The sequence below is a fragment of the Zeus faber genome (genome assembly GCF_960531495.2).
Source record: "Zeus faber genome assembly, chromosome: 5".
NCBI classification, from domain to species: Eukaryota; Metazoa; Chordata; class Actinopteri; order Zeiformes; family Zeidae; genus Zeus; species Zeus faber.
This window is the reverse complement of record NC_137192.1, coordinates 32,627,700-32,688,647: the sequence shown is the minus strand read 5'-3', so window position 1 is coordinate 32,688,647 and position 60,948 is coordinate 32,627,700. Positions and strand designations below refer to the sequence as shown.

The window sequence follows — 60,948 nt, the reverse complement described above, 5'->3', positions numbered from 1 at the left end:
GATGCTGGTTGAAGATGAAGAAGCGGACAGAGAACACAAGGCCCCCCCCCCCATCTTCCTCCTCTTCCTCGTCTTCCTCCTCCTCCGGGTCAGGGGCGGCAAAACCACGACACAAAACAAACACGCGCCCTGAACCATGGTGCCCGGACTTTGGCCCCTCCACCCACCGAGCTCCACCTCCACAGGATGGTCCTCTGAGAAGCGTCCCCTCGCGGACTCTGCTCAGGGACTCTCCTCATTCTCCGCAGGACGGTGTTATTGCAGCGGTGCTTCACGATTAAAGAATGAATAAAAAGTTCCATCGCAGGTTGAGAACTTGAACTCCACTTGCAGAACAACTCTGTCCTAGATGCAATGGCACAAATACCCTGTTGTATGCAGCATGATGGCAGCACAGGTTAAAAAAATAAATAAAAGAAAAAGGAATACTCCTCATTCTCTAACCGCTGGGGGGGGGGGGGGACGACACACATCCAATTAACGTATCCAGTGGCTTTCGTTTGGTTTTTCCTCCTAATTTCCCGCTCGACCCCAGATCCCGAACCGTGGAAGGAATCTGGGGTGCTCAGCCGGACACAATTTTAGGCACGTAACTCACTATGCCCCCTCCACGTCACAAATCGAGAGAGTTTTGATTTGGCACTCACAGTTCCCGTTGTGGACCTCCACGTAACCAAGGCGCCGCCGTGCGCCCCCGTCCGCCTTGTCGCCCGGCGGCGCGCCGCCGCCCCATTTTCGCGCTTCCGCCGATGCGACACTTCCACATCCGGCCTCCGCCTGGAGGCGCCCTCACGGGGGGACGGCGGCTTTTTGGGAGGCGGCGTCCCCCCCACGTCTGCGGCGGACGCGGTGGAAGCGGGTGCGCTGATGGCCGCGGGGGGGGGGGCACGTGCGGGAACTTCTCTAGCAACTTGGGACGGTGCAGAGGTGAGGCGGAAAGAGGAGGAGGAGGAGGAGGGGAGGGAGGGGGAGGAGCTAATTATGCGTATAACACTGAAAGCGGTTCTTGAAGAAGAGCAGGCCGTTGTTGGTTTGCCTGGCGTCGGAGGAGGCCGGCGGGTAGCGGAACTTGCTGTAGGTCTTGTCGCTCTCCGACGGACCCACCCAGGGGAGCCGGATCTTGGTGGCGTGGTTGACGATGACGTCGCCGCAGGAGCCCACGTGCAGGGAGCCCAGCCCGTCGATGAAGAACTCTGCGCAACACACATGAGGGGCGAGTAAGTTGTGTTTTCTGCTGTTTTCCACCACTCGTGAAGTTTGCGAGGCACTTCGTGGCAGCGTTTGAAAAGCAGCTCGTGAACATCGCGTTACTTACTTATTACATCTTAACGAATTGATGGAGTTTAGCAATTTAAAACTGGTATAACCAGTGGCACTGTATTGGCAGGTGGAGACGATTCTAAGGGCCCTTTTGCGCACTTTTTCTTTCAACTATTCGAACGCACAAGCTGCACGCTCCGGCTTTAACGGCCCCCGCCCCGCCAGCATGTGAATAAGGGCACATATTTCCTCCGCTGCACGTATCCCCCCCCCCCCCCGGTTCCAGAGAAAACATAAAAACAGTGTGTTTTTATTTTAGACGTATTCATCTCATTTTAATTGAACCAAACAAAAAAAAAAAAAGCCCCGCGCGTCCCGTGCCGTGTCGCGTCACGAACGTCAGCCCCGACCCCCAAACCCAACCCCCAACCCCGCCCCGCTGTGATGTCTTTTCACGGAGGCCCAAAACCCCCGGCGGCGGCCCCCGGCGGCGGCCCCCGGCGGCGGCCCCCGGGTACGACACCGTGTCATTGAGGCCGCGCGGCGCCGCTCTCACCCAGGTGCGCGACCCTGGCCAGGCGCGGGTCGAAGCCGACCTGCTGGACCTTGTCGGTGCGGGCCAGGAAGAAGTTGATGACGCCGTCGGCGATGACGCAGTTGGGGAAGCCTTGGATGATGTGGTGGTAGCCCCTCCTCATGTGCAAACAGTCGCCGTCCTCCTCGCCGGGCTCGATGGAGATGGTCTGCCTGTAGGTGGCGGTGTAGCCCGTGGCCTCCCGCACCGCGCCCCCCACCTGGACCGCAGGAACAGAAAACATGCGGAGGAAACCCGTTAGGCATAGCTGTGCGACTCACTGATTAAATGAAAACAGAGACAAAAAACAAACAAAAAAAACCCAACAACCACAACGACACTTTTACGGCGGTGCTGTCCCTGACCAGATCAAGCGTAGTTCTTTCCAAAACATCCACCAGCTTCTCCAGCTTGGTGTTGGAGGTGAAGATGAAGTCGTCGTCCACCCACAGCAGGTACTTGGTGGTCACCTGGGAAACGGCCAGGTTCCGTCCCGCAAACCATCCCTAGCGCACAGGAGATCACAGGACACCGTCACCCCACCGCCGTCGCCCCACCTGCCGTTAACGGTTGCAAAGCTTCGCCGGCGCCGTACCTTTCCGAAAGGCATGATGTAATGTTCAATGTGGGGACCGGAGACGGTTTTGGGGTTTTCGCTGTCGTCGGCTATTACGATAGTTACGGTGGGGTAGTAGCGCCTCACGCTGTCGATCAGGTCTCGCAGCTTGTCGTAACGCAGGAACGTTTTGGTCGCTATGGTAACGAGGGCGCTGACATTGTACTCTGCAAGGCAAGCGGGTCAGAGGTCGCAGAACAGTGAGCCCTCGACGTGGACGCGAGAGGTGTATCGCTCCCCGCGCGATACACCTCGGGGGGTTGTTGTTGGCGGGGGGTTGTTGTTTGTGTGCCATCCTACCTCCTTTGGGTCCCGCATTGTAGAGTTTTGGGGTCACGCCGTGACGGATCTTGATAACGAAGGCGGCTTGGTGTCCGTCCGTTTCGAGTTGCACTGCGGGGCATAGTCACAAAGAGAGAAAAAAAACAACAACAGAAAAAACAATGGGTTTTCAGGCCCCGGGCGGGAAAGGCGAGCCACGACCGCCGGCCGAGCCTCACCTGTGTCCGCCGTGCTGGGGTGGAACAGAGTGTTGGTGTAGGTGACGAACTGCAGCTGGCGGTTGAGGTTGGGTAGGAGGGCGCTGGACAGGGTCAGGCGCATCTCGCCGTCGCCTCTGACCTTGACCCTCTCCACCTCCGCTGCCACGTTCAGGGTTCCCAGCGTGGCGCTGATGTTGACCTGCGGGGGGAGGGGGAGGGGGGTCCGTTCACGTGAAACGTCTCGTACGAGCGACGCGGGATCATATTGGACGGAACGGAGTGTGTCGTGAACTTGCCGAGTAATTTTCCCTGGGGACGTCCCGCAGGGCCAACCCTGCAAAGGCAGCACAGCAAACATTCGTCATCCGCTTGGAAAGTCTTTAAAAGTACCAAAAAGAGAAGTCTCCCAACCAGCTCGATGTACTCCTGACTGGGTTTGGCTCTCCTGCCCTTGTCCAGCCACATAACGGACATTTATTCACATATTTGTACATCTGCTGAATGACTACAGTGATCCACCCCTGATACACAAAGGGTCCTGGTACCTTCCAATGAAAAGTAAAGTCACATCGAAACAAACTGCTGCCGAACGCAGCCGCGCAGACCGTTACCCGCCGCACTCAACGAGAAGCCATCGGCGTTCGAGGAGCAGGAATATAAGGAGGTTCACCGTACGGTCCTGGGTTCGGGCCACACACAGGTTGGACAATGCCACCAGGCCTTGGCGGGCGAGGGCAGCCTTAAGCTTTCCCGGGTTTTTTTTTAAAATCAATTACGAACCAATCGAAAGGCAAACGCGATGGCATCTGTGTCGTCTGCTTTCCGGAGACCTACCTGGAATGAGGACGGTTTTCAGAGGCCGCACCTCCACCCCCTGTGTTGGATATTGGAGGGGGTTGTTGGCCTCTGCGATTATAAGCATGTCTGCAGGAGTCTGGGTCCTAAATGGCAAATGTTGACAACAAAAAAAAATCAGTTTTGGTAGGTTCAGTTCGTCAAAGTGACTTGGCAGTTGTCTAGACTGAGAAATTCTCTAGGATAACAGCAGGTTTTGGCATAATTACTTTGGGCGATCAAACACAGATTAATGCGTGGTGTGGGGGTGGTGTGGTTTAAGCATCCACACCTGTCTTGGGGCTAGGTAATTGGGCCCGGGATCAGAGGTGTCTGAACGCCTGTTGCTCGTCAGAGCAATCAACGAACAGCAGGTAAACCCCCCCCCACACACACACACACCTCACACACACACACACACACACACACACACACACACACAGCAGAGCCCCTGTCGTGACATGTTTCCATCTGCTCCCGGCTTGTTCCGTCTTGCCCGCTCTCTATAATAAGCTGGTGTGTCTGCAACATCTCTGCCTGTGTCTCTGTGTCGCCGGGCCCTGAAAAGGCAACTTGGGGGGGGGCCCTGTGTGGCAGGCGGAGCCTAGACAGCACAAATACTTTGAATAAAACGATGTTAAATCACGATCGGATTCAACAGATGGTCTTTTATTCACCCTAAAGAGTGAACGTGTTATTGTTTCGCGCTAGTTCTGACCTCATCTGGAAGCCCTGGTACTCCTCGGCCCTCCTCTTCTTCATCTCCTCCAGCTCGGAAGCCTCGAAGGCAGTGTGCAGGGAGTGGGCCGACACCCGTGGGAATAAGAGCTGGGCGAAGGGCAGGTTGACGGCCGCACTCTTGCCCTCACACACGCACCCATTACGGGCTAACAGACTGGAGGAAGGACAGCAGCCACAAACAGGAGAGGAAATCAGTCATCATTCACTTGCTTGTTCCGGGTTAACGCTCAATAATACTCATTTGAAAGAGACCCTTTGCAACGCCCACCCTGCGACGCTATCCCGCACGCGGTAGGGGATATTTCCCAATCTGCGGTCCGGTTCCGGGAGCAGCGCCTCCAGGTGTCTCTCCGCTAGGGACCCCGGCTGCCGCGACACATCCACGGTGGTGTAGCCCCGGGCGGGCCAGGAATGGAGCAGAGCCAAGACCAGAACCGCTGACACCAAGACGGCTAGCAACACCGTCTTCCTCAGGGAGCGCATCCTCAAGCCTGCCACAAGAGAACAGGGTCAGCGGGAAGCAAGGTCCTCGTCGTTGTAGCAGGCTGCACGGCGTTCATTCAATGAACCCTTATGGCCATCGACCAAGGTGCGTGCAAGGCTCAAACGTTTGTTGAAAAACTGTACAAAATATACCCGACTGCCTCTATCCGGTTTGTGAGAGGGCGTCCTCTGTGGGCACCTGCGTCTTCATGAACGGTCTAGTTAATAAACAGGTATGAGGGAGCACATTTCCATCTGAAAGAGGCAGAAGAAGAAAAGGGAGGTGAACAAAGACACAGCGAGCCCTCCAGATGTAACGCGATCAGCATCGCTAAGCAATTCAATCGGAGTGTATTGTTAAATGCATCCAAACAAGACGGGACAAAGGGTCAAAGTCCTATTAGAAATGCCTTATAGGGTGGTCTCCAAGCAACCAAAGGAAAGGCTTTTGGGGGTTGGAAAAAACTAACACGTGTGTTGAGCATTGTACATTATAATAAATCAATAGGGAAAAGGCCGTAAGGTCGGCACGGACCACTGAGCACTTACTACTGTACGTGTCCCTCAAAGGAAACGGGTTCTGCGAGCGCTTCACTTCACCAGCTGCTCTGCCCCATTCATGGTCAGATCTACGATCAGCCGGTCCCAGACCTTATCAAGTAAATCTTGTTTAAAATCACTATCACCAAGTAAAACAGGAACAAAGAAAACAAGTCTCCCATCATTTCATCGCTATCGTCAATCTACTTTCCTGTCATTGAATTGATGTAAAAAAAAAATGTGGCACATATTTATCGGATCTATGCATTATTTATTATTTATTTATTATTTAGACCCCCACTGAGAGGTAAAGCCCCGCCCAAGTCCCTTCCGAATGGCACAGTAACATAGGGTGGTCGGACTATGGTTAGACGACCCCCCCATCCTACAAGCTCGACGAAAACGTGTATGAGGAGGAGGCCACATGAGCCTCCTTGTGTTGGGACTCTCTCGTCTCCTCGTCGAATGATCACGGTATATGATGTTGTGTTGGCCCCCTTCACTCCCTCTCAATCAGCCCCATTCAAAATTCTTACAGCATCGATGTTGTGTTTTTGCAGATAATGTTTTTTGTTGAATATTTTTATATTGCTAATTTACTAGTAGGACAAAGACAAACAGCCGCCAATGAGTCGTGCATCACATCTGGCATATGTGATACATTCTATCAGGGCTCCGCGGTTAAGGCCTGTTTCCACCAGCGGTATGCAGAGAAATAACATGCCCGTGCCTCCCCCGTCGAGGATCCGCAACAGCCGGTGTTTCCTTCCTACGTCCGAGAGAATGAAACCGTAACAAACCATACGGACGATCGTAAAAACCATATTCGCGCATATGTGCATTAATTAGCCTCAAGGCGCGCTCTCCGGGGGGCGGAGGGGGGGGGGGCATCGAACGTTCTTCAAAACGTTGGAAATAGCTGCAAAACAATGTCATCAACACACAACGTCCAGGACGCGCAGGACAAGGAGGACAAGGAGAACAAGGAGGACAAGGAGGACAAGGAGGACAAGGAGGACAAGGAGGGCTGTCGCAAGCAAGACGGGAAAATGTCAAGACAACACGGGAGACAAACGGACGATGCGCCATCGCGCGTCTCACCTGCCACGCTCGCCGCGGACGCGCGTCGGAAATGGCTTCATTCAAACGGGACCGCGTCGCCGACGGGTTGTTATGGGACTCGTTCCGGCGGTCGGAGCGTCCGTCCGAGCATCACGGAGCCTCACGGAGCATCACGGAGCCTCACGGAGCATCACGGAGCCTCACGGAGCCTCACGGAGCCTCACGGAGCCTCACGGAGCATCACGGAGCCTCACGGAGCATCACGGAGCATCACGGAGCTGCCCCCATCTTCAGCACCACACGCACGCGCTGCCGTGCCACCCACCCACCGAACTGCTATCCCATAATATTATTGCGTTTCCAACGCCAACACTAACGCGCATTCTGACAGACAGACAGACAGACAGGCAGGCAGAAAGACAGGCAGACAGACAGACAGGCAGACAGACAGACAGACAGACAGACAGACAGACAGACAGACAGACAGACAGACAGACAGACAGACAGACAGACAGACAGACAGGCTGACAGACTGACAGACAGACAGGCAGACAGACAGACAGGCAGACAGACAGGCAGCTATTAAGTCCAGTTTATGAAGGTTCTCGTGACAAACACAGAGACCTCGTCCACGTCATTTTCACGATTGTGACGAGATTCGTCCGGAAAGCCCGCAGACAGGTGTCGCGGCAGAAAGTGACCGCCTTGCCAGAAAGTGGTTCCCGTCCGCGGGCAGCCTGCGCGGCCGGTGGACGCTGCGTCTCCCGGTTTCTATCCGTCCACAGCTGCTTTCACCTGGATCCAGCCGTTCGTGACGTGTAAATGCACAACTTTATGTCGGTGGTGATGACAGAGGGATGTGTTTGTGAAACTTCAAACGTCTCTTCTGACACACGCACCGCAACCGTGACCAAGGAAGTGTTCGCAGATCTTATGTCGTGGGACATTTATGTGATTACAGGCAACACTACAGTATTGTTTCTAATGTTTATATGAGTTTGCTATGTCTAATATCCTTTTTTAGGCCTGTGTTTGGAAATTAGACTATAATTCACAAAATTGACGGATGTGTTCAATATAAAATAAAGATATTATTTTGCAATTATCCCTATGCCTCTGTATTATTTCACCTGATCTGTGCCCTTGATTAGAACCAATTCAGTCCTTTTTTACCTGTTGAAATACGTTTAAGAGGCCAACACAGCCCATAAAATGCAGTTTTCCACTTGCCACAAAGGGATTTCAGCTCCTACCCTGTCACTGAAAGGTGAAATATGCCTCAAAATAACTTGATCTAAATTTTAAAGATAAGACCTTGTTAATAAATACTTTAAGTCATCAAACCAACTTACTTACCCTGTAACCATAAAGATAATAACACTTTATGTCCTCTACCTTGTTTCAGTGGATATATGCACAGTATATCTCCCTACAGGTACACATTTGGAAATACGAATGTATTGCGTCATGTGTCCTGCAGACATATTTTTCTTACGTTCAACATGGGATATTTTAATAAACAGAGTCAGAACAAAACAATGATAAAACTGTTTACAACTATATACAATATACCAGTGTATTTTAATGTCCACAGTAGTGATGGCGTGGTAGAGCGTGCTTTGCAAATAATCTTTTTCTCTGCTTGGGCCGAGCCTCTTGGTGCAGCGCCTGTGGTGCACACCCGTGGGAAAATGTCACAGCCAATCCGAATAAGACAAAAGAGGAAACCAAAACATGATTGTGACATGGTTATTACAATGGTGTATCTTATCTTATCTTATCTTATCTTATCTTATCTTATCTTATCTTATCTTAATAGTAAGGGTTGCATGTCTACCTCTTGGCCTTCCACCACCACCACCACCACCACCATATTCTCCCTGGGGCCACCCACCACCACCACCCCCTGCTCTGGGCAGTCCATAAAGTGTAACTATCTTACTGGGTATGAGACAGTTGGTTTGATGGCTGAAAATATTAATTATCAAGGTCTTGTGTTTAAAATTTTTACCACGTTATTTTGAGGCAGAAACAACCTTTCAGTCGCAAGGTTGGAGCTGCAATCACGTGGCAAGAGGAAACCCTATGTCAACAGGTTAAAGGGACTGGCTGGGCTATAATCTTTAAAATATAACCCCCGTGAATGAAACCAAGTCATTTTGAGGTATAAATCACCTTTCAGTGACAAGGTAGGAGCTGAAATCCCTTTTTGGCAAGTGGAGAACTGCATTTTATGGGCTGTATTGGCCTTTTAAAGCTATTTCAACTGGTAAAAAGGACTGAATGTGTTGTAATCTAGGGCAGGTAAAATAATACAGAGGCATAAGGATAATTGCAAAATAAATAATGTCTTTATTTGATATCGAACCCATCCGTAAATCATGTTAATTATAGTGTAGTTTCCAAATAAAGGCCTAAACAAGGATATTAGACATAGCAAACATTCTGACATCAGAAACAATACTGTACTATGGACGGAAATCACTTTTTGGCACACGGTCACTTTTTGCCTTGACACCAGCGCTCACCGAGGTGGGCGGTGCCTGATGCAAGCCTGTAAAGCCAGGCGCACCGCCCACCGCGCTGGGCCGTAACGGCAATCACACACACACACACACACACGCCGGAAGAACAAAAATGATTGACAGGGTAAGCAGCCAACGAGAGGGGGCGGGGCTCCCTCGTTGTCCAATCAGCGTCCACCATGTCAGTTGTGTTTTTCCCCTCCCCTCTCTGTCAGATGGAGACGTGAGAGCGTCATGGCTGCCCACTTGCTTTGGTGGCCTGAGAAATTGCACTTTTTCTTACTGATATGTCCCCTCTGCGTGTCCGCTTTCTTGAACCTGGAGGAGTTGAATGAGATGAAGTATGGCATTGAAATTCTTCCCGATCCCGTCATCCTGGGGCAGGTGAGAGTGCGAAGGGAAGCTTGTTTTTGCTAAGGCTAAAGGGTTAGCTCAGTTAGCGAACGCAGGCAGACGAGGGAACGTGAACCACTTCGGGTGTGTGACATTAATAAAAGTAAATTGAGCAATGAAAATTAATAATAAACGAAATGTGTTAATAAATTAATTTGGCGTCGACACACGGTAGCAGCTGTCCAGTGTGTTCAAATATCGAAGACTTAAGAATTTCGTTTTTTAATGACAGGTCGGGGGATAACTCCATTAAAACGAAACGAACGTTAAAAAAAAAAAAACAACAACAACAAACTCTATTACAGACCAAGGCTGAGGAGGTGATGATGGTGTCCAGCAAGTACAAGCAGCTGTACGAGTGTCGGCTTCCAGCCCAAGCCGTGAGGTTCCATCAGGATCAGGCTTCTGAACCGGAGTCCCAGAGCTACACTGGCCCCGACATCCCAGAGCTCCTCAGCCCTTTGCACAGCACCCCATGCCTGGTCAAGGTGGGTGCTCCATTCTGCTCTCCTTTCACATAATTTCACGGATCTTGGCTTTTTAGGTTCTAGATTTAGTACTCGAGGTGATGGACAACATGTGCTCTTGAGTGCAACCCCACTTTCCCATTAGGAGCAAATAACAGAATGTTGGCACATTGGAATCTCAATTTGAAAAGTTTAAGATTTAGGAAAGGCACTTTGATCTGTTAGCTAATACTGATGTTGTTTTTCTGTGAAATGTGTGTTTCACATCACAGTAAAAATCACAAGATGAGATTTTCAGGAAGTTGAACTCTTTTCCGTTTCTCAGCTTTTCCCTTTTTCATTTGTGCCCATGGTTAACGAAAAGAAAAACAGAACAAATTTGTGATTGATTTATGGATTTGACCGTTAACATTGGCTTTCTCTGCACACAAACAGTTGCAGTGTTTGACTCAAAAACTCCCTCGCTACAGCTCCCCACGAGAAACACACACAAGACATGTATATTACTCGCTGGAGCGTTCAGCTGAACTGTTTTTGGCCAAACATGACTGAAAAGGTTCAAATTAGTCTGGTAAAATGAATTATTTTCAGACAGCAACAATCAGTTATATTGTATATTATAATGTATTTGTTATTTCTGCTTTCTGCAGACAAAGGATTGGTGGACATATGAGTTTTGTCATGGACAGTATATTCGACAGTATCACCTTGACGGTAAGAACTTTTGTTCCATCTTTTAATGCACTGGTTCTCAGCTGGCCTCACCTTAGCATCTACATTTGTCCCTATGCTGAGTTCAGACTATGTGATTTTTAGCCTGATTTTCTACTCGCAGACAGTTTTTTGGAAATTGCCCAAGATCAGAGTCCAATCTGCTCGCTCCTATGATGATCACTATGTTTGAACTGTAACTGTAATGTTTTTTGTGCTTAAGCCCTGTCTGCTTCCCCATTAGATACAGAAATCAAAGGGGATGTCCTCTTCCTTGGCTATTATGAGTCTGAATTTGACTGGAGCAATGAAACGGCAAAGGTAAAACTGTTCCTTGTTTAAGAATAGTTTCTTTATGAATCAAATCCTGCTTTTTGTTTATTTGTCTTAAACTCACACCGGCTAATGAACACATAGCACATACCTTTTGGTGACTGTATAAACGGTCCTGTCTCTCATGGTGGAAAATCTGCATATCAAGGTTTGTCTTCTTCAGTTCCCAAATCAACAGAGCATCAGCAAACATGTATACCTGGCTAGAGGACATTTTTACTGTGTTTCTCTTCCTGGGCCGGTGCTCCAGTATTAATTCTGATATGTTTTGCTTCCTTTTATTTTGACTCTTCCACCGTTTCTAAAGCAAGATTTGAAAAAAATATAGAATCTTATAAAAGAAGATAAAATATACTGTAATAAGTTACTTGCAAGCAACTCAAGCATTCATTGTGACTCAGTTTACACTAACGAGAGACCAGTCATGTCACAGGACATGAATTGGTCTGCATCCAGGAATATATTTCCGACATCCATTTTCACACAGTATATACACGATCAGTCACAACATTCAAACCACCTCCCCAATATTGTGCAGGTCCCCCTCGTGCCACCAAAACAGCTCGTCGAGAGTTTGTTGTGTAGTGTGAACTGTACAGCGATCTGACGGCTTTGAAAGTCGTGTAGTGTGCCCATGGCCTACGTTGCGAGGTGGGGCCCCCATGGATCGGGCTTGTTGTCCCAGCACATTCCACAGATGCTCAATCGGATTGAGATCTGGTGAATTTGGAGGCCAAGTCAACACCTTGAACTCTTTGTTATGTTCCTCAACCATTCCTCAACCATTTTTGCAGTGTGGCAGAGTGCATTATCCTGTTGAAAGAGCCCACTGTCATCAGGGAGTACCTTTGCCATGAAGGGGTGTACTTGGTATGAAACAATGTTTAAGTAGGTGTTACATGTCAAAGTAACATCCACATGAATGTCAGGACCCAAGATTTCCCAGAAGAATATTGGCCAGTGCATCACACTTGCCTTCTTCCCATAGTGCAGCCCGGTGCCATCTCTTCCCCAGGTAAACGATGCACACGCACCCGGGTGTCCACATGATGTAGAAGAAAACATGATTCATCAGACGAGGCCACCTTCTTCCATTGCTGCTTGGTCCAGTTCTGACGCTCACGTGTCCATTGTAGGAGCTTTCAGAGGTGGACAGGGGTCAGCATGGACACTCTGACCGCTCTGTGGCTACACAGCCCCATACACATCAAGCTGTGATGCACTGCGTGTTCTGACACCTTTCTATCAAAGCAGCATTAACTTTATCACCAATTTGTGCCACAGTAGCTCTTCTGTGTGATCAGATAGACGGGCTAGACTTCGCGCCCCCGGTTCACCGGTTGTCGTTTCCTGGACCACTTTTGGTAGGTACTAACCACTGCATACCAGGAACACCCCTCAAGACCTGCTGTTTTGGAGATGCTCTGACCCAGTCGTCTAACCACCATAGTTTGGTCCTTGTCAAAGTGGCTCAGATCCTTACGCTTGTCCATTTTTCCTGCTGCCAACACGTCAACTTCAAGAACTGACTCTTCACTTGCTGCCTCATATATCCCACCCCTTGACAGGTGCAATTGGAACAAGATGATCAATGTCATTCACTTCAATTCAGTGGGTTTAATGTTGTGACTGATTGGTGTATAAGTCCTTTCTTTCTCAATAAAAATAACTTCATAGATACCTATTTCTAAGCTGTTTTTACTCTTATGTTTGTCTGTTTTTATAACAATATGCAAATTTGAAGGCTGAAGGTTATCCGGTAACTAAAGTTAAGAGAGAAAAGTGCGGTACACATTTTAACGCATTATTAAGTGTTGGCTTAGTTTAATAAATGAACGAAAATGATAAAATCATTTGCCATTTCTCAAGTATTTTTCCTTTGTCTGATCCCATCTGTTACATTATCTATTAAACTATTATACTCTAAATCAAAAGGAAAATCCACAGTTTTCAAATAGAAGCAGGAAGCCTAATATTTTACATATCTCTGTAAAGCGTTTTCCAGTTATTTATATGGATGGAACTATTGAATGCAGCCTGTTCCACTCTGAAAAATTACAAAACACAGTATCTCTTCTTTACTTCTCAGGCCTCCAAGCAACACAGACTTAAGCGCTACCACAGTCAGACGTACGTGAATGGTTCAAAGTGTGATCTGAATGGAAGTCCCAGAGAGACAGAAGTCAGGGTGAGAATATGTCTAAATTCAAAGTAGTTATATGCTCTCTTTTTCTTTCTTCTTTCTCAGTTTCTCTTGCCTTTTATTTATTAGCTCAAAACCTTTACCCGTCAACACCAGCATGTTTTACAGAGTGATTCTGTTTGAAGTACTGGTGAGGTTATGCTTGTGCCGGTTTTAAAGGCGTTTAAACTGGATTGATATGAAGCCACCGGACCCAACTGGTATACAGAGTTTTACCACAAGGGAACCAAATTTTACAAGCACCAGTTCCATCCGGAAGCCGTTAGCAAGTTTTATTTAATTCTTTTATTCTACCCTGTATTGACATTTAAAAGTCTAGACCCTAAAAATAGGATGACACCACTTTTTCAGATGTGTTTCCAGGGAAAAAAAACAAAAAACATCTCATATTCGGAACAATGCTGTAGTTTGCCAGAGCGTCTCATAATGACAAATGCCGGTTCAGTCGGTTTGAACTGGTTTAGGCTCGTACACCTGACAAGACCGGCAAAACCGGAAATCGACGTGACCCCCGGTGCGATGCAGGCCCGGTGCCACGAAGGGGCAAGAGGAGCTCCCCTCCCATGGCCCCCTTGCCATATTTAAATGCCCCCTGGGTCACTCCCTCCTGGCGCAGGGCCTGGTGTCATTTGACCCTGCTATTGTTGTCACATTCTTTATTTTCAGTTTGTGTGTGAAGAGGGCTCTAGTGATTATATCACCAGAGTTGATGAGCCGCAGTCATGCCGCTACGTGCTGACGGTTCACACCAGCCGCACCTGCCAGCATCCTTTCTTACGACCGCCCTCCACCGCCAAACCCCAAGGCATCGTCTGCCAGCCGGCTCTGAGCGCCCAACAGTACATGGACTACGTCAAGGCCCAAGTCTGTGAGTCACTTTGCGAGAATACACCACCTTAATATGACATGAGATAGATGTGTTTTAGAGGGTTGCCTTACTAGTGGTGGTGTGTGTGGGGGTTTTCTTTTTCCATCATTGTGGGTCCGTTTTTGATCTGCCATTGTGTTCTCAGCGGATACAAAGCGTAAAGTGGAGCAAATCTCAGAGGAGCTGAGGAGCCTTGATGAGATGTTGGCTGGTAGTGACGGGACAGACGGCGCAGTGGACGCGGCAACACAAGAGACGTCACCTGCACCCACCGGCGACACGGACCTCTTAGGGTCACACGCAAAAGGTTTATTGTTCAGGCTTTTTTTTTTTTTTAAGTTTTGAACGTATATACATTTTAGTACATGTTATGAGTTCATGCATTCCTGCTGAAACAGAAACAGTTGAGGATGCTGCATCAGAAAAAACAGAGGATTCTGACTCACAGGAGGGAGTTACCAAGCCAGAGGGTTCAAAAGAAACGACCTCAATTCAAGGGAATAAGGTGTGGAATTGTTTATTCTTTTATTTATTTTGAAAAGCTGAAATGTATTCAACACGTAGTGATTTTACGGTCAATATGTTGGCTATGCATTTATTATTATTATTTGTATTATTATTATTATTGTTGTTATTATTACTCTTTTATTATTATTATTATTACTATATGGCGCGTTGCAATTCTAACCCCATAGGTAGAAAATGAAGACTATACAAATTCCCTTACAAACAATGAAGTCATAGAAGATGATGACGAAGGTAATGTTTCACAATGGCCTCTCCTTTTTTCTGTCTAACACAAGCAGGCACGCAAATAATCTAGACTAGCAACTGGGAAAATGCTCTTTATTAATCAGTTGGTCACATTGAAATCGCACTTTATTAATCAGTTGGTCACATTGAAATCAAATTCTTGAAGCGATCACTGTCTTGATCACTGTAAAAAAACCTGTTTGTTTTATCTATTTTTTGTGCTCGGTTGGAGAAGCTATTATCCAAACCAGAGGTTTTATATATTTGTTTTATTTTTCACTGAAAATTTCACTCTTCATTTCTTATTTGTTGAAGTGGAAAACTTCAATTTTAAAATAATCACTGATCCAGCAGACCTGATGAAATTTGTACAGCACCTCAAAGAGAGCAACAGAAAGGTCAGTGCATATTTATTAAGTCATTTCTGTGCTGTTGTTTTTTTTTTGTTTTTTTTTCCTTATGTCATTTGTCGTTATATTTCTCTGACTCTTGTAGAAAACAAGAAACCAAGCAAAAAGCATGGCAGAGAAACTGAAGTGGGACAAGGCGAAGGATGAGCGTGGTGAAGAGGAGAAGGACGAAGACGAGAGCCTCCTCCAGGAGTTTGAGGACGATATGGCCGACCTCTCGGTGCCCTCTGATAAAATCGAAGAGATCAAGGAGGATATGCAGAAGGAGTTTGACAACATCATAAATGAGGTGTTGAGATCACTCAAGAATCAGCCAATTCGTAGCAATGGCAATACGTAGATTTGTTTCGTTGAAAAATGCCAGCTTCTCGCCGATATTGGATGGAGTCTTTGACGCTGTGTGTCCTCCAGGCTCAGCAGGAGTTGGAGACCGAGGGACTCAAGGGGGAGTTTGATCGCACACAGGCTACACAGACGCTGGAGACGACTCTGGACAAGCTCCTGGACCATCTGGAGGACAAAGACGGCCAGCACCAGGAGCCGCTGGGCCAGTCGGCCAGTGACCCCACCAGGGGCAGCCCGAGCCTGGCTCCAAAACAGCCGGGTAAGTGGCGTCTCTGCTCGAGTCCCCTGATGTTCGAGTCCCCTGCGTGCGCTCCCTGTCCACCTTCGTACCCTCTGCTACTCCATCCCCCAGCCATCTTTAGATGTCTTTTATTTTCATCCCATTTGAAATACCTTCTGACTTCATACTTGAGTTCAGAATTTTACAAATATGGGTTTATTGGGTTTATCGGGTGAAGACCTCCATGCTGCTGTCCTGCTCGTGGCTTTTGAGGTGACCAGTGTTGTTTCCCATCTCTTGTCTCGTCACCCCAGACCAAGCAGCCGACGACCATGTAAAGATCAAAATTACTAAGTATAAGACGGGCGGCAGCCCCGATGGACAGGTCAAAGTTCAGGAGATGGGAGAAGGCGACCCCCAGTGGCAGCACATAAAGGACGTGGTTAAAGAGCAGCTAGAGAAAGCAGGACTGAAGGCCGAAGGTAGGAAGGGGACCGGCCGGACTCTTCTTCCATCTCTTATCCTCAACACCTGATCTTCTGCTTCTCTTCCTCTCATCGCCGCCGAATCTCTCCCATTTGTCAGATTCATTCATGCGCTGCGGAAACAATAAGAAGAGAGTCGGAGAACAAAAAGTTCAAACTTGAAATGTCGTTGAAAGCTTTCGTGTGTCGTGTTAGCAGTGGACCAGATTCTTTGATCGGCGGTGTTTTTTTTGTTTTTTTCCACCCATCCATTTGGAAAAAGCCATAGCTTTTACATGGAATTGACGTACAAAATACGTGAAAATTAAGTACCTTTGACATAAATACGTGTTCCCATAGTCGTCAGCGGGACCGAGAGATAATTTAATGATCGGTACCGGAACGGTCCTTTAGGGTATGGGGTCTCCTGCCCACTGATGTTACCATCTTCATTTATGGCCCTGTAATAATACCAGTTGTAGATGTAACTATCCAGAGGAGAGGTCAGATTACTTTAGCCGAAACATTGTTTTGATATTACACAGAATGGACCTTCAAATACAAAACATTTGTGTTTCAATCTTGCAAAATATATACAAAGTGCATAAAAGACAACACATCAAGTCAGCAGCTTCATTTAAGTTCTCTTGCTAAGCGCCTGCCCTGCCACGCCTCCGCAGGCGTTGAACACCGCACATCCCAACCACCGACAGGAGCTTTTTCAAAACGAACATTTTCTCAGCTTTTGCCGTTTTGCCTGAACAAATGTACGGCACTGATGGGTTTTTTTTTTGGGGGGGGGGGGGGGGTTTGGGAAGCAACTCGACTGTGAGCCTAAGTAGTTATCTTTAGTAGAATCACACCCTGTGCTGCATAACAAACGTCTGAAGGAGATCAGAGGCTTGACCAATGATGCAGGGAAAGGAACTGGTTCCGGATTTATGTCCAAAGGATGTCCGTTTTTTAAATGTATTTTTTCTCCCAAATATATTTGTAGAATAGGGAACATAGTGATACTTGCTTTGGCCGCCCTTCGAAATCCCCAAGTTACACTCATATGCAGTTTATCATCTTATCCTGTAGGTTACCGCTGTGGGAGTCACATCTTCCTCGTACAACATTGTTTTTCAGTCAGCACTGTCCTCCTCATACTACGAACCAGAAATGGCCAATTGGTTGTTTAATTATTTTTCAGTCTTTATTTTACCAGAGTTTTGTACTCACAGGATTTTCTGTGGCTTTGTTTAAAGTTTTATCTGGAACAGTTTATATTCTTGAACACAGTAATAGTTTGCGTGACATTTCAACAACCAAATTAGAAGAGAGATTTATCATGATTCATCACATCAAAACTCATCGTTGGACTGGCCTGTTTTTTAATTGTTTTCCAAGAGCTAAACCTGGGCTCACTCATTGTCCATGTTATTTTCATCCACTATAGTTTGTACCTTTTTTTTTAATTTTTTTTTGTCATCTATATATGTTTTTTTACGTGACTTAATTGGTAAACGTGTTGTCAATTAGCTGGTTCCTGCTTTTCTTTTGTGTTCTAGGAAAAATCGAGGTGAAGATCTTAACGCGAAAGAATGCAGAGGAAGCTGGGGATCAGTGGTTGACTGAAGAGGACACAAAATCCTTCAGGGAGCTGCTCATCAATCTACTGGTACTTTCAATTCATAAAAAGGAACTTACCCCAGAGTTAAATTTCCCTGTGTCTGCGGTGAAGGGATTAAAAGTGCCTTCAGAACCCTTTATCTGTAATAGAGTTGAACGGCTGTTCACGTTGACTGTTTATTGTTCTTTTTCAATATCGTCTTTCTGCTGTGGGATTTATGCAAAAGGAAAATGTCTGCTCGCCAAAATGTAGTCGCGGGGTTCGGTGGAAATGGAAGCGCCCGTGGGAAACCACCACATGCCTTCTCTGCCTGCTCGTAACGAGGGCTTTTCCCCTCTCTTTCCCAAGTTCCCAGAATAAATGTGACATTTGGGGTGCAACGTGATGTCAAGATTTGTGCCTTTCTCTCTGTTTTCACCGCTCAGACCGGCGGCACAGAGGAGGTTTACAAGGAGCAGAAGAGGCAGCAGGAGCTGGAAAACAACTACAGGTTTGTATGGGGACAGTCGCAGGAGGAGTCCCAGTCGTCCAGCACCTCGGACTCGGATGACGTGGACATCTGAGCTCCAGGGCTCCGTTCACCTTTTGTGGTGGTGAACCCACCTCCCGTGGAGACTTGATAGGCAGGGAGTCACAGAAGGGCAAATCACTTCCACCGGACCCCCCCCCCACCCCCGCTGTGTGATTATTGCCATTAAACCTTTTGAGCTCATCGCAACGCACCTGTGTCCACATTCGGAACGTGTCCCGTCTTCAGTAGACACCAGCTGTTTATTGCACAATCAATTCCCAAAAATCTCCAGACGTACGTAGCACTGCGGCGGAGGAATTGTGCACCCCCCCCCCCCCCCCCCCCCCCCCAAACCTCCCTGATTTGGGAGTCGGTTTTGATTGGCGGCTAATTGCTGCGGAGAAGTATGTACAACATATAGCTTTTAGATATGCTTTTGTGGGTTGTGCTGAATCTTCACATATTGTGAGTTCGGTAACCACGACACAGTAGGGATGTCACAATACAAGAAAATACATTTGGTGGTTTGATTCCATTTCCAGTGAAATTCCACAGTTCTCTATCAATTTGATGCAGTAAAAAAAACAAACTATCCCATGTCTTTCTGCATAATGCTTCTTTATTTAAACAAAACGACTTGGAGGAACATAACAAAGACAATGGGTACAGTGAACATCCTCAGCTATTTAAAGGTAAACAATATTTTCATTGCATTAAGTGATAAGGGAAACGTTAACAGTTACAGTAGCTTTAATTCATTGTGGTATGATGATTATATCATTCAAGTAGTCAAATGTCCAAGGTTTTCATGTAGACGTTTGTGGGCATTTAGTGACATCATGACACACAAGGAATAGTAATAATTGACTGACGAGGTGACGGACAATTAGTCTGAAAATATTCATGAAAAAAACTTTGAATGTAATGACCGCAGCTGGAGCTGAATTTATCTCAAACAATCCAGGTAATGAAGCATGTAGCTACTGCGGGTGGCCTCCGGAGCACGTCTGGATACTCGACCAAACACGTTAATCGTGTGTTATAACCGGAGTTACCAACCCGGAATGTTCAGTACAGATGTGACTGGTTTAACTGGCACCGCTCTTTCTAAGGTCATAGGCCTACATGGCAAAATTTGGAGGGTGTTATCAACCTCTCGATCGATTTGTGTTTTGGCACATCCAATGTTGTGCCTTTTTGCTTCAAATTAACTTTGATGAAAGTGTAAGCGCTATGGAGGATTATTAAAAAAAAAAAAACATGCGAATAAAAGTTACATCATTTCCAGCAGTCGGAACATCGAGCCTTTTCGATTCTCTTTTTACAGAGGTGATCAAACGTGAATGCATTTTACTGGGTTGGCAACTTTGGTTATAACACTTGAAAATGGAACGTGAGTAGAAAGTGACGGGCACACTCTGTCATGGGTGAATTTTTCGGCTCTTGTGTCTCTTCCTTAGTTGGAAATGCTCACGCTGCCGTTTGCAGACGTTTTTATTCTATTATATTTTTTTCAGTTGATCATCACTTGATGGTCTGCTTCAAAGGGAAGTTCCTTCCTCCGCACATGACTCTTGCTGCTGTGCTATGAGGCAAGGCTGTTCCGCATTCGCTCCACATTTGGTTGTGTAGTTATTCCCTTGTGTTAGGGGGGAGTTTTTATGAAAATGTATTACTATTTTATTTTTTTTCGGGATTGTAGACGTTCCTATGCTGTGCTGCTTTTCAACTCTGCCCGTGCTCAGACAGCAGCGTGGCACCTTCTCAATACTACTGACACACCTGCACTACCAGTAATAGAATAAGTTCACCACTCTCTGAACCTTGACACAGACTTAAAAAAAAAAAAAAAAAAAAAAAAAAGTCCCGCTTCTTGTGACATCCCTACGACAGTGCATTGTTCTTTAATTTTATATTGTGCCATTTGTAAAGAAGCATTTGCCTGGTACAATTAAGAGGAAAATCTTGTGTTTCTAGAGGGTGAACCCTTTTCTAGTTCACCTGTTTAAATAGTGTGCTGTGTAAACTAGCAGGACGGTGCGAGCGCCCGATGGGCTGTTTCATATTTCAATTTTTGTAAATCTTTTGGACAATTTTTGTGAGTTGTAATTATGAACTTAATACTGTGGCACTTTAAAATAAGAAAAGCTCAAAAAAAAAAAAAATGTGTGACTTCATCCACTCCCTCAACCATGTTTTGAACAATTGCTATGATTTTAAAGCCGTGTTCACCGTAAAGGGGTTTGTAAAGAAACAATGGAGACGAGAACAGGAATCTCAAAACTTTTTGTTTGTATCTGATAAGAATTTACGGTACCCAACCATACCGGTTGTTTTACAAATGTGTCAGGCTGATGGCGATCGACCAAAAAGAGAATCCACACACGCAATTATTTTCAGTGATCCATCTGATCTGTACTTCAAGGGCTGAATTTATATAGTTTGTGAATCTAAACATCTCCTTAGATATTAGCCTGTAAAGAAATTGCTTGTGTCATATAAACTAAATATACTGTATAGCGCAAATCTGGTCGGGCTTCAGTTAATTGAGTGAAGGAAGTCTGGTTTTGTCAGTGTAGTGTAGAATACCAAACATCATTCTAGACCAAGCTGTAGGAACACCGTAGTCCATCATATGAGTCAAATTATAAAATGCCATGTTAATCGGGTCCAACATTGCTCTCTCTGGTGCGGAGGGTAAATGCTGAGCTGAGGGAGCAGTGCTCACATTTGTTTTTTTTTTTTTAGGATAGCTGCCAGAATGTCTTCCCATGTAACCTGGTTTGGTAAATTCCAGTTACAACAAAACAAAAAGGCCATTGCCTTGTGGAATAAACACTAATTTCTCCAATCTATGCTGATACAATATTTACCCGGTTCAGAATTCTCATAAATGGATACTGAATTGAAAAAAAAAAACATTAAAAAAGACAGGTCGACCGAAAAAGCGCACCGTTATGCCACGATGATGTATGCCTAACAGTCGGGGGAAAAAAAAAAGTTGCTATGAGCCGCCTTGTAAATATGGGTCTCTATGCTCACATCTTCACATTCCCATTCAAAATAAAGAACCAACACAAATTTCCTCTGAATCACAGCCAATTGTATTAATTTTAATTTTGTGAACCTGTGTCCGAACGTTGCAGCCAGATCTGCAATTATCATTTTGGTAGCCCTGCCACAAAATGCAAAACATGTACTGTAGGAGATAGTGGCGCTGCATAATGACAGATGGGACTTGGCTGCCTGCTTATGCTGAATGAACTGCATCTAGTCCATCACCTTGGTTTACCAGATGACCCGCTCCTCCTTACTCGCTGCCAGCTATATCTAAAATTTCTGCAATTATCGTTTATAATTTATTTTACAATCGGCCGCCATGAAGCATTCGTAAATATAGTGTCCATGTTTTATTGAGCATTAATCTCCTTCAGAGTATGAGCAGTACGCCATGCTTCTTTATCCATCAGGCCTAATAGATGATGCTGCTATAATACGTGTGTGATATAACCCAATCCCCTTCCAAACAATTGCAAGGACACAAAATAATGCATTCTGTTACTCAGATTTGCTATGAAGGAGCTGGCATATCCAAATAGTTTGATGGTTATTTGGCTTCGACCGCTCAAGGACCTGAGGTTGAAGTGTCATGGTACAGAAAGTCCTGCCGTGTTTTTCTACAGCCATGCACTGATCAGGATGAGGCTGCTCTTTCCTTGGACCTCTGGCTCGTGCTCGTTAGAAAATCCCACAAAAAAATGCGTTTTGTGAGGGCACGAGGCCACCGTAGCTTTCAGTGTCTTTCTGCAAAATATATGATGAAAATGAACGAAAGCAGTGTTTATACCTCTCATTTATATTATATTGTAGTATATTATATATCATCTGATATATATAACAGATCATATAATATATCTTATATCACAAACTTTATTATATCTTATATATTATGTCACATATCATATATTATATCTTTTCATATTATGTCATTGTATATCGTATTATATATCACTATATTATATCATATCATAATAATATATCAAATCATATATTATAATATATTAAATTATATAATATATGATATATTATATCATATTATAAATTATAATACATTATAATTAGGGCTGTTAATATATTGCGATAACAGCGCGTTTGACGCATTAACGCACGTCCCGCTATTTCGACCGTTTGCCCGACCCGTAGTCAAAGTGGCGCCGTCTCGTGGTGCGTGTTTGTAGCCTCGCGATGGTGGAGTGGGTGACGTCACACGCCGTCTGCGCCCGGAGCGGCGCGCACGGCAGCGGCGGCCGAGGCGCGGCGCGGCGCGGCGCGGTCAACCGACACGTCGTGGGCGGCGCCACCTGACGTGGATCCAGAGGCCCAGGCCCGCTGCTTCGCGCTCGCCACCGTCACCGGGGCCGCACAGCCGGTGCCACGGCCAAGCTGATGCTGAGCGGTGGAAGTAGACGCGCTGTGCTCCGTCGGTCGTGACGGGGGACGGGGACTCGCTGGCCGCGCTGGTGAGGAGCCAGGCGGTCTACAGGGAGTGTAGTTAGCCAACCGGCCACCGGCCACACCCCCGGACGCTAGTGTGGATTTACCGGGGCTCCCTACTGTGAGAGCGGACAGGGACGCTCCTCTCCTCCGGTGCGGGGTGAACGTGCCCGTGCCCCCATATTTATCGATTTAGAGTGAGAGCGGGAGAGCGGCGGTTCCCCTGAATAAACAAAGTTTCCGCCGCTGTATTTCAGATATAAAAAAAAAATTAAAAATTAAAATCCACAGAACGATAAGGAGCCACACGAGGCGGGCAGCAGAACAAGCTGGAAGGTGGAACACGAAGCGGAGAAGGAGAAGGAACAGCCACACGGACCGGGCGGCTGCACCTGACCTCGCCCTGGTGTGATCCGAGCGCGTACCGCTGCTGAGCGCAGTACTTTGAGGGGTTGTGTACGAGTCATCGCGATTAAATATTTTGATAAATTGACAGCCCTAATTATATCATATATTATATCATAATATAATATCTATTATATCACCGCATATATGTATGAACGTATGTATATATATATATATATGACAAATAAACCTCTTGAATCATATTACATCATATTTATAATATATGACATTACATCATATATCACATTATATATCATTTTTTATCATATATCATAATACAACATATCATATATTATATTATGCTATATTATATCATATCGTATCATCATATATCATAATATAACCTATTGTCATATATGATATCATATATCCTATTATATTATGCTATGTAATATCATATTATATAATATGATATGATATATTATATTATATTATAATATATTATATTGTATTGTATTGTATTATATGATATGATATTATATTATATTATATTATAATATATTGTATTGTATTATATGATATTATATTATATAATATGATATTATATTATATTATATTGTATAATGTGAACGTATTTTGTCATAATTTACCCTTTATTTTGAAAGTACCACTGAACGGAAGTGAGCTGGGGTTTAAAGGAAGCGGCGTTCAGTCTCGGGGGCCAACTTTAGCGGCTCGTTGTCTTCCTCGCCTGCTCCGCAGTGTGTGCGTGGTCATAACCCTCCGTCCTCCCCTTGGTCTGTGTCTGACTCCGGGCTTCACTCCGCGATATGCTCGGTCGCCGGGCGGAGGCGGTGTCACCGAGCCTTGCCCGCTCGCTCAAAGCGAACTTCAAGCTGAAGTTGACGGTCAGTGCGGAGCGCTGGACGGGCTAGCGAGCTAACAGGAGCGGGTAGCGCGCACGTCACTTCCAGCTGTCAGTGGCTGTCTATGGAGCCATCGAGTCGTCCTGTTTGGATTATTGGATATAGACTTATAACCACGGAAGACACACATACGTAAGCAAACGAGCACAATTTGCTATTTTGTGTTTTTGGTTTTTTTTGTTTGTTTTTTCGGAGTGTGAATACAGAGGGTTATTCTATATTACCATTTTTTTTTTCCTATTCTGATTACTTAATTACTGCCTGTTTTGGATGCGTGCTGCTGTGACACCGCAGTTTCCCTCCGGGAATGACTAGAAGTACCTAACGTTACACTGAAAGTACCCAACGTTACATTCATGGCCCAGCCCTGACGAAATAACATATGGACTGGTGGCAGTTCCAACTATGGTAAGTCAACCACGCCCTGAATTGCTGTGACTCTTGATGATTTGTTTGCTTCCTCGTTCGCCTTTTAAACTCGGCGCCCAGCAGTCGTGCAGCAGTTTGGCAGATGTCTGACTTGGTGCCGCGTCTCCTCCTCTTCCACCCGTTTCAGCGCACGCAGAACTAACGGACGGAGCGCGGTGAACTCGTTCCAGCATGAAGGCCATGGGGCCGCGGCTTCCCTTCTTTGCGGGCTTCGTGGTGGGAACCCTCACCCTGTACGTCTTCCTGCGCCAGGTGTGGTTTGAGACGAGTTTCTCGGCGGGCCGCTCCGGCGTCTTGAACAAGCAGCCGGCGGTGGAGGGGGACGAGGACAAGATGTGGAAGAAGGACAGGTCGGCATTGTTCAACCTGAACCACCCACACCACCAAGGTACACGTCTCCTGCAGCTTGTGTTTGTTCCCGTGCAGGGTGGTTTGGCGGCTTCTTATCTGACGGTCATTACCTTAAGTAAATATTCCCACAGTTTTTAAGCTAAAATAATTGGAGGGGGTTGGGATCGTAACACAGTCCAAACACAGTGGCCGCTTCAAGCCCAGTGTTGGCCACTCCTAAGCTGACGCTTAAAGTTGTTTCTTGTCAAACCGATTGATTTACACCTCTGTACATGAAGCGATGTTGTTCTAGGTCCCAGAGTTTGTAAAATGTCATCGTATAGAACAGATTGGAGTCAAAGACACGAAATAATTCTGATAATATGAATATCCTTTATTTATATAGCACCTTTAATACACAACGTGCAGCATAACAGGTGTTATATTAGGACAATTAAATAAAAAACAGCAATGTATTATTCAATGAAGTATGCAAATTAAAGAACGCAACCAAATCAAACAGTTAAAATGAAGACGATGACTCAAAGGCTAAGCTGAAAAGATGTGTTTTTGCGTTCTCTTGAATGCAGACAGAACCTTCCTCCTCTGATACTCTTTGGGAGGGTTTTCCTGAAGTTGGGGGGGGGGGGCAGCAACTCGAATCCTGTTTTGTGTCTGTTATTGTACTTCCAACAAACCAGCAGTAGAACACTGTGCTCTTGACACGTACAGTGTGTGTGTGTGTGAGGTTCTCCGGAAGAATTTCCGAAAGTGAGTATCCCAGCTTGGAGTTCAGCAATCTCCTGTAACGGTGGAGAACAGTCTGAGCATCTCGACGGCTCTGATCCGAAGGGATCCATACGCTGTCCACGCGCCTCCCAGCAGCTAATTCTCTCGGGGCTAGTTTGAAAATAAGTGACTGCGACCTAAGACTGCTTTGAAAAGTAGGGATCCTTATGATCCAGTTAGATGGAGCCCAGCCCCTGTTAGAAAAATTGATGAATATTATTATTTTTTAACGATATAAAAATTATAATTTTCTAAATAGAAAGCAATGTTAACTTAACTCATTCAATTTCTCACCAGGGGAGGAAGGTCATATGGCCGATTATCTGTATAAAAAGGTGCGTATTCTCTGCTGGGTAATGACCGGACCCAACAACCTGGAAACGAAGGCTCGCCATGTCAAGGCCACCTGGAGCCGACATTGTAATATTGTGGTGTTCATGAGCTCCGTGGATGACCCGGACTTCCCCACCGTGGGCTTGGACACAAAAGAAGGCCGGGACCAGCTGTACTGGAAGACTATACGGGCCTATCACTACGTCTACGAGCACCACGCCGACGAGGCGGACTGGTTCCTCAAGGCCGACGATGACACCTACGTCATCGTGGACAACCTCCGCTGGGTCCTTGCCAACCGCTCAGCGGACGAGCCCATCTACTTTGGCCGGAGGTTCAAGCCCTACACCAAGCAGGGCTACATGAGCGGCGGCGCCGGCTACGTTCTGAGCAAGGAGGCTCTGCGTCGGTTCGTGGAGGGCTTCAAAACAAAAGTGTGCACACACACCACCTCCGTCGAAGATCTGGCGATGGGGCAGTGTATGGAGAAGGTGGGGGTGCAGGCGGGAGACTCGAGAGACTCTATGCAGAGGGAGACCTTCCACCCGTTTGTCCCCGAACAGCACCTCACGTCCAGGTTTCCGAAGAGCTTCTGGTACTGGAGTTACTGCTACTACCCCATCTCAGAGGTAAGTCCACTTTCCGGCTTTTGTCAAAGTTATTTTATAATCCTAGTGTGATGACATTTCAACTGAATAACACGCATTGCTGACATTGTCAACACCCATGGCACAAAGAGAACTGCCACCACCCTCAGAAAAGGGAACGTCCTGAATTACCGGAATTTACAATTTGCAACAGATTATTCAGAAAGCAAAGTAACTGCGGCCTTAAGTCAATGGTAGAAGTAAAACTGTGCCAGTCAATTTGGAAAAAAATGAAACTACAACCTTTTACCCAATCTTATTACTTTGCTCTGCTGTTTAACCCATGCACACAGATGTACCTTTTGTTGACGTTGTTATGCAGGGTAGCTAAACACAAGTGCCTTTTGTTGTGCTGCACTTCTTCATCACAGGGCCCAAAATGCTGCTCCGACCTGTCGGTATCTTTCCACTATGTGGATGCCACGCTCATGTACATACTGGAGTACTACACCTACCACCTGCGTGCCTTTGGCTACATGTATCGTTATCAGCCCCCAGCACCGCTGGGCTACAAGGCTGCAAACGCGGCAGGTTCCTGGGAGGCGGCACCAGGGGCCGGTACCGAGGTTCTCAATTCACAAAAGAGAGGGACGAAAGGGGAGGAGGATCCTTCCAGGGCCGACGAAAAACGAGATAAGAACCCTCCCGCAGCTGACAAAATGCAACTTGACAAATGACTGAACACTGAGTGTGAACCACACGCTTCATTGACTTCACTCGGTCCTGTTGAGTCATATCACACATTGACACGTTCACAGAACTATGTTTGATCATTTTTCATTTTGAAGGGATACTATTGATTTGTGCTGTAAATGTGAGGCTGGTCTTGACGCTAAAGGGATGGTGGGGGGCATCGCTTTATTTTGAGGCTTGTTAAATGGAATATCCACATCTTCGATCACAGTAAATATCACCTGCTCTTAAATTAGCACTTATTATTATATAAAGCACCTTTAATCTTTAAAGATGAGGCTTTGTCAAGGTTTTCCTGAAACAGGGAAGTTCCCTGATGTCTGCAACACTTGGAATGCAGGTAACCCCCCCCCCCCCCCCCCACACAACTGTGACAAAGATTTGTTGTTGTTGCCACATTCAGATGTGGGACTAGATCCGATCCATGCAGCCTTTTTGAATATTAGCATTTCCATGGTACACATCACTGTGTCAGAGCGTGAATGGTCAAGGGAGCGCCGTGATAAACGTTAATAATGCTTTTGGCTGTCTTTGGCCTTTTCATCCCTTAGTTATACTTCAGATTATATAAAATGTTTCTGACTTCAAAAGAAAGTACTTGCTTACATTACTGCTTTGACTGGATGTTTATTAATAATAATAATAATAATAATAATAATAATAATAATAATTTAAAAAAAAAAAAATAAATATATATATATATATATATATATATATATATATATATATATATACACACATACACATACACACACACACACACACTTTTTGCTAACAAAGGGAATAGTGAACTCTGTCCTATTTGGTGACATGATGCCTACCAACACAATCAGGAGAACAGCTCATGGCTTCTCACCATGTGGACGCCAGGTGCAAATAGAATTTTCCACCTAATCTTTTGGTAATATTTTGATAACCCTGGTAAAAGAGCAAAACAAAGGTAGTTTACACTCCTCCCCAAATCGAATTATCTTCTTCCACACTGATTATATCCCAGTGGTTACTGCAGACTAATCATTCACAAGCCTTTTGTTCCTGTAAGTTTTACGAACTCACTCATAACTTGTGCCTTGCAAATTGAGATTGTATGAACTGTCAGCTGCACATATGACTTTGCACTGTGACATTCGGTTGCATTTTATTCCCAGATGAACAACATCCGTTGGATGTGCAGACAAGTCTTTGGGAAAGCCACTATCCAATCTGTTGTGAACAACCTTTCCAAATCTTTCATCTTATTGACTTCCTCTTCAGCGATGAAGTCCCATTGTCCCCCCCCCCCCCTCTCTCTCTCTCGTACAATTTTGTTCGTTTGCTGGGTGATTTAAATTAGGTCCTGGTTTGAGATGTCCTCACTGATTAATACAAATATAATATAAATCCAAAGTGGTTCACACTGCTCTTGTACCAAACAAGGATACTTGTCCTTTTGATTCTGTTGGAGATAATTACCAAATAGGTGAGAATGATGTGCATGAGGAGGGATTCTGTGATGTGGCTTTTTCATTTAAACAAACTCGTCATTGTATTATATTCAATATTATAAAATAAATGGATCCACACTGCATGTTAATTAGTTTATTTTCTTTTTTCTCCCCAAACCACTGCAATAATATCTTCATTGATCCTTGGTTTAAGTTGTATATGGTGTAGCTTTCTTTTTGTATTTATACTTTCGTACAGGAGCACATGTCAAGATGGCTGCTTTCTTTTGTTTGTTTTGTCCAGAAGAACAAACGTATTAAATGTGAAATTATTTTTTAAGTTATGAGAAATGTAAGACTCATATCCCAGTCTTACTCTCCCAAATAGTCCTAGAGATCAGCCTGGTCTTAGATGGCAAATTATTCATACACATCATAACCCCGATCCATGACTATTTTATATTAAATCATCTTTTTGTTTAAATGAATAATGTACACTACTGTATTAGTTTTGAGAATTATATGTTGGTGATCAAGTTAAGGTGGTACAAGTTAAATTAGTGTGAGTTACTGTGAGTGTGAGTATACACGATCGGTGTCATTTGTTTCATCGAATGGTATTTAAATCCTTATGAATAAAAGCATATTTTACTGTAAGGCTTGTTTTATTTCACAAAAATTATTCACATAATTGTTGGTGCATCACAATTACAGTTAAAAATCCCACAGGGCCGCACATTAGTTGTGCAACCTATTTATGTCAGCTTTGATCACCTTTGCCCTGTCAGCAATGAATATTATACACATTTCTGCTGAGCCAAGTGTGACGGAGAGACAAACTGAATATTACACAATGCGCTGAAACCTGTGAAGAATGCAGAAGCAAAGCATTAATGAGAGGTCCTTGACCTATGCAGCTCAGTGTGTAGAAAATTATTTTCATTTTTCCTTGAAAATTAAAGAGAACCTTTGGAAATGCACAAAATGATAGGAAATTTTTTTTTTTTTCTCTTTTCAGTCCAATTAGAGAAAGTGTTCACATCCCACCAAATGTTGGTTTCATTGGCCTTGTGTTTGACTAAAAACAGCAGACGGTTATGTTGAGAATAATCCAACATAGACTAAACTTTATTTTTATGAGAAAGTTAAAATTTAAGTCAGTGACAAATACCTCAGCCTCCCATGATCGATGAACCAGCCTCTCCTTGGCTGCGGACCTCCTGTCCAGAGATAAATACGTGACGATATACATTTACTTCCCAGTCACTAATTTAAAAAATGTATAACCTAATGGAGAGATACACAACAGGGGAAATAATCTTTTTTTAATTACAATTTACATTATTGACACTCACTTGATTCTGGCCTCCTCTGTCCCAAGAGGCCCAAGAAGATGTCGAGCGCGTTGCCTGCATTAGACAAACGCAGACAGGATGAAGCAGTTGATCAAGTATGTTCATATTGATATGATCACCAGGCTGAACCGGATCCGCCGGAGGACGCGGTGGTTTGGAATACGGCTCCGACTGAGTGAAACTTCTCACTTTTTTTTCCTGATAGAGTCGTAGGCACTAAATCTGAGCTCTGAAAGGCAGACATGCGCTGACGGGTGAAAAAAAAACGGGAAAAAATGTAAGAAAATATCGCGATCGAGGATGTGAGGGAGAGTGACGCGGAGCACAGATTTTTACGTTGAATGCACATGATGTCGCACAAAAAAAAAAAAAAAAAAAGGTTTCTGGACGCCGACTGTGATACCTGCGTTTCTTCTGCCCATCAGACCCACAAAGCTGTCGTAATCCATGTCACAGTCCCCGAAAGATTTCATGTCCTCACAGCCCGTGTGCTGGAGCTCTGCAGGTCTGTTCTGAGCAGCCAAAATGAGAAGCACTCAAGTAGGTGTTGCCTGCTTATGAATCTTTCTAAAACAACGGGGTTCCTTTTGAAATCATCATGTGGAGAGATAATAATGTTTCAAAGAGCTTACCCGCATTTCATAGGTGCTTCCCTCGCAACAAGTTCTCGTGGAGCACGACAAGAGAATCACCAGGGCGCTCGCTGTCACGAGTGTCCGGCCGTTTTCAATTTGCACCATTTTATCGAGACGGAGAGCGTCCCTGCAGAGATTTACATGAAATACCACTGGGAATCTATGTAAATGTGTAAAAAACATTGTCGGCCAATAATACTACATGACTAAATATTCAATTCACACTTTGACTGACATCGGATGGATGTCGGATGTCAAAGTGCCTATAAAAGCGCCTTGGTTTTAAAGACATTTATTCCTATTGAATGGGATACCACTTTTTAGGGTCTGTATATTGCAAATGTATAGACCCTTTTTTTTCCATTTTCCAAGTGATCGCCCTTTCAATCAATCAACCAACTTGACTGATTTCTCACAGTTATCCATTGCCCAAGAAATTCATTTGAACAAATCATTTTGCAGCACCTACCTTTTAGATTTGCCAGTGGTGAAGCTTGATCTTTTCCACACGTATGTACTGTTGTTGTCTTATTGAATAGCTGACGTTAAATCATACGATAACTGAACATAACAGTCCTCCTCGGCAGGCATTTATTTGCCTCGGTAATTATAGGCTAGCTCGTGCACTCAGCTCCACCCACGGTGACCGCCCGCCCATTCCTCCAGCTCCCTCCCCACCAAGGACCATCCTCTCCTTCCTATAAATTGTCACACGTACTGTAACTAATTCCAACTGCATATACAGTTTCACTCACTGCTTAGAGGAAATATATAAATGCAAGTTAAAAAGTAAAAAAATGAATAAATTCAATTTTGATACAGCAGGTAAAACAAAGGCGTCATTTATACTATACATGTTATGCAAAATGTAATTATGTACGGTACTATATAGTAGTATATAAAGTATGTATTATGTAGGTATATTTATGTAGTATGTATCTTGTCAGTATGTTTCCCATCGGTATGTATGTTCCCCATGTCAGTGTGAGGGAATGACTCATTCCACTTAATTCATTATCACTTCACATCTCCCTTGCCTCCTCAAAATTTACCTTTTGTTTTCGAATTTGACTATTTGGACCCGAGAGGTGATGACTCATGCATATGGGTGTTTATTATTATATATTTTTGTGCTTAATTCTTATAGTTCTGTGCTTATGTGAGACTGAGTCATACAATCCTCTGGGACATTTCCTAATTTCTCTTTGGACCTTCAGAGAGCACGACCCCATTGGGAGCTGACTTGTGAAAATAAGTATTTGTATATAATGTAGGAGTCTCTCGTACTAAGTTCTCAACTGTTTTCCATTTTATTTTTACTACAATGTTCCTCTGGTTTTTGATTTCCGCATTGTTGTTTTAACCTGTGAGATTGTGATTCATTGTGAGAAGCACTATTCAAATGTATCATCATTGTTATTATTATTAGTTAATTTTATTTTTTAAATTATTATTATTCTTTTTTTCATTTTACCTGTGCTTTAAGCAGGCTGGGCATACAACCCAGGGTATTAGTATGGCATTACATCTAAGACAGACTTAATCTGCAAATGGAGTTCAAATTCTTAACCTGCAAAGCAAATTTTTAATAATGATCAAGAACCACTTACAATAACTCAGTCCTTTGGGCCTTTGGGATTACAAGAGCACAGCATATCTGTTATTTATGGGTTCCACCACTTCCCCTCCTCAGAGGACGATCTTACCATGTTTTGATCGACGGAACAACTAATCATTATTGCTTCTCCAAGAGGGGCAGAATCACCACTGAAACAAACATGTATTTTTAACAAAACATCATTAAATTGACAAAAATTGGTACAACAATTACGGCATGTGGCCTCTTCCTGTAACAACTGTACTGTAGCAATAAAGGAGAAGAAAAGAGAAAGAGGAGGAGGGTGTTTAAGGGACTGTGTGAGGCAGAAGCTGGCATGAGGTGTGCATGTGTTGGTGTGATGTGTCCATCTGCCTGTGCATTGGATTGATCCCCAATAAGTGCTTGTGTATAAGGTCAGAAACTTATCGTAGTGCCTCCGAGCAGCAGGAAGTCGCTGCAGCCACCCGCGAGCCCCACAGCCACACAGATAGCGAGCTGAGCGGCCGCAAGAACATTCTGAGCCCAAAGCACCGCAGCCACAGAAGAAATCCAAACCCGCAGAAAAGCCAAGAGCTCACAAAGCGACATCGACCAAGCCTCCTTGTTGTGCAAACCACAGGCCTGGCCCTGTATATGTATATATATACAGGGCCAGCAGTAGTAGTTGTATTTCTGATCAGTTTTGTGTACCCAATGTGGGTACACGCATCTCATCGCAAGAAAGTTCCCACTCCCCTCTTGATACTCGTTGAGGAGACAACGCAAGTGTACGCCGAACGCTGCTCACCCTGCAACTGCGATGGAACAACGTCAAACATACCTACATAGGCTTACATGGGTTACCGCCATTCCCCTTACCACAGCTGAAGAAATGTGTGTTTTGGAAGCAGTTATCGGAGGGGCTTTCCACACCAACATCGGCGCCCCACAGTCCGCTCCACTGCTGGACTTCTGCTCCACATTTGATTACGCCGGGCCACTCCCCACCTTGTTATATGGTCATCTTTTTCCTTCGCCCCTCCGTCAAAAGGACTTCCCATTGGGTTTTACCCGATGTCAAGGGCTAGGTTTTTTTCTGATAACAATATACAACGCATTACTTTTAGGCATACCGTTTATTTCTTGTGTAATGATCATTTATTTAATTGCATTTGTTCCCGCTTTATTCTTAGTATACATTTACATGTATCTATTGTTGTTGGTTTGGGATTTCCTTTTGTCTTGTTTTGTTTTTATAGTTTTGGGTTTGTGTTTCGAGGTTGGTTGTTAGTTTGTTCTCTGTTGTGATGTTCTTTTATGTATTTATGTATATTTTGTTCCCTGTGTATTTTGTCATAGTATAGTGTAGATAACCGTTACTGGTCTTTTACTCTTCTCTAGTCAAATGTGAGAAGAGAGGTTTGGCCAATTTGAGGTGGAGATGTCCAGGAATACTATCTGGTATGTGTTTTCCTAGTTGAAAACAAGATAGAATTCATAGGATATCTCTTTGTATAATTGTATTGTATTCAATTTATATGTCATTTTCTGATCCCTTTGTCTCAATTATATGAAATTTTAGCATTATTGCATTTTTCTTTTGTATTGCTCCACTGGGAACAACAGCGAATCACATGTCTAGTCTCAGAATGGGACACAACCTCTCATAGACTATTGTAGTGTCTGGATGATTTTGATGTGTTGATGAAGAAGGAGTGACCGCTGACGCTGACTTGATTAAAATAATAGTTTTATTACACAAATCAGCATCAAACCAGACTTGCCTAGGACGTCCAGGAGAGAACAAAGCCGGAAGTATTCTCTGCCAAGCGGCGCTCGGCACTCGCTTTAAAAGCTGTACAGAGATACCATACCACATCTGGTTCCAACCCATAGGTGTCCGCTCAGCCTCTGTCTTGCCATAAATCTAAACATTTCCTCCTCTGGCCAAACTGGAGGAATCAAAACAATTCCTCACCCATAGGGCCTCTGAATAGACCGTTGTTGTTTTCGTTCTCCGTATGACATGGAAGCAGTAAATCTACAGTAACATACGTTAATATTTTTACCGCACTATATCTCAGCTTTGGGAGCTCAGTGACCTATTCACCTCAAACCTTCCAGGCACCTCACGATAAAGGCCTCTTCAAGTAATGTAGAGAGAGACTGGTGAGAACACTGCTTTGGAGCAATACTGAACCTTTCTCTTTATTCTGCAGAATAAAAATCTTTAATACTCTCAGTTTTGTTTCCTTGTAGCGGGCAGATTAACCTCACCGACCACGCAGGGAGAATTTCTCCAGCAATATTGCGACGAAGATGAGATTCTCTGCTTGGCTCGGTTGGACCTCTTCATGCCCAGGAAGAAGGAGGACTCCAAGAAGGAGTCGTCTGGACATGACGGGGGATCCAGCGGAGACAACACGAGATTCTGAACAAATTAAGGTGAGGACTTACTGAGATATTATACCGACTAAGAAAAGCTTTGAGTAAGCTTAGATATTGTATCCATCAGGGAAGATAGAAGGAAAAGCTCTTGTGAAGGAAATAGCTCTGGGTAAGCTTAAAGATGTATTGGATCTAGATTATCATTGAAGAAGCCCTCAGACGTATCGCCGACCGCTTAGTTTAGGAACGAGCAGTGGATGATCGGTCTGGAGGACCCTGGAATCAGATCAGAATCAGAATCAGAAATACTTTAATTATCCCAGGGGGAATTACTTAAGTGGCCAATATTGTATCGATCAAGAGAATCGTTGTTTTTGTTTGTTTATCTTTATTTTTTATGGGGTTTTTTTTATGTTATTCAATGATAATTTGAGATTATTAAATACATAATTATTATAGATTATTCTTGATCCCTCCTAGCAAAAGCGTTGGGGGCAAGAAGTAGAATAGTACTCTCTCTTTTTTCCTCAGGGCAAAAGCGTTGAGGGTAGGTGAGAAACTTCAGTTATTGTCAAGATTACATTAGATTATTTAATTAATAAAGTCAGAATGGTTCTCCCTCTTTTTTCCCCCTTGCAAAAGTGTTGAGGGTAGGTGAGAAACTTCTGGTGTTGTAAAAATACAATAAGAATGAATTAATAACGGGAGTAAAATTGATTTTAATAAATTGTAATAATAATCAAATACAAAAATAATAATAATTATTATTATAATTTGTAATTATTGTTTTGTGTATTATTTATTATTTTTAGATTTTATTTTGGAGGTACTGATAATGCAGCTATGCAACTTACATTCTAACTAGTTTCAGTAAGTTTTAAATAGTCTGGGCGAGGACAGGTTCAAAGGCCCATTGTGTGACTCTATTTGCAGTATAATACACGTGATCCAATTGGTGTGTGGGGTTGTGGCTGCCTGGCCGATGGATCACTCTGGAACACGTATGGATGAGAAGAGGTCGGAGAGATTCTATCAGTCTTGCGGTATGTTTAGCCTCCTGGCCGATAAAAAATCTTGATGGAACAAGCGAATGTATAAACGCGAGATAAGCGTGGTATGTGTGCTGTACATAACATGCCAAACTAGTTTCACACATGAGCCCTTGGTGTAAAAGAAGCATTATAATCTAAAATATCTGGTGGGATTGCTGGTAAGGATACTGTAAGGTTTTACATTAATTTGAAAAAATTATAACAAGGCGAGAGAGAGCTGTAAAGTTAGTGATAGACTGAAAGGATTAGGGAAGTTGACGTGAAAGACAATGAAAGTTTGGAGTTAGCAAAGTTTGCACGTCGGATTTGGGATTCTTTGTTTCCGATGGAACTTGGAGCAAAGAGAGTTGTAAAAGTCATTTTAGTAGGATATTGGTTCAGCAGAGGAAGCTGCAGGACTGAATGATTTAACTAATAGTCAGATGGTGCATGCGAAAATGGTTTAGTAGTGGTGTTTAGCAGACTAAATCAAAATGAAATTTGATTTAAGTGCCAGTTAACAACAGTAGTCTATGCTGAAGTAGTATGAATACTGTAGATGTTGAATGGTTTGAACTGTTGGATTGTGTTTAGAGCGATGATTGTGCTGTTGATCATAGCGGTGTGGTGAGTTGTAGCAAGTTTTAAGTTGCTGGAAAGTGTAATTTGTTCATTAATGCGACTTTGGTAAAGGTGAGGAGTATGGTTTGTGCTTTGTTAATAGATTTTATCGCAAAGCATTCCAAATTGATAAAACTAAATTGATCAATATAAACTGGGAAAAATTGCTTACACAAAATATTTTTTAAGACATCGCGGAGAGCAGATATGATGCATAGTAGCAGCAGAAAGGCATTGTTTTTGGTTTATAAAGTTCAGTTATTCTTTTTAGATTTACTTTATTTTTTTTCCTTTTTGTGGGTCTGTGTCAAAGAGATCTGCTGGTTGAGATAATATAATCCTTTATCTTTCCCACAGAGGGGTAGTCTGCAGTGTTACAGCAGTAACAGATTAGCATAATTGCAAGAAGCAATAGTAAATTGGTATTTCTAAATTAAAGGATATGATAAATAACTAAATAGTATAGATTGAACACGATACATTAAATAGTAATATTGCATGAGTGAATTTTCAGTTTTGGTGTGATATACCATCGTTTTTGTGCGTTTTAAATCCTTACCGATTACATTTTTCAGTAAGGCTGGAAATTGTTTAAGCATAATCGAATAGCATTATTAATATTATTAATTTTATTTTTACTCTAGAAATAAACTCGATTTGAAATTGAATAATGTTGCTGTTGATATACAGTATTAAACTTAGCAAGTAGTTTAACAAAGAGGAATAATTGCTTTGTTTTGTACACAAGAGAGGTACACGATTGTGTACGTTCGCTTACTAAAAATGTAAACACTAAAATAAATGGGAAATACGTTGGCCATTTCCATGGCTTTTAATTTGGGGGGGAAAAAAATAAAAAATTTAAATTTAAATTTGAAAATATCTTGTGGATCGTTGGAATGTTGTAATTGCGTATTGAGGAATTATCCAACCTGTCTATTCAGTGTTTTATTTCCAAAGTTTTAAGCTGGAATCCACTGACTGCAGTTTTGTTTTTTTGATCATCTGGTTATTCTGGAAATTTGAGTGATTATTATTTTTATTTTTTAACGTAGGCTCGCCGGGTTAATAACTGTGAACACATGTATTACAATGGTGACAAACTGTAAATGAACCCGCGCTCCTGAGACACAACATGCTAATTAAACCCTGACAGCTGAGTGATTGCGTTGGTTCGTTTGATTGGCCTCTCGGGGAGCATTCCTATCCCCAAACCAGGGCTGGTTCCAACAAACATCTTCACGAATTAATAGGTCATCGATGCCCAAAGCATCTCCCCCGTACATGGAAAAAAACGGGCATATTTACCCGTATCTCAGAGGAATCCCTAAAAATTCTTATGCATGAATGCCACTTATGAAGGTCGCAAATAACTTGTCAAACACTACATAGAGTACATACAGTACATGGAAGTACTTGCACCCGGAGACACCCGTTGGCTCGCCGGAAGGATTTCAGATGAATCTCTGCCGTTGTTTCTGTATTTTTTGATTAAATATGTCTACTTTGTTGGGTATAAAATGAAGGGTCTATGACTTATTTGTTTATGGAAAACATTTATTTGTAAGTTTTTTTATTTATTTTTTAAAATTTGGATAAATGTCCCTTATTATCCCTGAATACTAATAATGTTTCATCAGTGTGTTGTGTTTTACAGGAACTGATCTCACAACAATGATTAAAAGGATTAAAAGCACCAGTGTGTGCATGTTATTTATATTACCCTGTGAAATTGAACTTGCCTCACTCCTCTGTGAACCTTTAAATTTTTTCTCTTGGCAACCGCGGATCTGAGTAGCGTGAGCCTCAGTAGATAAAAGGACAAAATAACTCAAATCACTGTAGAAGAATGGAGCGAGTACCCTCCCGGAATGAAGCATTCCACATGGGAGACATGTTTGTGTGTGTGTGTGTGCGCGCGTGCGCGTGTGTGTGTGTGTCTGTGTATGTGTGATTTCTTGAGAAGAGAGTTGTGGTGCAGACAACATAATAACATAATATTAATCATAACTACGCTTATAATATTATTATAGATCATCAACAGCTCAACACTCTTATAAAATGGACATTTACTATTACTGACCGACTGTGAGAGGAGACTCGGCCACCAACAACACTTTGCTCACAGACACTGACATATCTCTGGGGCAAAAGTTCCCTCTTCTGGGAGCTCTCGTCAGTGCACAACGTGGTCTTTTATCCACCATTTCTATAGTTTTGGGTATAGGAACTGGGAGAGGAGTCCATTCCTAACTGCAGTGTTTGGTTGTTGTGGTCGGTGTACCTGTACTTTCTTGTTCCTTTTTTTGACTTCCTGACGTGACTGCCCTCGAGCGTCTCATCCTTTAGTTGTTGCTTTTATTATTATTTATTTATTTATTTATTTGTTTGTTTGTTTATTTATTTATTTATTTATTTTAGGGGAGATTTGCTCCAGGTTCATGGAAAGGTTTCTGCCAAGCATGTGGGTCACAAACAAAGAGCTGCGTCTCCACTATAGGACGGAGAGAGAGCGGGGGGGGAGAGAGAGAGAGAGAGAGACAGCAGGGACAGGCCGTGGAGCTGGGGATAAGTGGATGAGAGGACGCCAGGGCAAATAAACAAAAACGCTTTAGAAAACATGAACCTTACCCACGTGAATCAATATTCTAGCCCTCATCCTCCTGTTGAGCAATGAGGCCAACAGAAAAAGGAGAAAGAGCATAAAGACAGAGGCGATGGAGGGGAGGGGGGGGGGTGTTGGGGGATGTCATCTGTGGGGCGAGGGAATCTCATTCGAGGCAGAGACAGTGGAGATCTCCATGCGTGGATTTAGAGAAAGAAAACCCATTGAACATTCAAAAAGAACAACAAAAAAAAACCACACCCAAAAGCAGTTTGGTCAATCGATCTCCAGCCTCCAATCCAAAGTCCTAAGGTAAGTGCTGCAGAGCTGAAAATCAATCTTCATTCCGCTTTCACGCGCTTAAATAATCTCTCTCCCGCTTGCGTGGTGGGAAAACAACAGCTTGATGCCTGGATCAGAGGGGGGGGGGGGGGTGATTCAAACCGTGTGCTAGATGATAGTTCACGGCAAAATTCTTTGTTCCCGTGATCTTGGACGCATGTCTCGTAAGGATTTTTCAAAGAGATCTTTAACTTCCAATAGATTTGATTGGAAAAAAAAAAAATAACCGAAAAACACTGATGTGGGAAACACCGTGTAGGTCGGCGGCAGGGAGCGCACAAAGCTTTTGGCACTAAAGCCTTTCCTGTGCATGTCCCCCCTCTCTACAGTGTTTAAATTGCAGAAATGTCGCTAGGTGTAAGAAAACAGGGGGAAAATTGCCCTCTGGCCAGAAATAACCGTCTGGAATGGCATTTTTGAGCGTTTTTATTATGAGTAACTTATAGTAATTTGCAGTGTTTTTTTGTTTTTGTTTAAATCAGGCCAACGGACAGTTTCCGAATCAGGAGCAAATAGTGTCAACTTGTTGTGATAGTGTAGTCATTTTACAGAAATCAACATTTTCAAACATTTTTGGTTGCTAATTTGGTAAAATGACATGAATCAGATCCATAGTACCTTCTCATAGTTAATTATCCCCCCCCCCCCCCCCCAAAAAAAGCAAGAATTACAATGGGAGCTCAGTGAACTAGTTGGCAAAAGGCCAACTAAGCTTAAGATATTTGGATGAGAATCAACAGGGTTGAGAGCGTGAAGTGTGTAAGCTCCTTCAATGATTGCACACAAAACGCAGGATATTTTCAAACCACCACATGCAGTGTCTTATGAAGTGAAGTGTTCATATCCCGAACAGAGCATCAACAACAAATAACTATCTGCGGTCTGGTTGTTATTTTGTAGATTCAAAGTGTCCAGTAGTGCAAGGGTGTCGGATGAGGGCCCTTCCAGCCACAATGACGCACTCCAAGATGAAGTGGCTGGTGCTGGTCCAGCTACTGCTGACTGAGCAGGCTCTGTGCAGGGCACCACCTCCTCTGGCAATGAGGAACGCTTCCCTTCCCAACACGTCCACCCAGGAGAAAGTTGGGTCAGCGAAACAGGGCCAGCGGTCACTTCTGGGGTCCAAACCCCAGGCTGGCCCAAAGCACGCAGCGGTGCAAGAAGAGGAAAGGGTCCGCTCGGCGAAGAACATCATATCTGTCCTCAAGGCAAAGCTTACAAGTCAGATGGAAAATCATATACACGTTCATGAGAACATCAGCTGTGAGGAGCTGCTTTCTGCCACCACCATGGATGACCCAGCCTCCGGTCTGTTCCCTCAAGAGCTCCTGGGTCTCTCGCTGGTGCCCGTGTTGGCCGTTGCAGACTGCCAAAAGGAGGCGCAGACGCTGATGCTCAAGCTCTATGACCTGCTGGGGATGTCGGACACAGAAGAGCTCCTGATGGAGGTGGAGGGTCTGATAGAACGAAGAATAGCCCGGCCCACGGCCGCAGGGGCCTCGGCCTCGGCAGCGGCGCACGGCGAGATGGTGCGGACAGACCGCCACTTAGAGGCTGTGATGTTCAACATCCAGCAATTGGCAATGACCGGAGAGGGCAAGACCACACAGGGAACCTCCGAAAGGGAGAAGCAGAGGGAACTGTGCGAGGGCTGGACCAGAGTTAACGGAACGGTGCTGCTGGGAAAGGCAGTGGAGGGAGCCGCGGAAGGGCTGGATGAGGCGGTGAGGGCCTGTGAGAGGCTGGGCTTCCAGTGCGCCGGCGTCACCCGCGGCGGGTGGCTCCGGCCGGAGAAGTACAACGCAGTGCTGAAGAAAGGGAGCCGCGTTGTGCCGTCAGATTCCTCCGAGTCGGAATGCTGGATCCGCCTGTGTAAGGTGGAGAAGGAGGCGTCGCTCTCGGTCGGGGCGAGCGGACGCTCAAGGCGCAGCCCCCAGGCGGGCTGCATCAACAAGAGAGAGGAGCAAATCTACACGGTGGTGGAGTGGATCCCCGCCGTCAGTACCCTCTACAACTTGGGCACGGCCGTGTACTACGCCTCGGTAAATTGCTCCGAGACGGCGAAAGAAAGAGCCATCCTGAGCGCCGTCGACCTGGGCACGGACGCGCTAATGGCTGTCACCGGGGGGACGGCGGGGGTGGCGGGCTACGCACTGGGCGCTGGGGTGAAAACTGGCGTGAAGGCCAGCATCAAGTACCTCCTCAACAACATGAAGCAGGATGATGACCTGATGGTAAACCAGTACAGCTGGGAAGAAGGCGCCATGACCGTAAATTAAAAACGCTAAATATCCCCCCCCCCCCCAATTCACACAAAATACTAATTTTAAAAGCGTATTTAAACGACTCACCGCAAGGTTTCAGATGATCCCAAATTTCCAGAAAAATAAGGCAGATATTCAGATAAGTGAACCGTTTAGGTTGCTATCTTTTTAATTAAAAACAGCCTTTTGAAGTGGGAATTGGGAAAAAAAGGTATTTGGATGTGTGATTATGGCTAATATGCAGTTGGAAAGATGTCTTCATTCGCACCGGGCCTGCTTTACCTCTTATTGTTTCGTCGTGGAAATTCCCACAGTGCGCTTCTCAATTTCTACTAATGTACCCAGGTGTAAGATAAATCAATAAAGTATCCAATACACAACCCCTTCTTGCCTTAGTCTAAGTTTATTTTAGATGGTTGCAGCCAGACGCGGCACACACGGATAGACATCTATAGATATCTACGGCGCCTACATACAGGTCGGTCCTCCCGCGGGGACCCGGTCGGGCCCCCGCCCTCTCAGGACGGCCTTGAGAGGGTCATCAACCACGTGAGGGGGGAGGCCGTCGTTATCGGAAAGGAAGAGCTGCAACAGGCTGTAGCGTTCGCGCTGTAGATGATCTACAGGTCGGGTGCAGCGGTTCTTATTCAGCTAATTCATTCATTCATTAATCCAGGGGGTTATGAGTAAGGACCCCGTAAGTGAGAGGGAGGACCCGTCACTTTCACTGGCCCCTATCCCTCTGCCGTAACTTCAAGTGAGACTATAACAAGGAACTAGGTACTTGAACATAAAGTATTTAACGCGGTCGGATGTTCTTTAGGCGGTGACTGTGATTATTAAAGTCATATTTAGATTTCTAAAGTGATATCTATAATTTGCCACGACAGTTTTACAGACCGGCTAATTCATAATGTTAAAAAAAGAATATTTGAAACAGGATAGAAAATGAGAGAAAGAAAAATGGTCAGAAATAGAAAACTGTTGTATTCTGTCTGTAGTCTGTTAATGGGAGTGATCAAATAGATTAGTTTGCTTGTAACGCTTTTAAGCAGGTACTGTAATCAATTACGAAATAACCAGTAACCTTTTTAAAATTACTTTCTGCATTGCTTGGAAATGAATTGTTTGTGGAAAATTCATTGTTTGTGCATGTTTTCATGCATGGTTTGACTTGACGTCAAATTATCAACAGATTTTGTTCATTGTAACAGTTGACAGCAGCATTAAAAAAGAAAAACCTCAAATTCTCCACCTGTATAATCTTCATTCATTGTTTTCGTATAAGTTTTATCAGGTCATATGTCAAGGTGCATACCTGGTTTGCGTACAGGGACTACTGTACTAAGTTTTTTGTTTTAAATGTATCCTTAAATGTTAATAAATTGAATTTTGGAAGTTCTCTTTTATATTTAATCATTTTTATCATATTGTTCTTTGTATAGTAGGTATACATTTTGGTGGGTGTATGTATTAAAATTTAAAATGCAGGGTTTAAATGTCATTCTGAATAAAACTAAATAAAAGCGGGATACTCATTTCTCTCTATTGAATGGTCTATTAAATTCAAGATTGGGTGAGAATAGGAATATTGTACCAGTATGAGTTTCATTCCTATCAATGGATACAGTGGATATAAATATCAGTGTAGTGGCAATCAAGCAACAACAAAAAGCCACATGAGGGAATTGAAAGACATTTCCAACGCATGTTGGTGCAGAAAATTAAGTCGGACATGGACTAGGCAGACATATCACACTTTGTTTATATATAGATTAAAGAACACTGACAAAGGCTGGGTGCACAGCCTGAATCATATAGAAGAACAAGCTTGTAAATGAGAAGCAATACAATAAATACTTGCGCTTCAACATGACAGAAAACCAGCCCAGACGCATACGCATGCACGGTTGAAGTACTGTGTGGCTTCCCAGTTCCTCATTCCCCAGCGGTTCACCCGTGACTCCTCTATGGAGGCTCCATACACTAGGGGTGGGGGCGGATTGATACCAAAAGTATCCATACCGCCATACTACGTCTCGTTTTGAAGATCGCTTTTAGCGTCAATAGGATCGATGCCAAAAAGGGATCAGTTTCTCTCTATCAAAATAAGTAATATGCAATTTTTTTTAATTCTATGATTATATTTCGTCATTTGTGTAATTATTTATTAACCATACTATTTCATGAGTAGTGTGTTGTTTTTGTTGTACGACTAGCATGGTTATACTTTAAACACCAATATGACATTACATCACAATATTTAAGGTTTTTATACCAAACATAATGTAAAAATATGGTATTCTGGAAATGATAATGTTTAGTAAAATTACATTGAATAATCAAAGTGATATATGTTCACACATACCGATCATAGGTCAAAACATTGCTAAAATTGACTGAACTATAAACACCAGAAGTGGTACTGAATGAAGAGCCGTTTGGAGCCTGAAAGAGCCGGCTCGTATTGCTGAGTTGAGCTGATCACTAGTGCCGCGCCACGCATGGCAACTTAGGCGCCTGGTATCGGTATCGGTATTGATATCGGTGATTCTCCCCCGGTATTACTTTGAATCGGATCGAAACCAAATTCTGCGGTATCGCCCACCCCTAATGCCTACTGCGATAACCTGCCTATGCCCTCTAGTGCGCAGGTAAGACAGCCAAATTCACATAACTTACCACACACAACATATACTGTCAGCACACATCAAATTGGCTCCAACAATCAGCCTTTGCGCGCCTAGCGCATTGTAGCCGTCAGCCGGTGCGGTCAACATTTCTATGGTAACAGCAAGCTCCACCAATCAGAGACGTCGCTGTTACACTGTAGGAATATGGGTAGTGTAACGCTTCTACATGACGTCAGAAATAAAACCTGTTTTTCCAAAACAAGGTTGATATCACACAGACCTGTGTCTTCTACAGGAGCAAATACCATTGTTGCAATGTCAGCGGTTATTTATGATATACTGTAACGTATATATCCTCCTTATTGTATTATACAGTAAATATACACTGTACATAATTATATACATTTATATACATTCATACATACAGGTTCTGTGGATTTGGTATTTATTTTCTTTTGTTGCTGTATATAATAGATTCCTATTTTATTATTTACTTGTTTTTTTGTTCTTACTTTTCATTCTTATCTTGTTTATTTTCTTTTCTATTTGTGCTACGGTAGGCACAGTCTCTGGAGTTTGCCAAAAAGCAGTTCACTACATGTTTGTATGTACAATGCAAATTGTACGTCACAAATACATCTTTTGAGTCTTTAAATCGAAATATTATAATATTGTCCCGTTATACCTGAAACACACCCCCGCGTTGTTTGGTGTAGGTTACAACCCAGTTCCTTATCATTGGGATTGAATGGTATGTAAAATTTGTCAAAAGCTGTGGTATGTTTTGCTTGAAATATTATCATTTGTCCAGTTATTTGCCGTTATTCGTGAAATTATGACATGGAGTTGACAGTCCAAAGATTTTTATTGCAGTTGGCAAATATGAACAGGTGTTGACAGGTTTTAACAGATAACAGATGAAAAAAGCATGTGACATCAAATTCCAGACTACTTTTCTGGACTATGGCTTTAGCCATACTGGAAGGTGCACTTTAAGTTCTCTTTGGTAAATTAGTCGCTACTGTAAGTGAGAACTAGAGTGGGTAATGAATGTTTTTCGTTTTTTTTTTAACCAGGCTCTAATGACACTCCCTTTTTTGATGGGCAATTTCTAGCCAAAGACGCTGAGGTGTCAGATTTTGTCAACACAATACCGCTGGCGGTGAAGAAGGTAAGTTTAAGCTATACACTCACAAAGTACCTCTGTAACTAAAGGAACAGGACATGTAATGACATGTCCTGTTCTTCGAGAAATAGTCTTGGCTCCCTGCTCCTTAGTTTGTCAGACATTTATTTGAAACTCATATTGAGTGAATAACTGGAAGGAATGATGCAGTTGTTTTGATTTGTTGTATTGTTGCATTAACAATATTTGAACGCACTACATTCACAGATGCAGGGGAGAGGAACATGTGGGGCCTCTCAGTGGGCAGCAGCGAGGGAGACCTCAAGGTGGGCCGCCAAAGCAGATGAGGAGGGCGTTGAGGCTGCCGTGTGTCAGCATGGCTACCTACTTGAAGCCCTAAATATGTACCCGGGGGTAGATATTTGCCTGTATCTCCAAAAGGAGCTTCTCCCAATCAAGGCACAGTTTTTTTTGCTGTGGATGTGGCATGCAAATGCTGGCCATACCTGCAAAAAGTTGCTGCTGTCATTCCAGCTCTCAACGGCCTGACAGAAATGAAGCCCTTCCTGAGCATCACACATGCAAGAGCTCATGTTACCAAGTGTGAGGTATGTCCGTCATCTGTTATTTTCAATTGAATATGCAATGTGTTACTATGGGAACGGACAGCCTCCAGCTGAATTCCATGCCCATAATATTTGTCCACATTGCATCTAGGTGCTTCATTGGCTGTAATGTACCCACCCCCATTCCACCCATCCTTGGAACAGATAAAAATGGAGTGGTCGGAACCAGGAGGGAGCAGGCACAACTTGCCGGTGAGGAGGTGGAGCAAGTCCACAGCTGCCTCTCACGTTGTGCCCTGACAACAAAGTACATGTCAAAAGCAAGCATCTCACTTTAATAAGTCTGAGTTTGCGCTATCATCTCATATTGTTTATAGATTGCAGACCATAATGTCTGTATTTCTTATACCAGCACGTGTGGACATGCTCACTGTGCATGCATCGGGTTGGAACCGCCACAAAGACGAGACGCTACACAAGGCCCTTTCCACGAGATATGTGAAGTTATGTTCCATATTCGTGTTCGTTATGTCATTGTATTTTATTTTTGGCCAGTTGTTTAGCATACTGAGTTCTTGTTATGACCCGGGCTAGCGGAGACTCAAATGCACAACACGGAGACAGCTGGCAGACTGGGAAGGAGCTTTATTGTGAGCCACTGGCGTGATGAAGGATGAGAACCAGTCGGGCCAGATCGAGAGGACGGGACACCTGGACGGGGCGATGCCAGGGACGGAGGTGGACAAGGAAGGAGGGATCCAGGTTCTGGACAGAGGGACAGGCAGCCAGGCAGGACGGGAATGGCTTCGACGGGGAAGGGAGAAAGTACGATGACCGTACACACAAATTCTCAGAACTAAGCCGGTGCCACGAGCGGTACTAACTGAGTAAGATTAGCTGACGATCTGGCAATGAGTGGATGGTTGACCGTAAATAAATACTGCAGGCTTTGATGATTGACAGACCTCAGGTGTGTGGGGCGGTGCAGGAGGAAGGAGTGGCAGAGGGGACCAGGAAGGGGTTAGCACCAGGCGACCTGTCCACGATAGAAGAGCCAAGGAGCAGAGGAGGCTGTGGGCGTGACAGTTCTATTTGTATTTGTTGTGAACATTTTAGACATCTAAAGGGGCTGTCACAACTTAAGGGGGAGCTGCAGTGCTCAGATGCAATGGCAGTAGCGTGGATTGCTGAAGTCAAGGAATGGGCAGAGAGTGGTAATGACAAAATGGTAAACTGAACATCCATTTTTTTCAGTGAGGCATTGGTGCTATCAAAAACTAGAAATTGCAGTTGCATTGCATATATATTACAGTACACTGAGCTGAATTCCACTCACACCCATATCTACAGAGACCCAAGTAACGGGTCTGCACGATCTCTAGTAGTCCATTGAGGGTCTTCAAGCAGCAAAAACAAACCCTCTACCATCAGAATGGTATGTGGGCTTTTTCTTTAATTTTCTGATGTATGAAAAATGTGTTTATTGAAGAAAAAAAAGTTTATCGTTTTAATATTACATATACATAGCATGTGTATCCGTACATGTGAATTTTTGCAATGTGAATTATTATTATTATGTGCATTAATAAAGTTTCTCCGAAAAACATGTCTTTGTACATCTTTGTAGGCAGCAACAAGCTTTGCCATCGTCTCCGAAGAAAGTTGACAGTAGATAAAAAGCGCCTTCTCCAGGAGATTGAAAAGTACAACAGTGTTGTTGCAGGCCGCTCCAAAAACATTGATGTGGCCCTGGTGGAGCAGTCTCTTGCTGGACAGAGCCGTGGGAGGACCATGGAAGTGGTTTGCATTTATCCAATGCTTCTAAAATGTTCTACAGTATATGTGATACTGAAGTATTCTCTAAAATGGTGGTTGTGTAATAAAATATGCATTTTGGGGAATTTTTTTTTTTTTTAAATGATTACTAAATACTGTTGCTATTATGGTTCCATTACAAAATGTTATGCTACAGTCTGATGTATTGATGTTACTGTTCAGGATCATTAGTACCAAAAGCATCAAGAAAATGCGACATGACCAGGACATGCTGACAACACGGCTGCAAGAGGAGCTCCCTTTCCTGGTGTCGGAGATGGCCCAGCACTGTACGTGGTTGCAGAAGCTGGCAGTGGTCCTCAAGACAGCTTGCAAGATGCAGTAAGTTAACGAAAAGTTTTGGCTATCCCATTAAACGTATAAAGCTGGTGATGCCCAAAGGCCAGTCTCAGTATACATTAAGTTAGATGTGTTGTAGACACCAAGTATATAACTTGTCTCACATAGTTACTGCTTACTTAGAGTACTTCATTCAGCATGAGTATATTCTAATACAAGCCTGACTTTAAAAAAAATTATAACATATATATTGCTCAACTTATCGTAAAGCACATTTTGTGGATTCATTTTTTTTATTATAGTGTGTATGTGAGCTGCATTTATTTTGATAGTACATGTACAGAATTTTAGTTAATGCTATGTATAAAATAAAAATGTTATTTTAATGATGAATGGTTGTATATATTTTTTTTATCATTTAAGTCTTATTTAATGAAAATCATGTGTTACGAGCAGTTAATTTAGTTGGGGAATATACCTGCGCTGTCAGAATTCATATGTCATTTGCAAAGCCCTGAATTATATGTCAGGCCATTTGAGGTGGCGCCCCCCTATTGACACCACCACCCCTCTAAAAGTACCTCTAAAAGTCCAGAGCTGTCCAAAACAGTTGACCTTATTTTGGTAGCTCTTTTAATTACTGAGATAGACAGCAGGGCTTCCAAGGTGACCTCTGGTCGGGGTTCAAAGGTCAACATCTCAGCCTAGGGTCCTACGCGATGAGACCTTCCCTAAAATGGGTTTGGTTTTGTTCTACGACAAAGTCATAAAAATCCAACCCTGCCATGGCAGTGGGGTGCCAAGTGTAGATTCCTAGACTACTCACAATGGAAACGGGATGAAATCAGGGGAGGGTTTTTTGGCGGGAGTGGGGGGGTGCCTGGTACCGTGCGGATGAGTAGATGTCATCTCATGTCTGGTTCACGTTTCATTGCCTCCTACCTCCACCCCCATGGACCGCGCAGCCTCAAGGCCTCAGTGCCTAAATGAAGTCACGTTTAGGCACCTCCACCCTGGACCGTTAGCTGGAGGCGTTTGAGCTCTAGCTCCTTTGATTCGTCTTGATGAGAACACGTCATCTGAGCCCTTGTTTGTAACCTAACTACCGTGAGGGCCTGCAAAGGTCAAAGATTTGAAAAAAAATGTCGGGAGTCATTTTGCCGCCCGGAGAAGGACATGCCTGGCACCGCTGGATTCGTCTCGACGAGTAGATTGGATATGACCCTTTGTTTGTCACATGGGATAAAGGGTAAGGCCCCCAATGGGGTCCCCAAAGCAGGGGCCTCGCCTAAATGCTCCCAAAACGGTGACCCCGACGCGGGCCTTTTCCATGGATCAATATAGTCACAACTGAGACACCGTTGGAATCAGCTTAATGTTACGATTTTATTTCAAATATCAGATTTCACATGGACTTTGAATGGGTGTGTGTGTAGGCATGTGTGGAGTGTCGTGTGACAATTAAAGATTAAAGGTTATTCTTCTTAAAGATTCTAAAGTTTCTGAAATGATAACCACTCCTTTTGGGGGGTGAACCCTAATGATAATACTACCACTACTACTAGTAATAATAATAATAATAATAATAATAATAACAAAAATGTATTATTATTATTATTAGTGGTAGTAGTATTAGTATTACCATTATTAAAACGCAAACAAGCGCAGTTTAATGACATTGATAAGTGAAAGACGTTTTTAACTTAAAATGCCTGCGGGGTTGGGGATCATCGGACATGGTGAGATCAACATGTTGTGATGTCATTTTTAAACAGCGAATAAGCAGAAATCACAACGATTTTTTTTTTTTTTTACCACACAACAACCAATAAAAGCAGTGGCGGTATTTCACACACAAAACGTATTTACAACAACACACAGAACAAATGTTTGTTTAAATCGCTTTCGTCTCCAATATTTGTCCTCACATGACCCAGCCAGGGTTGCCAGGTCTGTGTGACATAACCAGCGTAATGGCCAAGCGCTTGGGGGGGGGGGCAGTCACGGAAGACGTGTCCTCGTTACGCACGTCCTCCGCAGCCACATCCATCAACCGTGGTTTTTTTATTCTTATTCACACATCCCATCCGTGTAATGAGCGTAATGAGCCCCATTCCGCGGGGAAAGCGCGGACCTGGCAACGCCGCGCGACGCCGATTTCCTGGAAACTCTGCGACGGGGGCCTAAGTTTCTGTCCTGCGCACAACGCCCCGTCGCCGGGCGATTGGCACACGCGTCGACCATCCGTGCGCCGGCGGCCCCGACCGCGGTCCACCAATCAACCTCGTCGGCAACGCCCGCGGCGAAACCGCCGACGCCGTCCCGGCCATCTCGGCTCGTGGCGGCGCCCGGCGTCGGTGGCGACGGATCCAAAATGGCGCGTTGGCGCCGCCGGCAGGGGGAGCGGGGGCGGGACTAGAATCAGCCAATGGACGGAGGGACGGAGAAGGAACGAGGAGATCCCCCCCCGCACCGACCCGCCGTGTGTGGCGATGCTCTCAACTCGCCATATTGTTCATGCATTAGCCGCAGAATAATAGTTTCGAGTCGTTGTCCGGTAAACCGGACTGCACAGAGGTGAGTACGTGGATGTGTCTGACCTTACTCTTACTGTTGTATAGCTACAGCACATGTACACAAGTACTACTACTACTTATAATAATAATCATCATAATAATAATAATAATAATAATAATAATCATCATCTTTTTTTAAATACAAATAAATAAACAAACAAACAAGTAGATAGATAAATAGATTACCTTTATTTGTATGGCACCTTCCAGGGGCTCGATTCCGACTCAGAATTTTGTCAGTTGAATCGGATTCGGCTGCTCAATCGGAATATTCGACTATTCTGGCGGGGGGGGGGGGGCGGGGCAGAACAGAACAGGTGTTGAAGTTCCAGCTCAAGAGGTCATTTGTCACATACGTTTAAGATCACGGTCGAACGTATATGCAGTGAGACGTCACGACACCCGGCGATTGCGCACAATCAGCTCAATAAGATCTGAAAACGCTCAGACGGTTGAAGAAGTGGTTCCCGTCCGCGGGCAGCCTGCGCGGCCGGTGGACGCTGCGTCTCCCGGTTTCTATCCGTCCACAGCTGCTTTCACCTGGATCCAGCCGTTCGTGACGTGTAAATGCACAACTTTATGTCGGTGGTGATGACAGAGGGATGTGTTTGTGAAACTTCAAACGTCTCTTCTGACACACGCACCGCAACCGTGACCAAGGAAGTGTTCGCAGATCTTATGTCGTGGGACATTTATGTGATTACAGGCAACACTACAGTATTGTTTCTAATGTTTATATGAGTTTATATGAGTATCCTTGTTTAGGCCAGTATTTGGAAACTAGAAAACATTTACTGATGGGTTTGATATAGAATAAAGACATTATTTCTCTTGCAATTATCCCTATGCCTCTGTATTGTTTCACCTGCTCTGTGCCCTTGATTAGAACCAATTCAGGCCTTTTTACCTGTTGAAATACATTTAAGAGGCCAACGCAGCCCATAAAATGCAGTTTTCCACTTGCCACAAAGGGATTTCAGCTCCTACCCTGTCACTGAAAGGTATGCCTCAAAATGACTTGGTTTCATTCATTATGCATAGTTCCATAACCAAGTCGTTTTGAGGCATAAATAACCTTTCGGTGACCAGGTACGAGTGCCCCGCCCCCACACTGTTTTTAGGTGTTTTAATTTGGAGCATCGGGGCACGGAGAGCCGTTCCATTCACACATATAGAAATATATTTAGGATTCCCCTTATTTATAATTCCTTATTGAAATTACGTTTTAGGAGTCAGTTAGTTGGTCTATTAGAAAAAAATTTCCTAGGACATATTGTGTGTTATCACCGGGTGCGTTGCACATTTCACTGCATATATGTATGAAAGTAACTATATGTATGTAACGAATAAACCTCTTGAAACTTGAATCTTGAAATGTTATCCCTGTGCATTTTGTGAGCTTCTATCTGTTTTATCCTGTTATTGTAATGAACACTGACTGACAAAAAAACAAAACGACTGATGGGTTTCCGACTTATGAATCCCCTCGTCGACTTTCGGGGGCAGCCCTACACCTTTTATACATAACACGTGACTCAGTGCTTCACATACGCAAGTGGTAATTGTCTCAGAGTAATTATTTAGTATTCAGGGGCGGTATGTTTTGCTAGATTTCACTACAATTTCTGAAAATAATAGAATATGAATATAAATGTACTCTCTCTCTCCTCTTGGGATGGGTCAATGTGTTTCTCATATTAACATATTAACTGTATGTTAACATTTTACGTCCCGCAACCCAGCCCCCTATAACCCATATTGTAATTCAATATTTATAAATACATGATTGTAGAACTAACGGAACTGCTGATGAATAAAGTTGAGCCGGAACCAGGCATGACTGACCAAGATAAGATAATGAGTTGGCTGAGGCTCCAAGGCTCCTTATTTGGCCAAGTTTTTAAATGGATGAGGCCGATGGACAAACACACCCAGAGTCCTGTTATGTTATGCTGTGTGTGTGTGTGTGTGTGTGTGTGTGTGTGTGTGTGTGTGTGTGTGTGTGTGTGTGTGTGTGTGTGTGTGTGTGTGTGTGTGTGTGTGTGTGTGTGTGTGTGTGTGTGTGTGTGTGTGTGTGTGTGTGTGCGCTTTCTCACTCAGGCTGGGATGGCTCGGTGGGAGAGACTGCAACAGCTGCCCTCCGTCTACTTGCAGCAGCTGCATGAGATGTATGACGGCGACACCTTGCCTATGGAGGTTCGGCACTACTTGGCAGCCTGGATAGAAAAGCAGGAATGGTGAGACTACCTTTCCAGATGTCAGCCAACATGCCAGCCTGGAAAGCACACAGTGTCACTCAGTGGTTTTTGTCTGTTTTGTTCCCTAGGGACCGGGCGGCGCAGGACGACAGTTTAGCCATGTACCTTTTCCAGGTGCTGTTGGAGAAACTGGATAACCAGTACAGTCGCTTTGTCCAGGATGAGTCGTTTCTGATGCAGCACAATATTAGACGGCACAAGCAGAACTTTCAGGTCGGTCTTGCATTGGGTTCACATACGCATAGGAAACAAAAACCTAAATATGCACTGGTCTGGTGGGTTTAGAGAATGGAAACATTGAAGGGGGAAAAATAAAACTGAACAAAATAACTCATTAATATATTGGGGTGGGTTATTTTCCTTTGTTTGCGCTGATCATTCTCCTTTCTCTCTCTCATTGTCAGTCAGTGAACAGAAATCAACAGTTGAGAGGTTTCCATTCCATTTCCGGCTTCATTCTGAAATCAGATAGAATGGTTTTCCACTACATTTCCATTTACATTTTACATTTAGTCATTTAGCAGACGCTTTTATCCAAAGCGACTTACAAGGGAGAATGACATTCAAGCTACATTGCGACAGAGATTAGTGTAACAACAACATTCGTGTAAGAATAAATACTGCAAGGTGGTGCTAAGTAGTTGTAGGTTAGGACAGGAGGTACTCACTGAAGAGCTGGCTCTTCAAGTGCTTCTTAAAGACAGAGAGGGAGGTCCCCGCTCTGGTCATTTTTGGCAGCTCGTTCCACCAACGTGGAACTACAAATCAGAATAGCCTGGATTGCCGTGGCTATATGGCCGGCAGAGCCAGGCGACGCTCATTTGACGAGCGCAGCATCCGGGGGGCAACATGTGCTCTTACAAGAGCATTTAAGTAGGCGGGAGCATTCCCAGCAATCACTCTGTAGGCCAGCATCAGAGACTTGAACTTGATGCGGGCGGCTACAGGTAACCAGTGGAGCTCGATGAGCAGCGGGGTGACATGTGCCCTCTTTGGCTGGTTGAACACCAATCGCGCCGCCGCATTCTGTATCATCTGTAGTGGCTTCACCGCACAGGCCGGCAAGCCTGTTAAGAGGGCGTTGCAGTAGTCGAGACGGGACATCACCAAGGTTTGTACCAGCAGTTGAGTGGCATATTGGGTCAGGTACGGCCTGACCTTTCGGATGTTGAGTAGTGCGAAGCGGCAGGACCGGGAGACCGCGGCAACATGGTCCGAGAATGTCAGTTGGTCATCAATAATGACACCAAGATTCCTTGCAGCCTTGGTAGAGATAGAGACAAGAGATAGAGAGTCGATTTTAATATCAATGTTGTGATAAATACCTTGTTTGGCCGGGAAGACCAGCAGTTCCGTTTTCGCCAGATTAAGTTGAAGATGATAATCCTTCATCCACGTGGATATGTCAGCGAGACAATCCGAGATCCGCGTCGAGACAGTAGGGTCGTCGGGCGGGAAGGACAGATAGAGTTGAGTATCATCCGCATAGCAATGATATGAAAAGCCATGTGAGCGGATGATCGGGCCCAGTGAGGTGGTGTATATGGCAAAGAGGAGGGGTCCTAGCACCGAGCCTTGGGGCCCCCCTGTGGTGAGGTTGTGAGGCACAGACAGCTGGCCTCGCCATGTCACACTGAACGAGCGCCCAGTAAGGTAAGATTCGAACCAGGAAAGTGCACTGCCCGTTATGCCCATACTTGAGAGTATGGACAGGAGTATGCTATTATTGACAGTGTCAAAAGCAGCTGATAAGTCAAGCAGAATGAGAACCGAGGATTTGGCAGCAGCTCTAGCAGTTTTTAAGGCCTCTGTCACAGACAACAGGGCTGTTTCGGTGGAGTGACCACTTTTGAAGCCAGATTGAAGTGTATCAAGAAGGTTGTTTCTTGACAGGTACTCTGTAACCTGTCTAGAGACCGCCCTCTCTAAGGTTTTGGAAAGGAATGGGAGGAGAGAGACCGGCCGATAGTTTTCTACTTGATTGGGATCGAGTGAGGGTTTTTTGAGCAGTGGTGCGACCCGAGCCGCTTTGAAAGCGGAAGGGAAAGTGCCGGAAGTTAGGGAAGAATTAATCACATGTGTGATTGCCGGGGTGATAGTCGGTGATATGGCTTGAAGGAGGTTAGATGGGATCGGATCTAGCGGACAGGTAGTAGGACGGCTACATGTTAGTAGTTTAGATACCTCACTTTCAACGAGGGGGGTGAAACCAGGGAACGATGAGCCTAGGGCTGGAGAAGACAGGTTGTGAGTAAGTTGATTAGTGAATTGGCTGCTGATGGCTGCCACTTTGTTAGTAAAAAAGGAGGCAAGGCAGTCAGCAGTGAGGTTAGTAGCTGGGGGAGGTGGTGGAGGGTAAAGCAGAGACTTGAAGGTGGCGAATAACTTACGTGTGTCTGTGGCACCGTTGATCCTACCGTTAAAAAAGGCCTTCTTGGCAGCAGTGATGCTGGAAGAGAAGGAGGACAGCAGTGTCTGGTAGCTTGCAAGATCCTCAATTGTTTTGGATTTGTGCCATTTCCTCTCGGCTGCTCTGAGGTCAGTGCGCGTTGTCCGGAGGGTGTCAGTCAGCCAAGGGTGCGACTGGGTTGATCGAGCAGGTCTGGTGGATAGTGGACACAGGCTATCCAGACATGAGCTCAAGGTGGAGCAGAGGGAGTCAGTGGCATCATTAACCTGCAGAGAGGGGAAAGTGCCGTGGGGTGGAAGAGAAGAGGAGAGCACAGAGGAGAAGTGGGTGGGAGACAAGTTGCGGAGATTGCTGCGGATAGTAACCATGGGTGGGGAGGTGGGGGGTTGTTTTGGTAGCTGGACATTGAAGTGGATGAAGAAGTGGTCAGAGAGATGAAGAGGAGTGACCCTTAGGTTGTCCGTGGTACAGCTCCGAGCAAGAATGAGATCAAGCTCTTTGCCAGCCTTGTGAGTCGGTGGAGTCGGGACCTGTCTTAGGTCGAACGAGCGAACCAAAGACAGGAAGTCAGCCGAGCTCGCACTGTCCAAGTGGATGTTCATGTCTCCGAGGACGAGCATGGGACACTCATGCTCAGGAATTGATGACAGCAGGGTGTCAAGCTCATGTAGGAAGTCACCTAGTTGTCCTGGTGGACGGTAGATGACGACCACATAGACCACACCAAGACGGCGTGATATTCAAAGGAGGTAAAGTTGTTTAAAGGCAGCAGTGGATTAAATTTCCATGGAAATTAGCAGGCCAGTCCCACCACCACGGCCAGATGGTCTGGATGTGTGGGAGAATGTGTAGTTAGTGGAGAGTGCAGCCGGGGTTGCGCTTTCTTCCGGTTTAATCCATGTCTCAGTGAGAGCAAGGAGCTCCAAGGAGAGGTGGTTGGCATGACCAGAAATGAAGTCTGCCTTGTTAACTGCAGATCGACAATTCCACAAGCCAACAGAGAAGGAGGTCTTTGCAGAAGATGTTTGCTGCAGGGACCTGAGGTTACCCGGATTGCATCGGCATATGGTATAACGAGGCTTTCTGGGTGACCTTGAAGTTGTAGTGATGCGGTAGTAGCACATTTTGTATGGAGTGAGAGAAAGAAGGCAGGTTTGCCTTGTTCGGTTGACGTGCAGAGGTAGACGTGCGTCTTTACACAGAGCGACTACAAATGGGCCAACGCTTGAAGCTAACGCTTCAAGGGCAGGACCATAAATAGGTGATAGAATACAGCTGCTCATGTGATTAGGGTTGCACCTGGCTAAGAGCACGCCCACATAAGAGAGGACTTACCTGAATAGGGGGTGTGCCTGGAACACAAGCTTGTTGGCAGATCAGCAAATAGCAGTGAAATGTGCAGAGTCAATCCAGTAGTCCAAGTTGCAATACTACAATACGAGCAGTGATACACTACACAGCAACCTCAGCACTAGAGCTCGACTCGATTTAAGTAAACCTAGTCATTTGCAGGTTTACCCGGGTTTTTAAACCCGCTTATTTTAGGCGATTGGTGCCTGTCCTCTTTTTTTTTTTTTTTTTTGTTTATTCTGGTGCGTCACGTTCGACGTCACAAACACGCCGGAATCCAACAGTAGAGTACAAGCAGCATGGAGTATCCATGGGCGGGGACCGGCTTGTTGTGGTGCTGGAGTGACTTGGAGCCCGGGGGGGAGCGTGGGGGTTCTCTGCCGTGCTCCCCACGGTGTGATCGCATCATGCTGGTAAAGGGGCCAAAATTAGTGGGTTGACCCAGGTGTCCTGTTCACATCAAAGTCGATTGGAGGTCGAGGCGATTAAAAACCCGGGTCTGTTGCAGGGTCATTTAACCTGGGACTGAAACACGGATTTTACCTTTTACCAGGTTTTTGGTTCAGTGGGAAAGGTGTATAAGTTGCGAGGGGGGGCACCATGGATCTTGTTGGAGCTTGTTGTTCCGGGACATCCCACAGATGCTCGATCGGATCAAACATCTGTGGGATGTCCAGCACCATCCACATGATGTAGAAGAAAATGTGATTCATCAGCCCAGGCCATCTTCTTCCATTGCGCCATGGTCCAGTTTACACTCACATGTCCATTGTAGGAGCTTTCAGAGGTGGACAGGGGTCAGCATGGACACTCTGACCGCTCTGTGGCTACACAGCCCCATACACATCAAGCTGTGATGCACTGTGTGTTCTGACACCTTTCTATCATAGCAGCATTAACTTTTTCACCTATTTGTGCGCCAGTAGCTCTTCTGTGGGATCGAACCAGACGGGCTAGACTTTGCTCCTCACGCCCATCAATGAGCCGTGGGCGCCCATGACCCTGTCGCCCGTTCACCGGTCGTCCTTCCTTGGACCACTTTTGGTGGGTACTAACCACTGCATACTGAACACCCCACAAGACCTGCTGTTTTGGAGATGCTCTGACCCAGTCGTCCAGCATCACAATGTGGTCCTTGTCAAAGTGGCTCAGATCCTTACGCTTGCCCATTTTTCCTGCTTCCAACACATCGACTTAAACAATTGACTGTTCACTTGCTGCCTCATATATCCCACCCCTTTTATCTTATTATATTTTTTCTTCTTCCATATCTTGGTGTCTAACTGACCTCCGTGGACCCACAGACGTACCAGGAAGCTCCCAGAACTTTGGCTAGGAACATCATGTGGTTCCTGAACAAGGAAATTGAGATTCTGGAGAGTGCTGATCTGGCTCAGCAGGTTAGTTTGGTTTTCATGCAATCTTCCATACAACTGATTGTGAGTGACATGTCCAATTTATATTTAAAAAAAAAGATATATATATTTATATACTGTACGTACGTACGTACGTACGTACGTACATACGTACATACATACATACATACATACATACATACACACAGTTACCTTGACTTACGACTGCATCGACTTACGACTAATCCAAGATACCAGTAGCGATAGTCGCGAAAATTTGTATCGACTTGCGACCGACTGCTCCAAGATCAGTCAGCGGGCGACCTACATCGTGTGTGCACGTAGTTCGTGGCTTATCGATATTTTTTTCATATTTTTGTTTGTGCTGTGTATTTTGTTTATTTTCATCCTTCATGATTTCATAAATTATATGGGAAAAATTGCTTCGACATACAACTGTTTTAACATACGACCGTTCTTATAGAACGAATGATAGTCGTAAGTCAAGGTACGTACGTGCGTGTGTGTGTAATTATTATTATTATTTATTTTTTTAAAACATTAAAAGATAGTTTAACTTAAACTTATTTTTGCTCTCCAATTATTTTAAAATGTCATTTTGAGAGACATGTCTCTCATGCCGCTGTCTTTCTCTCAGGTCCAGCTGTTGCATGTGGAGCAGAACCCCATGGAGATGGACAGACAGCACGACCTAGAGTGTAAAATGGCCGGCCTCGGGAATAAAGTACAGGTACATTTCTCTGTTGGCACTTGATTTGGAACGTGTCGAGATGTCGGGGCCTCTTCTTATCTTTCAGGTATTACACTAAATTAACAGATGGAGTTTCTGACTTTGTTCAATGTTTCCTTTACTTTTGGGAGCAGTGTATGGAGCGCACGCTCATATGTCTGGAAGAACAGCAGGATGAGTTTGATTTTAAACACAAAACCCTCAATATGGAAGGTTAGTAAACTGAGGTTTGTGAATTTTGTCTTCTGGAAAGGCTTTTAATTTAGTTTCCACCAATTTCAAGGGTGGGGGGAAAAAACGGTTACCGATAATTAGAATTTGAAACTTTTTCTTTTGAACTTGGTCAATTTGGTCTTTGTTGTTAAATTTTCTTGCAGTGGTGGTTGACGAGGCAGTTAAAAACGAGCATACGAAAGTTCTGCAGAATCTTGTCAACAGGCTGGATAACAGCAGAAAGGTACAGTATGAACATCAAGATTCAAAATTTCAAGATGTTGATTTGTCACATACATATACAGTACATACATGCATACATACTGTATATGTAGTGAAATGTCATTGTAGCGCGCCCGGAGATTATACACAGTTTTTGATCAGTTTGTACTTACTAACTGGCACAATGGCTAATTAAGTAACTAACTAAACTCACTGATTCCTAAAACAAAATTCAATTAGTAAATAGAATAAAATAAGAGTAAAAAAAGGGTAATATACAAAGTAGGAATACTAAATAAAAATAAAAGGAATAAACTATTATGGTATTTACAGAAATGTGCCGTAAAGTGGCATGTGAATAAAGTGAGGTAGTATGTGTGGAGATATACAGTACAGTATTGATGATTCCACTTGTTGACTTTCAGGGAGCCGCCCTGTGCATAACCCCTCTATTCGTCCAGTTTTTGTCTCTTTCACATTTTCATTGTATTCTCAGGTGATGCTGTCAGCTCTAACAAAGCTTCTGGAGGCAGCTCAGGAGCTGCAGGAGGTTTTGGTGCAGAAGGAGCTGGTGGACTGGCAGAGAAGGCAGCAAAGAGCCTGCATCGGAGCGCCGGATAAAGTCTGCCTGGATCAGCTCGAGAAGTGGTGCGTTCAGTTGTTCCTTGAGTAAATAAAATAATGAATAAAATAATCCTAGTGCTTAATCCTTCACATAAAAGGTTATTAGGAACCAAATGGTCAGTCAGTGCTAAAGTCTAGGCCTACTGGAAAATGCCAAATGTGGGCGGCCCTATCATTGCAAAGAGATAAAATGAATGTAAATATCTTCTTTTTTGGTGATTCAGATTTTGACCAAAATGACTTTATACAGAGCAGATGAATGTAACTCTTTAATAAAGTCTTTAAATTCAGATTTCACATGGACTTTAAGTGTGTCTGTGTGTGTGTGTGTGTGTGTGTGTGTGTGTGTGTGTGTGTGTGTGTGTGTGTGTGTGTGTGTGTGTGTGTGTGTGTGTGTGTGTGTGTTGTGTGTGTCCGCCCGCCTTCCCTACTTGGCCATGGGTAACCCAAGGATTTATGCATTCAATCTGCACAGTTTATGGATTGAGACCCATAAACTCGCACTTTGGAATAAAGCTCTGTGTTTGTCCTCTCACACATTGCTTCTTGTTTCGTAGGTTCACCTGCCTGGCAGTTTGTCTGTTCCAGGTGCGCACGTTCTTGTGCAAGCTGGAGGAGCTGATGGTAAAGGTGACCTATGAGCAGGACCCTATTAGGATCCAAAAACCAGCTTTGCAGAAGATGGTGGACACCCTCCTGACAGACCTTCTCAAGAGGTCTCGCTCAATCAAAATAAACACTCTTAATTGTTGCACGCACCGCCCGCTGCGCCTTAGCGTTCATGTTTGTTAATGCTCTCTCTAAATAATTTCTTCATTTTTTAAGTTCTATTGTGGTAGAGACTCAGCCGTCGATGCCTCAGGGGAAAGGCTATTTAGTCCTCCGTACCAACGTCCAGTTCTCTGTGAAGACCAGGTCAGTGTCACTACTTCAAAGCGTCCTGGTGTCTTGGCCCTCACCTTTTCTTTGTGTCCAACATCTGCCTATGAAAACTTTCAGGTTCCTTGTGAAGTTCCCAGAAATGAACCATCTCATGAAGGTGACCGTGTCCATGGACGGGTGAGAGGAATCGTTCGGTCTTTTTGTGTTATTTACTTCCTGGCCAGGTC

At 44.4% G+C, this 60,948-nt stretch overlaps 5 protein-coding genes and 1 long non-coding RNA gene across 8 annotated transcripts in view; 5 read left to right on the top strand and 1 right to left on the bottom strand.

Annotated features, from left to right (window-relative positions):
- Nucleotides 1-975: 975 nt before the first annotated feature.
- Nucleotides 976-4,990, bottom strand: b4galnt1b (beta-1,4-N-acetyl-galactosaminyl transferase 1b; the record flags this gene model as incomplete). The annotated part of the gene is made up of 10 exons (XM_080001502.1): nucleotides 976-1,193; nucleotides 1,817-2,054; nucleotides 2,200-2,340; nucleotides 2,430-2,617; nucleotides 2,751-2,843; nucleotides 2,951-3,131; nucleotides 3,229-3,266; nucleotides 3,767-3,873; nucleotides 4,485-4,661; nucleotides 4,776-4,990. 10 exons carry the CDS (start codon nucleotides 4,988-4,990, stop codon nucleotides 976-978), a joined length of 1,596 nt encoding a protein of 531 aa, XP_079857628.1.
- A 4,356-nt stretch (nucleotides 4,991-9,346) lies between these two features.
- os9 (OS9 endoplasmic reticulum lectin) lies at nucleotides 9,347-21,455 on the top strand. 3 transcript variants are annotated; one of them, XM_080001603.1, is made up of 15 exons: nucleotides 9,347-9,501; nucleotides 9,816-9,998; nucleotides 10,628-10,691; nucleotides 10,939-11,009; nucleotides 13,111-13,209; nucleotides 13,891-14,092; nucleotides 14,238-14,399; nucleotides 14,491-14,597; nucleotides 14,788-14,851; nucleotides 15,161-15,243; nucleotides 15,341-15,544; nucleotides 15,667-15,859; nucleotides 16,135-16,302; nucleotides 17,838-17,947; nucleotides 18,325-21,455. In XM_080001603.1, exons 1-15 carry the CDS (start codon nucleotides 9,352-9,354, stop codon nucleotides 18,460-18,462), a joined length of 1,998 nt encoding a protein of 665 aa, XP_079857729.1. In that variant the 5' UTR covers nucleotides 9,347-9,351; the 3' UTR covers nucleotides 18,463-21,455. The 3 variants fall into 3 exon arrangements, with proteins under 3 accessions (XP_079857729.1, XP_079857728.1, XP_079857730.1); XM_080001602.1 differs by having other exon boundaries at nucleotides 10,933-11,009; XM_080001604.1 differs by lacking the exon at nucleotides 16,135-16,302 and having other exon boundaries at nucleotides 10,933-11,009.
- A 2,525-nt stretch (nucleotides 21,456-23,980) lies between these two features.
- c1galt1lb (core 1 synthase, glycoprotein-N-acetylgalactosamine 3-beta-galactosyltransferase 1, like b) lies at nucleotides 23,981-28,016 on the top strand. Its single transcript, XM_080000210.1, has 5 exons — nucleotides 23,981-24,307; nucleotides 24,470-24,583; nucleotides 24,732-24,992; nucleotides 26,021-26,685; nucleotides 27,075-28,016. Exons 3-5 carry the CDS (start codon nucleotides 24,776-24,778, stop codon nucleotides 27,378-27,380), a joined length of 1,188 nt encoding a protein of 395 aa, XP_079856336.1. The 5' UTR covers nucleotides 23,981-24,307; nucleotides 24,470-24,583; nucleotides 24,732-24,775; the 3' UTR covers nucleotides 27,381-28,016.
- A 12,313-nt stretch (nucleotides 28,017-40,329) lies between these two features.
- On the top strand, nucleotides 40,330-42,255 carry apof (apolipoprotein F; the record flags this gene model as incomplete). Its single annotated transcript, XM_080001146.1, has 2 exons — nucleotides 40,330-41,646; nucleotides 42,163-42,255. The coding sequence occupies 2 exons, from the start codon at nucleotides 40,330-40,332 to the stop codon at nucleotides 42,253-42,255; spliced, it is 1,410 nt and encodes a 469-aa protein (XP_079857272.1).
- A 3,432-nt stretch (nucleotides 42,256-45,687) lies between these two features.
- Nucleotides 45,688-46,188, top strand: LOC307229914. The gene is made up of 3 exons (XR_013844147.1): nucleotides 45,688-45,725; nucleotides 45,934-46,007; nucleotides 46,117-46,188. It is a non-coding gene; the product is annotated as an uncharacterized lncRNA (long non-coding RNA).
- A 4,344-nt stretch (nucleotides 46,189-50,532) lies between these two features.
- stat2 (signal transducer and activator of transcription 2) overlaps nucleotides 50,533-60,948 on the top strand; it is a 17,254-nt gene continuing 6,838 nt past the window's right edge. The window contains exons 1-11 of the mRNA XM_080000193.1: nucleotides 50,533-50,657; nucleotides 52,757-52,893; nucleotides 52,983-53,127; nucleotides 57,979-58,074; nucleotides 58,688-58,780; nucleotides 58,915-58,993; nucleotides 59,158-59,237; nucleotides 59,712-59,863; nucleotides 60,397-60,555; nucleotides 60,665-60,754; nucleotides 60,839-60,898. Of these exons, the coding sequence (XP_079856319.1) occupies nucleotides 52,763-52,893; nucleotides 52,983-53,127; nucleotides 57,979-58,074; nucleotides 58,688-58,780; nucleotides 58,915-58,993; nucleotides 59,158-59,237; nucleotides 59,712-59,863; nucleotides 60,397-60,555; nucleotides 60,665-60,754; nucleotides 60,839-60,898 (1,085 nt within the window). The 5' untranslated portion in view covers nucleotides 50,533-50,657; nucleotides 52,757-52,762. The remainder of the gene's footprint in view (nucleotides 50,658-52,756; nucleotides 52,894-52,982; nucleotides 53,128-57,978; nucleotides 58,075-58,687; nucleotides 58,781-58,914; nucleotides 58,994-59,157; nucleotides 59,238-59,711; nucleotides 59,864-60,396; nucleotides 60,556-60,664; nucleotides 60,755-60,838; nucleotides 60,899-60,948) is intronic.

What these genes read in the sequence shown, in the direction of transcription:
- c1galt1lb (XM_080000210.1), top strand. Translation starts at nt 24,776, where the DNA reads ATGAAGGCCATGGGGCCGCGGCTTCCCTTCTTTGCGGGCTTCGTGGTG. An exon ending in GAACCACCCACACCACCAAG is followed by an intron (nt 24,993 to 26,020) that starts GTACACGTCTCC and finishes ATTTCTCACCAG; the next exon opens with GGGAGGAAGGTCATATGGCC. An exon ending in GCTACTACCCCATCTCAGAG is followed by an intron (nt 26,686 to 27,074) that starts GTAAGTCCACTT and finishes TCTTCATCACAG; the next exon opens with GGCCCAAAATGCTGCTCCGA.
- os9 (XM_080001602.1), top strand. Translation starts at nt 9,352, where the DNA reads ATGGCTGCCCACTTGCTTTGGTGGCCTGAGAAATTGCACTTTTTCTTA. An exon ending in ATCCCGTCATCCTGGGGCAG is followed by an intron (nt 9,502 to 9,815) that starts GTGAGAGTGCGA and finishes ACTCTATTACAG; the next exon opens with ACCAAGGCTGAGGAGGTGAT. An exon ending in CTTAGGGTCACACGCAAAAG is followed by an intron (nt 14,400 to 14,490) that starts GTTTATTGTTCA and finishes CTGCTGAAACAG; the next exon opens with AAACAGTTGAGGATGCTGCA.